This window comes from Bombina bombina, chromosome 6, assembly GCF_027579735.1.
Source record: "Bombina bombina isolate aBomBom1 chromosome 6, aBomBom1.pri, whole genome shotgun sequence".
In the NCBI taxonomy this organism is placed as follows: domain Eukaryota; kingdom Metazoa; phylum Chordata; class Amphibia; order Anura; family Bombinatoridae; genus Bombina; species Bombina bombina.
In genome coordinates, this window is record NC_069504.1 from 53,771,515 (window position 1) to 53,843,603 (window position 72,089).

Sequence of the window (72,089 nt, forward strand, 5' to 3'; positions counted from 1 at the left end):
AGGCATGGAAAACAGCCAGAGTTCTTTTTGCTAATATAGCCTTGCACTAAGGACTTTGAAGGGCCAATATCGGCATGTACCAATAATTCTTTCAGATTTCTGCCTCTTTTAAAGGCAGGCATATGTGGCTCTCTGAACTCCAGTACATCGGGGTTGTAGGTCTGTAATATGTGCCAATGATTGAAAATTATTTTACGTATCCTATTGCTCAATTTCGAATACTGGCTGACAAAGATTAATCTATAAGATTTCTTTTTCTCTTTACCCTCTTTATGTTCCAATAAATTTTGCCTGGGAATTTGTCTCACATCTTCAATTTCTTTTTGTATTAAGATTGATGGATAACCCCTAACCCTGAAACGGTCACCCATTTCTGCCAATCTTTGCTCTACAGGGCCTGTCTCAGAGACAATCCTTTTTATCCTAGGGAGAGACCTAATCAAAGAAGGGGGATGCATACTGTTATAGTGCAAGAGAGAGTTGCAATCTGTTTCTTTCTTGTGTAGATCCACTACAAGACCCTGGGTACTTTTAAGTACCCTAGTATCAAGGAAAACAACACTCTTCTCACTACATACCAGTTTCAATTTAATATGACAGGTAGCGGAGTTTAGATCATTAACAAATTTTTCCAAGGTTCCAATGTCGCCCAACCATACGCCAAAGATGTCATCAATGTATCGCCACCAGGTGGCACCATACTGTAAGAAAAGTGGATGACCATAAACAAAATGTTCCTCTCATATACATTCATATATATATTGGCGTATGTAGGGGCGACATTGGAACCCATGGCTGTGCCTTGTAGCTGCAAGTAATAATAATCTTCAAATAAAAAATAGTTACAGCGCAAAACGATACTGAACAATTGTAAAAATAAACTCCCTATGTAGGGTATTGTATCCGTCATCTTGACTCATTATTTTACTTACAGCACCAATGCCAGCTTCTTGTGTTATTGATTTGTACAATGAAGTCACATCTAGGCTAAAAATAATCCCTTTAGTATTTTCAAATGGTAGATTTTGTAATTTCAATAGAAAGTCCCCAGTGTCCTTGATGTAAGAGCTAGAATTTACATATGGTCTCAATACCCTAAGTAAATAGATACCTTAGATAATATAGATAATAAAGACCCCATTCCTGCCACAATAGGGTGTCCAGACGGGGCAGTAACACTTTTATGGATGCTTGACTCAAATCTGTCCTTCATTCCCCACATCCAACTGCTCTCTTCATCCTGCCGCAAACTACCAAACAGCTCATCCACTCCCTGGTAATTTCCCGACTTGACTACTGTAACAACTTACTAACTGGCCTCCCTCTCTCCCGCCTCTCTCCCCTCCAATCCATCCTAAATGTATCTGCCAGGCTAATCCACCTCTCTCGACGCTCTGTTTCTGCTGCACCTCTCTGTGAGTCCCTTCACTGGCTCCCCATTCACAACAGAGTTAAATTCAAAATTCTCACCCTGACCTACAAAGCTCTCACCAATGCTGCCCCACCCTACCTGTCCTCACTCATCAACAAATATACTCCTGTCCATCCCCTAAGATCCAACAACGACCTGCTTCTTGCATCCTCTACCATCACCTCCTCTCATTCTAGACTACAGGACTTCTCTCGTGCGGCACCAACCCTCTGGAACACACTTCCTCAAGATGTCAGACTTGCCCCTAACCTCTCCTCCTTTAAACGTTCCCTAAAGACCTTTCTGTTCAGGGAAGCTTATCAACAAACTAACTTCACTTAACTAACAGTTGCCCTCTATCTCCTCACTAATATCATTCTCACCTGCAGTCCCCACCTCCTGTTTCCAATCCTCCTACCCGTCTAGATTGTAAGTTCCCACGGTAATAAGGCCCTCAATTCCCCCTGTATTTGTCTGTAAAATTTTGTCTTTTATTGTATTGTTTCTCCACTGTACTGTTATCCTTGTACCCATGGGCAGCGCTGCGGAATCTGTTGGCGCTTTATAAATAAAGAATAATAATAATAATGGACCTTAGGGAGGGTGTAAAGGACAGGGGTGATGTCCTCTGTATTTATTAGAAACTGTGTAGTATCATTATCAATGATGCCAAGTTTGGCTGCTGTCTGTACACAAAACAGGATTTCTTTATTTTGAAAAAAGGATTATATGCTAATTTCTGATAAACCTCACTATCAGATAATTGGGTGTAGATCTCATTAACATAATACTGTTTATCCAAGAGCACAATGGCTCAGCCCTTATCTGCCCCCTTAATAATTAGTTGTTTATTCCTTCTAAGGTTATCAAGGGCCCTTCTTTCATTAATGGTTAAAGTACCCCTATCACCATTACTGTAATTCTGTATATGATTATGTTTACACAATTCCATCACATCCCTCTCCACCATTTTGATAAAGGATTGTACCCCTGCATTTACCTGTGTTGGTGTAAATGTACTCTTTTTTTGATAATCCCAATGCTTTCAAATTTATCCCCTGCCCTTGCATATATGCAGTTGGGGTATGACACTTAACATCAAAATCAGGTATGCTAGCAAAAAAACTTTTGAGTTTCACAGACCTAAAGAAACGATACAGATCTTTATGCATTTCCATAAAATGCCACCATTTCACCGCCAAATGTGATCAAATTAAAAAAAAATGTTCACTTTTTCACACATTTTGTCACAAAGTTTAGGTTTCCCACTGAAATTATTTACAAACAGCTTCTGCAATTATGGCACAAATGGTTGTAAATGCTTCTCTGGGATCCCCTTTGTTCAGAAATAGCAGACTTATATGGCTTTGGGGTTGCTTTTTGGTAATTAGAAAGCCGCTAAATGCCGCTGCGCACCACACGTGTTTTATGCCAGCAGTGAAGGGGTTAATTAGGGAGCATGTAGGGAGCTTGTAGGGTTAATTTTAGCATTAGTGTAGTGTAGTAGAAACCCCCAAGTATTGATCTAGGCCCATTTTGGTATATTTCATGCCACCATTTCACCGCCAAATGCGAGCAAATAAAGGTTTTTTGGGGTTTTTCACTAAAATTATTTACAAACAGCTTGTGCAATTATGGCACAAATTGTTGTAAAAGCTTCTCTGGGATCCCCTTTGTTCAGAAATAGCAGACTTATATGGCTTTGGCGTTGCTTTTTGGTAATTAGAAGGCCACTAAATGCTGCTGCGCACCACACGTGAATTATGCCCAGCAGTGGAGTTAATTAGGTAGCTTGTAGGGCGCTGGCAGGGTTAATTTTAGCTTTAGTGTAGAGAACAGCCTCCCACCTGACACATCCCACCCCCTGATCCCTCCCAAACAGCTCTCTTCCCTCCCCCACCCCACAATTGTCCCCGCCATCTTAAGTACTGGCAGAAAGTCTGCCAGTACTAAATAAAAGGAGTTTTTTTAATTTTATTTTTTTAAAAGATTTATTCAGCTGTAATGGAGCCCTGCCTCCAACCTCCCTGATCCCCCACCAAACAGCTCTATAACCCTCCCTGCTACTTAATTGCCGCCATCTTGGGTACTGGCAGCTGTCTGCCAGTACCCAGTTTGCCCCCAAAAACAATATTTTCAAACTTTTCTGTAGTGTAGCAGCCCCCCCTCAATACCCCCATCCCCCCTCCTCCCAGATCCTTTTATATTTAATTTTTTTCAAACGTTTTTTACTTTTTTTTAAACTTTTTTTCTTAACTTTTTTTCATTGGTGTCAGTGGCTAATGCGCACGCGCGCCCCCGCAGGCCCCCGGCGTGCACATTGCAGTTACAGGAACCGGATGCCGGGTAGCGATGGGCCGCCTCCTTGCTACGCTCCCACCCGGACAACGGCACCATCGCTACCGGTGCAGAGAGGGCCACAGAGTGGCTCTCTCTGCATCAGAGGCTTGTAAAAAGGTATTGCAGGATGCCTCCATATTGAGGCATCACAGCAATACCCTGAGAGCTGCTGGAAGCGATTGCAATCGCTTCCAGCACTCTGTTAGACAACTGACGTACCAGGTACGTCTATTGTCATTAACAGTTAGTTTTTGAATGAAGTACTTGGTATGTTAGTTGTCATTAAGGGGTTAATCTTGTTGATTAATTATTAGCTGTATGTTGTTAGACTGATATTGATATTCTGTTATTGTAATTTTGCTAATGACCACTAGATAGCATCATTTCAGGTGTGTGGTTTATAGGTGTATTTAAGCTGTATATTTAAGCTGTATTAACTTTGGGTGTAACTATGCATGATTAAGGACTAAGTCCGAAACGTTCCTATTTTTTTGATCTGGCTTTGATACTGTGCAGTTTGCACGAATAAATCTGTTGAAGATATTTTGGTGGTGCTGCTTTTTTTTGTGATTCTTGCACATATGTAAAACACTCTGAATATGGTCACAGAAGACAATCTAGACATTTATTAACATACGAAGTATTGATTAATTAAAGTTCCATCAATCCCTATTGCAGAAAAGAGCGAACAGGGCACACAGTTATAAAAGTATAGGTACATATCTGTATGTGTTGTGTACGTGATCTCCTGCACAGCTAAAGAGATCTGTAGGATAAATCAATCAAAAAGAACAGGAGAAGTGGACCGAGCGCTACACCCAGGGCCTTAAGCTTACTAACTATATAGCCTCCTAGTAGGCTAACAATACAAAAGTTAAAATGGGGAGAGAGTAAGCGCTAAAAAGCTTAAAAGGCTAGTAAAAAGGTACATTTTAATACATATAAAAATAAATCAATCACTTCAGGATCTCAACATCTACAAATGACGTTTTTATTTTTCTACTGCATCTATTATGTTGTCAGGATGGGCAGACTGTGCACTGTTTTTCTATCTCTTTACAATCACTTTTTTGTAACTTTCACAATTATTGTTTTTTAAAGAACCATTTCCCATTTTGGCATGAACTGAAAACAAAATGGCGACTACAAGTTTGCAAACATATATAATATCTTCTATTACTGGATTTTAACATGTGTGAACCTGCTACATTATATCTACCTAAGAGACCCTTAAACAAGATTGTGCTTTGACGAGCAGCTTTTTATACATAAGTGAACTTGTAAACTGAAACTTTTTTCTTTTGTGATTCAGATAGAGCATGCAGTTTTAAGCAACTTTCTAATTTACTCCTATTACCAAATTTTCTTCATTCTCTTGCTATCTTTATTTGAAAAAGAAGGCATCTAAGCTAAGGAGCCAGCCAATTTTTGTTTCAGGCCCTGGACAGTACTTGTTTATTGGTGGGTGAATTTATCCACCAATCAGCAAGAACAACCTAGGTTGTTCACTAAAATGGGCCGGCATCTGAACTTACATTCTTGCTTTTCAAATAAGGATACCAAGAGAATGAAGAAAATGTGATAATAGGAGTATATTAGAAAGTTGCTTAAAATTGTATGCTCTATCTGAATCACAAAAGTCCCTTTAACTCTGCATTTAATCCATTTTCAGGGGTGAAAGTCAGCTCCAGAGCTGCCATGCATTATGGGAGCTAACTGCACACATCTGGTGAGACAGTGAAAAAGAAACAAATGTGTGTGGCCACCAATCACCAGCTGGCATTGTGGTTGCCGATGATATGTATATAGTCTTTTCAACAAAGGTTACCAAAAGAAAATTAAATTGTAAAGCACTTTAAAATTACAAGATCTATCTGACTCATGCAAGTTTAATTTTAACTTTTTAATGCACCCCCCCCAAAACGGAATATTTGTATAACAACATGTATGACATGAAACCTAGCTTTACATTTATTTTTTATGATTTAAATAGAGCATGTGATTTTAAACAACTTTCCAGTTTACTTATTTTATCCAATGTGCTTCATTCTCTTGGAATCCTTTTTTGAAGGAGCAGCTATGCACTACTGGGAGCTAGCTGAAGACATCTGGTGAACCAATGAAAAGAGGCATTTTGATGCAAGCTCCCAGTAATGCATTGCTGCTCCTAAACCTACCTAGATATCCTTTTCAACTAAGGATACCAAGAGAATGCAGCAATTTAAATAATAGAAGCAAATTGGAAAGTTGTTAAAATTGCATATTCTGTCTGAATCATGAAAGAATAATGTTGTGTTTCATGTCCCTTTAACCAACCAATAACTATTGTTATTAATCTTTATATAACTGCATGCGCATTATCTATTTGCTTAAAGGGACACTGAATCCAATTTTTTTCTTTCTTTCTATTCTTTCAGATAGAGCATGCAATTTTAAGCAACTTTCTAATTTACTCCTATTATCAATTTTTCTTCGTTCTCTTCCTATCTTTATTTGAAAAAGAATGCATCTAAGCTTTTTTTATTAGTTCATAACTCTGGACAGCACTTTTTTATTGGTGGATGAATTTATCCATCAATCAGCAAGAACAACCCAGGTTGTTTACCAAAATTAGGCCGACATCTAAACTTACATTCTTGCATTTCAAATAAAGAAAATTTGATAATAGGAGTAAATTAGAAAGTTGCTTAAAATGTCATGCTCTATCTGAATCACAAAAGAAAAAATTTGGGTTCAGTGTCCCTTTAAAGTAAATGTAAATTTTGATGCTAAAGTGCCCGGTTTTTAAAAATCTGATTAAAAACAGAGGCACTTTAATTCATCAAAATTTACATTTCACTCGTGTTGTGAAAATACTTACTTTTTAATCTTGACAGCCGCTGCATCGCTTCCTCCGCCCGTCGCAAAACCTCTTCCCGGGTCTAAAATGAGGAATCCGGCTTCCTCCAATCATGGCGTTGAATCAGACACAGATTCCCCCGAGGGGGCGGAGCCGTGATTGGAGGATGAGCAATATGTCATTTCTGACGTATAAAGAGGCTTGCGATGACTGGGGTAATCGCTGGAGCTGCTGTCAAGATTAAAAAGTAAGTATTTCACTACACAAGTGAAATGTAAATTGTGATGAATTAAAGTGCCCCTTGTTTTTAACCGGATTTTTTAAAAAACGGGCACTTTATCATCAAAATTTACGTTCACTTTAAGTAAAGAGTCACATGTCTGAATAAAAAGGAAGAACTCGCAGGATTGGCTGAAGCTGAACATGATGAACGTTTGTCTGTTTCCTTATGTGCACTGTTACAGAGGCAGGAACGTTGCAGGTGAAAATGGTGGCACCTCCATGGGATAATACAGAGAAATTAACAGGTAAATCACAAAAGGAAGGGAGGTAAACTGTAACAAAACTTCTGGTTTTAATGAGATATTACTCTCAAAATGTAATGTTTGTATAATGTTTAAAGATACTGTCAAATGAATATTAAATGTTAATGATTCAGACAGAATATGCAATCTTAAACAACCATTCCAATTCACCACTATTAACTAATTTGCTTCATTCTCTTGGTGTCCTTTGCTGAAAAGCATACCTAGGTAGGCTCAGGAATAACAGGGCGCTACTGGGAGCTAGCTGCTTATTGATGGCTGATGCCTCTTGTCATCGAATCACCAGATGTGTTCAGCTAACTCCCAATAGTGCTTTGCTGCGCCTTCATCAAAAGATACTAGGAAAATAAGCACATTTGATAATACAAGTCAATTGAAAAGTTGCTTGAAATTGTATTGTACTTTATTTGAATCAAGAACAAATTTAACGGAGTATTTTAAAAACAAAATGCAGTATATGTGTGTGATTTTTTTATTCACTTTTCCTACAATTTAACCCTGACAATTGTGGTTAACAACATGTTGTTTCCTTCCAGTTTGTGCAGCTCCTGCCTAAACAGTTCACATTTCTATTTACAGAAGCAACCGGGCCCCATTTCTCAGGGCTGACAGAGAGAGACTGGGCCCCTCTAACCTTGACTGCACTTATGGACTTCAATCCTACCATTACAGTGGCAGGAAAAGGTCATTTCAGGCATGGACAAACCCCACAATGGTATTTAAACAGAGCCATCTGGCAGAAAGAGTAAGGCAGAGTGAGGTTGAGCCAGGGCCGGTTCTACAATAAGGCAGAGGGAGGTTGAGCCAGGGCCGGTTCTACAATAAGGCAGAGGGAGGTTGAGCGGTCACAGAATGTACTTTTATACTATGAATCCAGCGTTCCTTCCTAACCCTAACATGCCATGTAAACTAATAATCCAGGACACAAGGACATCCGTCAGCATTAATAGCTCAACTATATCTATGTAGCATTAGAATGACCTCCATTATCAGGTATATTCAGATCCTGCTGTGTTGGGATGCACTGAGGTCTATGGATGGAAGGTCACTGACTTTATAAAGTCTTAAAATGTGTTTGTTACAAATTAAAGAAATAGTCTAGTCAAATTAAACTTTCATGATTCAAAGAGAGCATACAATTTTAAGCAACTTTCTAATTTACTCTTATCAATTGTTCTTAATTCTCTTGGTATCTTTATTTGAAAAAGCAAGAATGTAAGCTTAGGAGCCAGACCATTTTTGGTTCAGTACTTGGGTAGCGCTTGCTGATTGGTGGCTACATTTAGACACCAATGCAAACGCTACCCAGGTGCTGAAGCTTACATTCTTGTTTTTTCAAATAAAGATACCAAGAGAACAAAGAAAAATTAATAGGAGTAAAGTAGAAAGTTGCTGCTCTATCTCAATCATGAAGTTTAATTTTGACTAAACTATTCCTTTAACAGCTATCCTCTTTTTCTATTACACTGCATCTTATGCATCTGATCATTTACTATAACACTAACCATTGAGTACAATAGCAGAGAATGTCTTTTGATAATGTTTGTTTAATGTATATTTGCAGCTACCAAAGGGAGATGGCGATTTTTTATCAGATAATAAAATAATGAATTCTGTGAACACAGCATTTCTATTATTGTCTTAATATTGATTTTTGTATTTATTATTAATGTAGTACAGGATTAGCAAACACTGTACCGACCCCCAGACTTATTGCCAATTGTTTATCCAAACATATAAGAATATCGGCTTATGATAATTCCATCTACATTATCATTGTATAGGTAACATACAATATGTACATATCTACATATTGTATAGATAGGCTGAACATATTGCCGCTTTAAGAAGGGACACATATGAAAAATACATATGTCAGGGTTCTTATACAAAACATTTCTTTAAACAGCCCTAAAAACAGCCCTGACATATGTATTTTTCATATGTGTCCCTTTTTAAAGCGGCAATATGGTCAGCCTATGTATAGATATGCAGTGTCCTTACACAGCATCATCACCACACAGCTTAGCATAACCATAGCAACAGACAGGTTGTACACTGCCATATACTCATCAGTTTATAGTTATTGAACAGAGCAGCATTTATAACGGTCTCTGTATAAATACTGAATCTTGTTATATAGTTTAACATAAAGACAGCTGCTCATCAGCCTTCTACACTGCAGTGTGTTCATTAGAAGAGTATCGGTTGCCCTCATGTGTGAATACTGACGCTTGTTCAGTACAAGTGTGTTACAGAGCCCTCCACCACTTATAGGTACAGGAGACATTTTAAACAGGGGGCGTCTGTCATTTCATTCTCATAATAACAGCCAATATGTTCCAGTAAGAACAGTGATGGCAGCACTTTAAATACCCTGATAAACCTCAGAGAGGGGCATGAAACCTACTTTTAAGAAGAGGAGAGTCCCCTCTTTCCAATTTAGAGTCTCATTATCTTGGCATTGGCAGTTTCCCCTTAGCACTCCTATATAAAAGCACTAAAATAGAGCAAAAGGCTTCTCTTTCAAAGAGTTTGTCACATGCTCATGTGGCTATTAGGTCACCACTGGGGCAATAGTGATAATCTGAAAGAACAATATGCTTAAAGGGGCATGATAGAGGACACAATTGTAAGCAACTTAACAAAGTTACTTCTATTATCAATTTTGGTTCATTCAAGTGGTTTTCTTTATTGAAGGAGCAGCAACGCACTACTGGGAGCTAGCTGAACACATCAGTAAGCCAATGACATGAGGCATATATTTGAAGCCACCAATTAGCAGCTAGCTCCCAGCTCCTAAGTCTACTTAGGTATATTATTCAACAAAGGATACCAAGAGAGTGAAGCAAATTAGATAATTGAAGTACATTGGAAAGTTGTTTAAAATAAGATGCTCTACCTGAATAATAAAATTAAAATGTAGGTTTCATACCCCTTTAAGAAACAAAATCATGTAGGCTAGGTTAGCCCCACTATCATACCCCTCATTACAGTTGTCTGTAAATCCCATTATTTAAAATAAAGAATCCTTTAAATGAGCAATCTTGCATTTCACAGCCGCCAAGTGATTTTCATTAATACAAATACCCAACAGTATGGTTCAATTTTGAGGGTCTGGCAAATATAAATCAAGCCTTATCACTTCCACCACATAAATATAGAATATGATCCCTCATTTGAAAGGGGGTGGGTTCCTTTATTCAAATAATAGCTTTATTTTCTTATAGTTAACAAAGGATCAGCATTGCAGCAGTCAAATCAGGAGCAACGAGTAGCCAAATATGTCAGGTTAGCGCTCGTGCAAAAACGTTTTACTTTCAACTTCTAATACGCACGTTACCCGACACACGCATAAAGCTTACGTCTATGGAAATTAACGCGCATGCGGGATCGCTAAATAACGTGCCACTTGTAATAAAGCCCTAAGTGAATTTGGACAGGTAGGAACATGCATACATTATCAAATGAGTTATACACCCTATGGGAAAATCATAAGTTTCGTTAGTTTAAAATATACAGTATTTATCGATTGGTAGATTTTTTCTGCTTACTCATTTTCTGCATAAACTACAAGATGGTGCATGGTGACAAAACAAAAAAAATAAAACAGTTTTACTTTTCATTTTGTTTTTCATTGAATAACAAAAGTATTAAATCCTACGTTTTTGTGTTTTGGGAAGATGAACTATTGCTAAACGTAGAAATTGACCAAAAATAAAATATTCTTTATCATTTTCTGCCATTGTTCAGTCTTTCTACAAACAAAAGTTTAAATGTGCTTTGTCTGCTGTAAAAAAACAAGGTGTGATTTGTGTAGGTACCTTTAGTGGAAAAGTACTGAACTCAAAGTGTAAATGAAATGAGTGCAAATGGCCGAAACCTATGGCCCTGTTATGGTGAAACATCTTGTGTGCGACTCTAATGTAAGATAAATGAACACTTAAAATGAGTCAGATGTATTTTCTGTTTTACACTGCTTTATGTAAATATGTGTTTAACTTGAATGAGCAGGTGTTACTGGTAACCACAGAATGTAAAATAATGCACTGCCTGATGAGTTACATGCAGTCATGGTGGGGTGTAAAAACACTGTTATGCTAGTTTTACTGGCAGTCAAGCGGGTGAGTTAAATCACTAGCACTGGCACCAAAGAGGTTAAATCAATTATTAGTATGTTATGGGCAGCCAAGGCAATAAACACTGCTCAGTTGTGGGGAAAAATAGATGGTAGATTAAGTGTGTGATAGGGTGGAACCTAAGATAGAGAATTGGGGAGGGACATTGTGCGATTCCACCTGTGTCAAGTCAGCAGGCATCCTGAGTATCAGATCATATACATTTGCAGGGCTGGAAATTTCCACTAGTACTGGAGGAGTTAGAAATTACAGCAAATTATTAAGAAATCTGCCTTGTAACATTTTTAACATTTAGTTGACTAGTAACTAGAGTTTTTTTTTTTTTACCACTGTAGATTAAAGGGACAGTATACACCAATTTTCATATAATTGGCTGTAATAGACACTAATATAAAGAAGAAGAATCACAGATACTGATCTAAAAAAACCTATATAAAACCTTTTAAAAATGTACTTAAAAGCTCCCAGTTTAGCACTGTTGATAAGGTTAGTCTGGGACACCCACTGAAGGGGGCTGGGAAAGCATGAAAGGCAGACACTCCCCCCTTCCCTGCATATGAAAAGACCCATTACACAAACAGGAGCAAGCAGAAGTCTGTAGACATCAGTATACATCTGACACTGTGGGGCTTGGTTAGGAGTTTGAAAATCATCACAAAATTATTAAAAAAAATAAGCAAAACTATACATTGTTACAAAAACACTCCCATGTGGGCTATATAAATGGATCAGCTACAAACATTTTTTATTGAAAGCTGTAAACAAAAATAAAAACAAACACATAAAACAGTAGTAATCAAGTTTAATTTCCAGTATCTTGCTAAACAGGACTTTTCCTCAGTCACATAATAAAATAAAAAGATGTCAAAATAAGAGCTTTATCAGAAAAGATACAACTATGCTTTATGCTCAGTGTTTTGAGGACTATGTTTCTATCATTATTAGTTGATAAATCACACCCTTTATTATATTTTTATTTTAGAGCATACAATTTAGTATTCATTGTTATCTTCCTCATCAATTAAATCAGATTCTGTTCCCACCTCTTCATAATCCTTCTCCAGGGCAGCCATATCCTCTCTTGCCTCAGAGAACTCCCCTTCCTCCATACCTTCTCCCACATACCAATGTACAAATGCTCTCTTTGAGTACATCAGGTCAAACTTGTGGTCTAACCTGGCCCAAGCCTCAGCAATAGCTGTAGTGTTGCTCAGCATACAGACAGCACGCTGAACTTTAGCCAGGTCCCCTCCTGGGACAGCAGTGGGAGGCTGGTAATTAATTCCCACCTTAAAACCAGTAGGACACCAATCAACAAACTGTATAGACTTCCTGGTTTTAATTGCAGCAATGGCCGCATTGACATCTTTGGGCACTACATCACCTCTGTATAATAAGCAGCACGCCATGTATTTACCACGTCTAGGGTCACATTTCACCATTTGGTTAGCGGGTTCAAAACAAGCATTGGTTATGTCTGGTACAGATAGTTGTTCATGGTAAGCCCTTTCTACATTTACTATGGGAGAATATGTGACCAGGGGGTAATGAATTCTAGGATAAGGCACTAAATTGGTCTGAAACTCAACAAGGTCTACATTCAATAGGCCTTCAAACCTCAGAGATGCAGTTATAGAAGACACAATTTGTCCAATTAGCCTGTTTAAATTAATATATGATGGACGCTCTATATCCAAGTTATGACGGCAGATATCATAAATGGCTTCATTATCTACCATAAAAGCACAGTTTGAGTGCTCCAAGGTGCTGTGGGTGGTCAGAATGGAATTATATGGTTCCACTACAGCTGAGGAGATCTGTGGTGAAGGATAAATGGAAAACTCCAGAATAGACTTCTTCAGATAATTCATCTTCAGCTTTTCCATCAGCAAAGAGCTAAATCCGGAGCCTGTGCCACCTCCAAAACTGTGAAAGACCAGAAACCCTTGGAGACCCTCACACTGGTCTGCCTGCGGATTGCAGAAGAATGGAGAAATTTTAGAGTCTGATGTTGGAACATATTTCCAAAAAATAATAGAAAATTAAATTGACACAGCAACATTTACATTAACATAAAACTTAAAATAGTCAAACATTGTAACAAATATTATTGCAAATACTGATCCTATATAGCAGGTCAGCAACCTTGTTACCACAGATGTTTTGGAACTACATTTCCCATGATGCTTAGACACTCTTTTGGCTGGCTGAGTATCATGGGAAATATAGTTCTAAAACATCTGGGGTGCCAAGGTTGCTGAACCGTGCTATATAGTACTCAAGACACGTGCACACTTTGGTACAGGAAATAGTGCTGCCCTCTAGTGCTCTTGCAAATGGATAACAATCTTGCAAATCTGCTGCTATATAGTGCTCCAGAAATGGGCCGGCTCCTAAGCATACGTCCCTGCCTTTCAACAAAAGATACAAAGAGAAGGAAGAAAATGAATAATAGAAGTAAATTAGAAAGTTATTTAAAATTGTATGCCCTATCGGAATCATGAAACAAAATTTAGTGTCTCATTTACCTTTAAAGTAATAAATCCAAACGAACACCATTTTAATATCACATTGTACCTATTCATTATTGCAGAGCGAGTGCATCTCTTTTTGTTCCAGCTCTACCTATTTTCGGTTGACAATTCCAGCAGAATAATATTACCACAAAACCGATATCATCTGAGACTGGGTCCCTATACATAAGAGTGACTTAAAGGGACAGTCTAGTCAAAACTAAACTTTCATGATTCAGATAGGGCATGCAATTTTAAACAACTTTCCAATTTACTTTAATCATCAAATTTGCTTTGTTCCCTTTGTGGTGTTTTTGAAAAGCTAAACCTAGGTAGGCTCAAACTGATTTCTAAACAGTTGAAAACCGCCTCCTAGCTCAGAGCATTTTGAAAGTTTTTCACAGTTAGACTGTGCTAGTTCACATGTATCATATAGATAACATTGTGCTCACTCCCGTGAAGTTATTTAGGAGTCTTCACTGATTGACTACACTGCATGTCTGTCAAAGGCACTTAGATAAGGAGGCTGTCTGCAAAGGCTTAGATACAAGGTAATCACAGAGGTAAAAAGTATATTAATATAACTGTGTTGGTTATGCAAAAATGTGGAATGGGTAATAAAGGGATTATCTATCTTTTTAAATAAGAAACATTTTGGTGTAGACTGTCCCTTTAAGGTTCCATCCCAAGATCTCAATGCTATGAAGCACTTTTGGGATGAGGTGGAACAGGAGGTTCACAGCATAAATGTGGTTAAATTAAAAACACAGGAACTGTGTGATTTTAACAGCATCGACCAAAACCTCTGATTAATGCTCACTGAATCCAGGCCATAAGAATTCCAGCCATTCTCGGTATTGCCAAGCACTAGAAGGAAATATGTAATAGCCTGACCACAATGTAAATATCTTACTGTAAAAAGTATCACTATGGAGGGCACCAAACACTTTACACACAAAATGTAACAACTAAAATCAAAGCACGACACCTGGCAGCCTAAGCCTTTTGTTTTGTTCAGATAGAACTTTTTAAAGATTTCCTTCTACTATCAAATTTGCGTTGTTCTCATGGTATTCTAGGTAGGTGTTTGGAGAACTACATAGCAGGTAATAGTACTCTTGCAAAACTGCTGCAATTTACTGCTCCAGACACGTGAATGCTTCTGAGCCGATCTCCCAGCTTTTCAACAAAAGATACCAAGAGAATGAAAAATATATAGATGTAAATTAGAAAAAAAAAAAATGTAAAATTGCATTCTCTTTCTGAATCATGAAATAATCCAGTTTCATATCCCTTAAGCACACTAAGTAATTGTGAAAAGTTTCCACCACGTGGGTTTAACAGAATGAATGAAACTACAGCCCCTTTCAGAGACCTGCTACAGTTCTCAGTTGCTGCGGGGGTGGGGCATCTTCTACAACTGCAGAGAAGGAAGTTTGTGAAGATTCTGAGTTTCTTTTTTGCAGACTTTCTCCCTAGCCTGCACACTGACAGACACCTATGAGCCCTGCTTAAAGGAACATTCCAGCCAAAATTGGAATCCACTTGGATCCATTTCAGTATTAAAATAGAATCATTTTTGTAATGTAGATGTATTAGAAAAAATGCTTCTAGTAAAAGCTATAGCGATTTCAGAAGTGTATCTAAGTATGCACTGTGCACCAGCATTTTAAACACACCACTTGCTCAGAGAGCCTAAAGTGCTTGTCCCATCTGCTAAGGACTCCATTTTTTAATTGCTTATTGCTGACATGATAAAAGCCCCACTGGTGGTTTGAGCAGCTGCAGTATTTGAAATGCTGGTGCATTGAAAATATCTATGATTCACATGCATGTGCTAACAGTGATAACTTTTACTCAAAGCATTTTGCCATTGTGTATTAATTTCTATTCAAAGATGTAATTGGTCTATGTGCATTTGAATATTGACCGAAATATCCCTTTAAGTGAGCCATAATGTACTTGGTGCTTTCACTTTTCTTTCTTCTGATAAAACAAATTGTTTAACCCCTTGACTGCTTGAGAGGGCTGCTGTGCTGTATGTAGCAGATGTGCAACCCACTCTGGCAATTAAGGGGCTTAAACAATGTGTTGTATAAGTTTTCTGGGCATTCAAATTGTAAAATAATGGTTAATATTTTCATTTATTGTGTTCCCTTTGTTCATTTGTTGACATACAAGAGGGCTATAATAAATCATTTCAATCATTTGTTATTTACAGTGTGTCAGTCATTTGTTATTTACAGTGTGTCAGTCATTTGTTATTTACAGTGTGTCAATCATTTGTTATTTACAGTGTGTCAGTCATTTGTTATTTACAGTGTGTCAGTCATTTGTTATTTACAGTGTGTCAGTCATTTGTTATTTACAGTGTGTCAATCATTTGTTATTTACAGTGTTTCAGTCATTTGTTATTTACAGTGTGTCAGTCATTTGTTATTTACAGTGTGTCAGTCATTTGTTATTTACAGTGTGTCAGTCATTTGTTATTTACAGTGTGTCAGTCATTTGTTATTTACAGTGTGTCAATCATTTGTTATTTACAGTGTGTCAGTCATTTGTTATTTACAGTGTGTCAATCATTTGTTATTTACAGTGTGTCAGTCATTTGTTATTTACAGTGTGTCAATCATTTGTTATTTACAGTGTGTCAGTCATTTGCTATTTACAGTGTGTCAGTCATTTGTTATTTACAGTGTGTCAGTCATTTGTTATTTACAGTGTGTCAGTCATTTGTTATTTACAGTGTGTCAATCATTTGTTATTTACAGTGTGTCAGTCATTTTTGTGAACACCGGGCAGCCCTATTCTCTGTAGTAATCCACACAAGGAAATGCTGGATCCACTTTAATAAAAAGTCCATACAATTAACCTTTTAACGCCGTTAGGACGTTGTATTCCGTTCGAATTTTGCTGGACTTTAGCGCCGATGGACGGAATACAACGTCCTAACCGCTTGGCTTTCCTGAAGCCACTGGCGCTTCCCTGATGGGATCGCGGTCTGGAGAGCGTGCTTAGTATCATAGGGACGCCCCCTGACGCAATCTCATCATTGAAATCTCGTGATCACGTGCATGATCGCGAGATTTCAATTTGTTTACATCAGAACAGTTGTTCTGATGTAGACACTTTAACCCAGGCATGAAAGGGTTAAAAGACATACACAGAAGGGCTGTCAAGTAGCAGAGGGAGATGTAGAGTAACTTCCAACGCATTTCGGCTGTACGCCATAATCATAGCCTGGCATGTCCCTCCTCCTTCACCCTTAATTCACCCTCTGCTAAAGCCAATTAGGGACAAATATGTGGAAAGGTGTATGGGATATGAAACCCAAATTGATTCTTTCATCATTCAGGCAGAACATACAATTTTTAAAAAGATCCCAACTTACTTCTATTATCAAATTTGCTTTGTTCTCATGTTAGTCTTTGTTGAAGAGCTATTTAGCTAGGTAGCGAGCATGACAGGAAATTGTGCTGCCATCTAGTGCTCCTGCTAATGCTGCTATATAGTGCTGCAGACACGTGCACACTCCTGAACTTACCTTCCTGCTATTTCACCAAAGATAACAAGAGAATGAAGAAAATGTAAATAGACTTAAATTCTAAAGTTGTTAAAAAAAATAAATACATGTTCTATCTGAATTGTGAAAGAAAATGTGGGGGTTTATGTCCCTTTCGGCATGCGATGTCTACAGTGAGCACTTCCCGAATTTAAAAACCCACAATATTCAGACTTCAAAGGGATATGAATCCCCCCCCCCCCCCAAAAAAAAAAATTAAATAATAATTTAAATAAAAAAACTTTCCAAGGTAATTCTGTTATCAATTTTGCCTCATGAAGTTGGTATCCTTTGTAGCACTTGCATCTAGCTGAACACATAGGGCCCCATGAGCCCATAGAGCGAGACGTTTACAAAAGGCATATACAGTGTGTGCAGCCACCAATCAGCTGCTAGCTCACAGTAGGGCACCTCTGCTCCGGAGCCTACCTGGGTATGCTTATCAACAAAGTATGCCAAGATAGCAAAGCAAATTAGGTAACAGAATTAAAATGACATCAATGAATCATGATAAGAGTATTTTGGGCATCATGTCCATTTCAATTACAGGAAAATGGAAACCACATATAAATGTTCACTGCAATCTCAAATTGCATCATATGACTTTAAGCACAAAGCTAGTACAAGGACCAGGTCTCACCCTGTCAGGGTGCTGCAATATTATAAAGAATCACTTGCCAGTTTCCTGATACGGTCCAAAACATCATCGATCAGCTGCATCCCAATGGTGTAGTGCCCTCGGGCATAGTTATTGGCGGAATCCTCCTTACCGGATATAAGCTGTAGGGGGTGGTAGAGACTACGGGTCTTACCTGTCCTGATTTCATCTGCAAGAGACAAAGTTACATTTATGTTCCAATCAACATATAATTATTATAAAAATACAGCGCCTGTGAGTGAGATGGATCTTATTGCTGAATAGATCAGACAACAGCTGAGTGTAACATTATAATACTGTAGCGACTTGTAGGTTCATTATTGGCTGCTAACATAGATTAGTTTTTGTTTCTAATGCTCCAACAGATGTTGCAGATCTATACAGGGGGTACAATAAATAGAAAAACAAAAGGGTTACAGAGAACACCCACCTAGAGAAATCACAATTTGTTAGCAACATGCTACAAGTCACACGAGAGACCATACATACAATGCTTCACAGGCCTTTTTTTTTACGTCCTCAAAAGGGACAGTAAAATTGTTTTCCAATAATTTGTTATACCAGCTGCAGAGTAAAAATGTAAGATAGGTTTAGGTTTATTTTTGTATATGAAATAGCTGTTTTTGTTCTTTGAAACCACAACTTATCAAAATGGGTCGAGCTTGCAGCATCAGGTACCATTATTTTATGACTTTCTGTACACACACATACTTCCATATATTATCTCTGTCTATAAACCAAAGCCCAATATAAATAAATTAAAGCAAAGGGAGCTATTTGAACACTCAAGCAGGTAAAATGGTTCAAAGGGAACAAAAAGTGGAGAAAAATTTAGGGTATACTGTCCCTTTAATATTTCTAACCTGCATAACTATAATTTTTTTAATCACATTATCATACATATTAAATACAATAGGTATGGGATTGATAAATACATAAAATAGTGTACAATCCGAATACCAGAGACCTGGCAAGTATTCCCTACAGTTTTACAAATTACCTATGACAGAAGATTCTGTGTCTACAAATATTGCCCTGGGAATATGTTTTCCGGCGTCTGTCTCACGGAAGAAGGTCTGTCCAGAAGAATCCGTTTTCTCTGTAACAAGATGTCCGTCTGGCCGTATTCCATGTTCCAAGCAATACAATTCCCAGCATGCATTTCCTATCTGCACCCCTGCTTGTCCAATATGAAGTGAAATGCACGCCCGCTGTGCAAAATATAAACACTATTAGATAACATTTTCACGGGTTTAAAGGGATAGCAAAGACCAAAAATGTCATTGTTAAAAAAGATAGATAATCCCTTTATTTACCATTGACCAATTTTGCAAACCAACACTGTTATAGAAATATACTTTTTACCTCTGTAATTACCTTGTATCTAAGCTTCTGCTGACTGCCTCCTTATCTCAGATATTTTGACAGACTTGCATTTCAGGCAATTAGTGCTGACTTAAATAACTCCACGTGCAAGAGCAGAATATTATTTATATGAAACACATGAACTAACACCCTCTAGATGGGAAAAACTGTCAAATGCATTCAGATAAGAGGCGGCCTTCAAGGGCTTAGAAATTAGCATATGAGCCTACCTAGGCTTAGCTTTCACCTAAGAATTCCAAGAGAACAAAGCAAATTTGATGATAAAAGTACATTTGAAAGTTGTTTAAAATGACATGCCCTATCTGAATCATGAAAGTTTAATTTGGACTTTACTATCCCTTTTAGAAATCTGTAACTGCAGACATGAAAACAGCATTTTGCACATTCTGTGTATTTAGGAGAGGCTCTGAATCTTCCCATTACAGCTACTATTCATCATACCATGTTGTATTCATTTTGCAGTTTAAAGACTCACAGATCTTGTAACAATTGTGACTGTGAGCTTTTTTATTGCTTACAACCATACTGTAACCAAACAGCATGTTTAAAGGGACAGTCTACTCCAGAATTGTTATTGTTTAAAAAGCTAGATAATCCCTTTATTACCCATTCCCCAGTTTTGCATAACCAACACAGTTATATAAACACACATTTTACCTCTGTGATTACCTTATATCTATGCCTCTGCAGACTGCCCCCCTTATTTTAGCTCTTTTGATAGATTTGCATTTTAGCCAATCAGTGCCCTCTCATAAGTAACTACACGGATTTGAGCACAATGTTATCTATATGACACGCATGAACTAACACCCTCTAATTGTGAAAAACTGTCAAATGCATTCCGATAAGAGGCGGCCTTCAAGGGCTTAGAAATGAGCATATGAGCCTACCTAGGTTAAGCTTTCAAAATAGAATACATAGAGAACAAAGCAAATTTGATGATAAAAGTAAATAGCAAAATGAAAAAATAAAAATAAAAAAACACCCAATTGTTGACAAACAAAACAAAGTTTTCTATCTTGTTTAAAGGGATATGAAACCCAAATGTTTTCTTTCATGATTCAGATAGAGCAGCAATTTTAAGCAACTTTCTAATTTACTCCTTTTATCAATTTCTTTGTTCTCTTGGTATCTTTATTTGAAAAGCAGGAATGTAAGCTTAGGAGTAGCCCATTTTTGGTTTTAGCACCCTGGGTAGCGCTTGCTGATTGGTGGCTACATTTAGGAGTACATTAGAAAGTTGTTGCATGCTGTATCTGAATCATGAAAGAAAAAAATTTGGGTTTCATATCCCGCTAAAAGAGAAGGCTAAATAAGAAAATAAACAAATAAAACCAGCCTAATTGCTAGTGAATATGGACCCTTTAAGAAGTATCAGGACAGGAAACCCAAAACCTTAAGAGAGATAGTTTACCCTAAAATCATTTCCCCTTTAATTTGTTTCCACTTATACATTTTACCTGCTGTAATGTATTAAATTGTGTACAAATAACTACTTTACCTTTATATCCGCATTTGAAATACCCGATTTTGGTTGTGGTGTCCTTGCCTATGCTGAAAAATGCTATACTTAAAAAGGGACAGTCTAGGCCAAAATAAACTTTCATGATTCAGATAGAGCATGTAATTTTAAACAATTTTCCAATTTACTTTTATCACCAATTTTGCTTTGTTCTCTTGGTATTCTTAGTTGAAAGCTTAACCTAGGAGGTTCATATGCTAATTTCTTAGACCTTGAAACCCACCTCTTTTCAGAATGCATTTTAACAGTTTTTCACCACTAGAGGGTGTTAGTTCATGTATTTCATATCGATAACACAGTGCTCGTGCACGTGAAGTTATCTGGGAGCAGGCACTGATTGGCTAAACTACAAATCTGTCAAAAGAACTGAAATAAAGGGGCAGTTTGCAGAGGCTTAGATACAAGATAATCACAGAGGTTAAAAGTATATTTATATAACTGTGTTGGTTATGCAAAACAAAAGATAGATAATCCCCTTATTACCCATTCCCTAGTTTTGCATAAAAAACACAGTTATATAAATACACTTTTTTTTACCTCTGTGATTACTTTGTATCTAAGCCTCTGCAAACTGCCCCCTTATTTCAGTTCTTTTGACAGACTTGCATTTTAGCCAATCAGTGCTGACTCTGTGAGCACAGTGTTATCTATATGACTCACATGAACTAACACCCTCTAGTGGTGAAAAACTGTCAAAATGCCCTTAGAGAAGAGGCGGCCTTCAAGGGCATAGAAATTAGCACAGGAACCTCCTAGGTTTAGCTTTCAACTAAGAATACCAAGAGAACAAAGCAAAATTGGTGATAAAAGTAAATTGGAAAATTGTTTAAAATTACATACCCTATCTGAATCATGGAAGTTTATTTTGGACTAGACTGTCCCTTTAAGTATAGGCTATAAATGTAGAAGAAATTACACTCCAATGGGAGGTAGAAGAGATAAGTAATAAAATGTTAATTTTCAATTGTTCTCTCTAAGAGCCCAATTCTCAAAAAACTTACCAACATGGAGACAAACCATCAGCTTATTTTACTGAGCATCATATTGGAATATAAGTCTCTCTGTTTCACATAAAGAATATGTGACCTCCCCTTAATGAGATACACAGTAGGTAAAAATTGTCTTTACAACAATCCCTGGGGGGCCTCATACTACTGACTAGGCATTTTATAGAGAATTGGGCCCCAAGTATTGGGCTTTGGTATACAGGCAGAGATATTACAAAGAAACATGATTGTGTACAGAAAGTAATAACATAAGGAAATCTTCTCCAAGCTTAACCCATTTTAATGGTTTGTTGTGTCAAAAAACAAAACCAGCTATTTCATACACAAACATATACCTAAATTTGAAAATTTCTCATTTTAGACACTGCAGCTGATATAACAAGCCATTGGAAAGATTTAAAGGGACAGTGTACTATAAAATTGTTTTTCCCTTAACCCAATAACACATATATACGTCTTGCAGTACTTTGCCTATTGTACTGCAAGATAGAGAGAATATATATATATATATATATATACACACACACACACACACACACACACATACATATACACACATATATAGACACACACACGTCTTTGCTTCCGGATGCGCACTTTCAGCTGTTAAGTTACAGCCGAGATCTGGAGTTCCTGAATCTTCAAGCATCTGCCGCATATGGAGCCGGAGCAAGATCGGTGCTCCGGCTCCATATGAGGACAGATGCCCAATTGCTACAGACGGCGACACTGTGGGTGTCACCTACGGTTGCCACCTCAGCCATGTTTTCCGGGACACTTATGAGTTACACATGCTGCAGGGTGTGCAGGGAGGAACAAGTATTGTGTTTCTGGACAGCACTATTCATCAGGGCCGGACTGGGACCAAAAAGAGGCCCGGGCATTTTATGGAAAAGAGGCCCACTCCCCCCCACCTCCGCTCAACATAAAGTGCTATAAGGGCAAAAACTATATAACACATAACACACATTTAGCTGTAGCTATAGGGCACAATGTATATGTCACATAACACACATTTAGCTGTAGCTATAGGGCACAATGTATATGTCACATAACACACATTTAGCTGTAGCTATAGGGCACAATGTATATGTCACATAACACACATTTAGCTGTAGCTAATGGGCACAATGTATATGTCACATAACACACATTTAGCTGTAGCTATAAGGGCAAAAACTATATAACACACATTTAGCTGTAGCTATAGGGCACAATGTATATGTCACATAACACACATTTAGCTGTAGCTATAGGGCACAATGTATATGTCACATAACACACATTTAGCTGTAGCTAATGGGCACAAAGTATATGTCACATAACACACATTTAGCTGTAGCTAATGGGCACAAAGTATATGTCACATGCCACCAAAAAAGGTCCTGGTCCTCTTTCTGACGGACCTCACCTGCTTAGTCTGCTCTGCAGGCAGCTCTCATCCCAGATGATCGGTTACATGTAGAGATTTGTGCTACCACTCAAGGTGAGGGCCTCTGGTTGGTACTACCTATATATGTGCTTTTTAAAGCCTAATGTAACCCCTTATCTCTCTTCAGATCTCCCTATACACGGGTTATGTTCTCTTTCAGGCTCTGCATGGGTGGTCTCTGTCAGTATCAGCTGATGCTGTCTTGCTGGCAGCCTCTGTAGCATACCTTGTTTGCCTGCCATGACCTCACTGCTTGAAGCTACTGGATATCTGGAGGTGCTTATGCCAAGAAACTGAGGTCTCCCTGGAGCTTGATAATGGTCTTGTTCGCCCTGATGCAGGGAGCAAATGTGAAGTTCTCCATCTTGTGCAGATGCTGAGCTTTCCTGTCGGGCATATAGAGTGGCAGAGATGGCAGCTACCACATGATCTAGAGAGCGTCTTCCGTGCCGTGGTGCTTTGTGCCAGTGTGCAGTATACACACGTATAGCACTTATTAGTTAAGAAGCCATATTCTCATGTAGAGGGCACAGGAGGGTGTCAGGTTATTGTTTAGTTACAAAAAAATATATTTTTTTAACAAATTAACTGCTCTAAGAAATTGAATGCCCATACAACTACTTTATTATAATGCAAACTTTCTATGATATGTATTTATTTTTTTACAATGTATCACTTTCTTAAAATCAACCCTATCAATGACATCTGCTCTGACTATACTTGTGTGAAAGTGTCTGAAGAAAAAAATAAATCTAATATTCATTATGGATTAGCACCTGATTAAATATAAAAAAAAGAGTAAAATGTTTTTTTTTTTAAATTACGTATGTGCAGTCATTGATGTGATTTTAAAGGGACATGAAGCCCAAATTTTTTCTTTCGTGATTTAGAAAGAGAATACCATTTTAACCCCTTAATGACCACAGCACTTTTCCATTTTCTGTCCGTTTGGGACCAAGGCTATTTTTACATTTTTGAGGTGTTTGTGTTTAGCTGTAATTTTCCTCTTACTCATTTACTGTACCCACACATATTATATACCGTTTTTCTCGCCATTAAATGGACTTTCTAAAGATACCATTATTTTCATCATATCTTATAATTTACTATAAATTTTTTTTATAAAATATGAGGAAAAAATGGAAAAAAACACACTTTTTCTAACTTTGACCCCCAAAATCTGTTACATATCTACTACCACAAAAAAACACCCATGCTAAATAGTTTCTAAATTTTGTCCTGAATTTAGAAATACCCAATGTTTACATGTTCTTTGCTTTTTTTGTAAACTATAGGGCCATAAATACAAGTAGCACTTTGCTATTTCCAAACCATTTCTTTTCAAAATTAGCGCTAGTTACATTAGAACACTGATATCTTTCAGGAATCTCTGAATATCCATTGACATGTATATATTTTTTTTTAGTAGACAACCCAAAGTATTGATCTAGGCCCATTTTGGTATATTTCATGCCACCATTTCACCGCCAAATGCGATCAAATACAAAAAATTCACTTTTCACAAATGTTTTCACAAACTTTTGGTTTCTAACTTAAATTATTTACAAACAGCTTGTGCAATTATGGCATAAATTGTTGTAAATTCTTATCTGGGATCCCCTTTGTTCAGAAATAGCAGACATATATGACTTTGGCGTTGCTTTTTGGTAATTAGAAGGCCGCTAAATGCCACTGCGCACCACACGTGTATTATGCCCAGCAGTGAAGGGGTTAATTAGGGAGCATGTAGGGAGCTTTTTGGGATAGTTTTAGCTTTAGTGTAGTGTAGTAGACAACCCCAAGTATTGATCTAGGTCAATTTTGGTATATTTTATGCCACCATTTCACCGCCAAATGCGATCAAATTAAAAAAAAAAAGTTAAATTTTTCTCAATTTTAGGTTTCTCACTGAAATTATTTACAAACAGCTTGTGCAATTATGGCACAAATGGTTGTAAATGCTTCTCTGGGATCCCCTTTGTTCAGAAATAGCAGACATATATGGCTTTGGCATTGCTTTTTGGTAATTAGAAGGCCTCTAAATGCCGCTGCGCATCACACGTGTATTATGGCTAGCAGTGAAGGGGTTAATTATGTAGCTTGTAGGGAGCTTGCAGGGTTAATTTTATCTTTAGTGTAGAGCTCAGCCTCCCACCTGAAACATCAGACCCCCTGATCCCTCCCAAACAGCTCTCTTCCCTCCCCCACCCCACAATTGTCCCCGCCATCTTAAGTACTGGCAGAAACTCTGCCAGTACTAAAATAAAAGGTATTTGGCCATTTAAAAAAAAAAAAAAAAAGCATATTTACATATGCTGATGTGTATGATCCCCCCTTAGACCCCAACCTCACTGATCCCCCACCTAACAGCTCTCTAACCCTTCCCCCTCTGCCTTAATGGGCGCCATCTTGGGTACTGGCAGCTGTCTGCCAGTACCCAGTTTTGCAAAAAATTTGCCATTTTATTAAAAAAAAAGCCATTTTCTGTAGTGTAGCTTTCCCCCCCACCAAGACCAACCCCCCACCCCTTCCAGATCCCTTAGATTATATTTTTAAAGTTTAAACTTTATTTTTTTTGTTTACTTTGTTTTTCTGTAGTGTAGCGGTTCCCACCCACTCCCGCCCCGTGCACGTGCCCGCCCTCCAACCCCCGTGCACGCGCGCGCCCCCGTGGGTCCCGCCCCCGATCCCGCCCCCCTCCACTCCATACACTACATCGATGGCCGCCCACCCGCCTCCCACCCACCAACGATACCGGCCATCGATGTCCGGTGCAGAGAGGGCCACAGAGTGGCTCTCTCTGCATCGGATGGCCAAGGGGGGGGGTTATTGCAGGATGCCTCCATATCGAGGCATCACTGCAATAACCGGAAAGCAGCTGGAAGCGAGCAGGATCGCTTCCAGCTGCTTTCCAGACCGAGGACGTACGCCACACGTCCTCGGTCATTAAGTGTATTTTTTTTTGAGGACGTGTGGCGTACGTCCTTGGTCGTTAAGGGGTTAAACAACTTTCTAGTTTACTTCTATTATCTAATTTGCTTAATTCTCTTGATATACTTTGCTGAAAAGCATATCTAGGTAGGCTCAGTGGCTGCTGATTGGTTGCTGCACATAGATGGCTCGTGTGATTGGTTCACACATGTGAATTGCTATTTCTTCAACAAAGGATATCTAAGGAATAAAGCAAATTAGATAATACAAGTAAATTGGAATGTTGTTTAAAATTGTATTCTCTACATGAATCATGAGAGTCTTTTTTGGGTTTAGTGTCCCTTTAAGCATTGAGAAATATAGCTTGTTATAACTATTTGTAGAGGACAATGTGAGGGGGAAAATGTTTTCCTTATCGGAGCAGCTGTGCTCTGTATTGCAGGCTACCCGGTAAGCAACTTGCACACACCTCAGGTCTCTCCCGCCTCTCTTCCCGCCCTTGCACTTCACACTGTGCTGAGGTTACATGGAGCAGGAGTTTTCCCCGGAACAGTGCATGAAAAGCGGAGTTTAGGACAAGTGCTGCAGCACAGGGTAAGGTAAGGGCCTGGGACAGCATTACTCTCCTACACTACTCCTGAGTCCTCAGACAGTCGGTGTCACCTGGACACGGCACGCGCTGCACCTGCAGCATTTTTAGTGCGGCCGCGTGCCCTGTCCACATGACACCGACTGTCTCAGGACTCAGGAGTAGTGTAGGAGAGTAATGCTGTCCCAGGCCCATACACTCACCTGCATTTGGATTCCCCAGCAGTGCTCTGAGCCATTTGACTGCCCTCCTGTCTAGGGGCAAGGCTGACTCATGAGGAGGGGTACTGCACACTGGCACAAAATGTGTACTTGTCTCAAGCAGAGTTAGTCTGACGTCAGTCACGTCACCACCACCAGTCACAATTAGTGTGCGGCCACCGGCCGGCCGGCCCGGTATAATAGCAAGCCTCAATGAAAATGAATGTGAATGCTGCATATTCATCATATAAACATAAATAATACATACATAATAATAAACAATATTTATTAAACAAAATATATTTTCGGTATGACTATTCACGGAAATAGTGGGCGGGGCTAAGCTAACCAGAGGCCCACCGGGCATTTGCCCGGTATGCCCTATGGCCAGTCCGGGCCTGCTATTCATATTTCTCCCTGCACATCCTGCAGCATGTGTAACTTATAAGTGTTCTGTATTTTAAGGGACGGATGGCAACCCTAGTGTCACCGTCTGTAATGATCGTTGCTGGTGCCAGCGGGAGGCAGGTGGACGGCCCAGCAGGGGAGGCGGGCGGAAGGGAGAGGGAGGGAGTAGGTGGACCCTACGCTATGGCAAATTGTAACTAAAAGGGACAGGGAGGGATGGGGCAGCTACACTACAGAAAAAGTGTATGGGCAATGTATGGGGGTCCCTAACAAACAATCGATGGAAGGAGGGAGCGGGACACTACACTAGAGAAATGTTTTTTTTAAAAACAAAAAAAACAAACAAAACAAAAGCAGTTATAGGTACTGGCAGACAGCTGCCAATACCTAAGATGGCGGCTAATAGGTAGAGGGGGGTTTAGATAGCTGTTTGGGGGGGGGATCAGGGAGGTTGGGGAGTAAGAGGGGATCCTACACTGTAGAAAATATAAAAATAAAAAAATATATATATATAAAAAAAAAAAAAAGCCTCATATTTTCATACTGGAAGACTGTCTGCCAGTACCTAAGAAGGGGGTGACCAGTGGGGGAGGGAAGAGAGCGGTTTGGGAGGGATCAGGGGGTGGGAAGTATCAGGGAGGAGGCTAATCCCTACACTAAAGCTAAAATTAACCTTTTAAACTACCTAATTAACCCCTTCACTGCCGGGAATAATAGAAGTGTGGTGCACAGCTGCAATTAGCGCAGACATCCCAACCTGCAAAAACTAATTTCAGGGAGGTGACTTCACCCGCTACTGCGCCGCAAACCCCCCCTCCCAGTTATATATTCGACACCTTGAAACCCTAAATAAGATAGAGACTTATCATTAAAGTAGCTTCCCACTAAAGTCACATTAAAAAAGTAGCTTTATTGCACAACCACATACAAGAAACCTATTTTCCAGTGATCGTACTCTTGTTAAATGCTTAAATATTTTAAAATACAAAGTTTAATTACGTTCAGTAAATAAGGTAGTATTTGTGTTTTATTTTATTAGAATAAGTGGGGGCTTTTTGGTTACTGGTGCATGCTTTAAGGGTTCTAAAAAGTCTCATCAACTAAAGGCATTCCTTAAAGAAACACTTTTACGGATTTGGGCCACATTGGATCATGGTACTTGGAGTTTTAGGGAGATTGCATTCCATTTGCTGGCATCAGGGAGCCGCTATTACAATCAGGGAGACTCCCTGAACTTCAGGGTGAGTTGGAATGTCTGTTAGCGGCCTTCTAATTACCAAAAAGCAATGGCAAAGCCATATAGGTCTGCTGTTTCTGAACAAAGGGGATCCCAGATAAACTTTCCCAATGATTTGTGCCGTGATTGCACAGGCAGTATGTAAATAATTTCTGTGAGAAACCCAAAGTTTGTTAAAAAAAAATAAAAAAATTGGCACTTTTTAATCGCATTTGGCGGTTAAATGGTGACATGAAATATACCAAAATGGGCTTAGATCAATACCTTGGGTTGTCTACTTAAAATATATATATAATTTTGACAGGTAAATAAAAAAAAACAAGGCTCTCTATTTCTGTGTAAATGGAGTGATAGCAAAAATGCTAAAAATTCTCTGGTATTTTGGGCAAGTTTTTGTCTGAAAGTCCCGGTAGTGAAAGGGTTTAAACTCCAAGATATGGAAATGACAGTAAGTGGAGTTAAATTTATGTTTATGACTCTCTCATGTAGCACTTACCAATAGGGGTTTAAAGCACACAGTATGTTGAGTGAGAAATAAATGAATGCACAAAGAATAATATGCAAAATAATTTATCGGCTGCCTGTAATACAGATAACGTTACAGCCGAGGCTGCTGTAGTATCCTGAAGTTTGGACGTATATATACACATGATGGGCTTTGTACAGCATGATGTATATATTAAGTACATCATTTGGGGTTAAGGTGTTAAAACCTCCAAACTTTTCTCACACAATTCAGATAGAACATACAATATTAAAAAACTTTCCATTTAACTAATGTTCTCAGATTTGCATCATTCTCTTGGTATCTTTTGTTGAAGGAGCACCAATGTACTACTGGGAGCATGCATTAAAGTCAACGACAAGAGGCAAATATGTGCAGCCCCCAGCCCAACCTAGGTATATTTTTCAACTAAGGATATAAAGGGAACAAAACAAAATTAGATATTAGTGATAAATTGGAAAGTTACTTAAAACCAATTCTCTATATAAATCAAAATTTGTGTTTCATGTCCCGTTAACATAAGGGCTAAGAGCCACACATACAGAAAATAAAGAAGGTATGTGATATAAATAATTGTTTCTTGGACAATTTAAACCGTTTTCCAGATGTTTCTTCATTCATTTCCAATGGTTTCCCAATGTGCTGCTGATACTAGAAAGGTGCACAAATGACTCTCAGTAGTAAAAGTCGGGTATTTATTTTTTCACTATAGTTAGAATTAGATACGTGCACTCAGATACTTCATTAGAATCCAAATGCGCAACAAGACGGCCACTCGCGCCTTCAGCTCTTTAGGGACGTGGATTTTTTTCTTGTGAAAGTGAAACGCAAATCCATATCTTAGTCTATAGAAATTGTAAAGTTTGTTTCTACTATGCAGAATTAAAGGGACATAAACCCAAATTTTCTCTTTCATGATTCAGATTTACTTCTTTTATATCATTTGCTTTATTCTCTTGGTATCTTTTGTTGAAGAAACAGCAATGCACATGGGTGAGCCAATAACATGAGGCATGTATGTGCAACCACCAACCAGCAGCTCCTAAGCCTACCTAGGATTCCCTTTCAACAAAGGATACAAAGAGAACTAAACAAATTAGATAATAGAAGTAAATTAGATAGTTGTTTAGAATTACATGCTCTATCTGAATCATAAAAGAAAAAAAATTGTGTTTCATGTCCCTTTAAGCATTTTATATATTACATTTGCAAAGGGTTTCACTTATTTTTAATAGTGAAAGAAAAGCTAGTCAGATGTATATAGGGTTGACACTTATGAGTTATGCATGCTGCAGGGAGGAAAATGAGTAGTGCTGTGTCCAGGGGCACAATGTATGTTCCCTTCTGTGCACCCTGCAACATGTACAACTCATAACTGTCCAGGAAAACATGGCTAGGGTGACAATCCTATGTGTATATGGAGATTTGCAGCCTTAATTAAGGGACTAATGAGTTTAGCGACTTTTTTCTTCAAACAATGCACAACACAATAGGAAACTACTGTGAGCCAATCAGGAATCGCACACTTATCGCTGAAAACGTTGTGGGTTTGCAACTTTAACAAAATACAACATTTTATAGTGTTCTCCACAGAAAATGTAGCCAGCTGGGTGGAATAAAACTGCAATATTATAATGTTTTCTGTTATTTATAGGTTTTTATCTATACACAGCATCAGTTAATTGCATAATTCAACATACATATGTTTAATTATGATTTGTGCAACAAACACATTGCCTTAAATAAAAATTACCTCTGAAATATCAATAAAAGAACATTAAACGCCTGTAGCTTTTGTGCTAAAATTGTGTTTTGCCTCACGCTCCCTAAACAGGCCAAATAGCTAATTCTGTAACCGGCAAATCAGTTGGTTTAGGCTAATGATTCTCAGTACCCGTCCTCAAGGAAACCCTATCAGGCCAGATTCTTAAGTATTTCCCTTCAATTGCTGCTCATTAGATCAGTCATAAGAGTCTTACCTATGCTTAGGTAATTACAATCCTTTAAATCTGGCCTGTTAGGGGTCCTTGAGAACTGGGAATACTGGTTTAGGCAATCTGCAGCACTATGAAAACTTCAGAAATAATTTTACTTTATAGCCTCTCTTTTACACAAAAGCAATAGGTGTTTTATTTCCCTTGAAGTTTTAAAAGGGAAAAGAGACAATCAAGTTAAAATGTAACTTTAATTATTTAGACAGAGAATGCAACTTTCAAATTTACTTTTATTATCTAATTTGTTGAAAAGCATACCTAGGTAGGCTCTGTTGTAGCAATGCACTACTAGGAACACGTTTCTGATTGGTGCCTCTTGTCAACGGCTCACATGATATGTTCAGCTAACTTCCAGTAGTGCATTGCAGCTTTTTCAACAAAGAATACCAAGAGAATGAGGCATATTTGATACCGGAAGTAAAGTGTAAACTTGTTTAAAGTTGTCTGAATCATAAAAAAAAAACTGCATTTCATGTACCTTTATTTTAATTTACTTTTATATTTTCTCATTTTAGGAACCAACATTTACAAGGACACTTTGCACACAACGTATAAACTCACCATACTGCAGAGCAAACTGCTACCTTTGCAGCACAATGCACTGTCTGCTAATTTAGTTTTCTCATCAGGTGTGTAACCCAGGAGCTGGGAACTTTGTATAAAAAGGATCTGGACTTTATGAGTAAAGGATTTCACTTCACATAGGGAGGAGGGGCAAATTGTTTGGATTTTTATTTTACTTTAACCAATAACTAAATGTTAAGCTATAATAATTGAATTATACATCACTTTCCTTTACCTATTTGCTATAGATAATTCTAAAGATAATGTGATGCTTGTATCCCTCTTAGCAGCTAAGATTCTGGTTTGTTTCCAGAATGACAAAAATAAAATGGAGCAGGAATTCATTTTATTCCTGGGTGCTCTTTTAGCAAAGAAATGTGATAGTCAATAAAATATAGACAATAATATGTTTAAATAAAAAATATAATATTAATAAGAATTGATCTAGCACTCAAAGGGTTAATAAGAGGTGTTCTGCTTCTTTTGTAAACAAAGGCCCATCCGTGTTTGGCATGAACTGCAGCAGTTATTAATAAACAGACTGCTGGCTCATTCTTCTTTGTCAGAATATGTCCCTAACACACATTAATAACAGTGACATGTTTTGCTCCTGGAAGAGATACCTTTCACTGAAGCCTAACAGCAATAAATGTATTTAGAAGGGCACTGGACATATAAAGAGATGATCTGCCCCTAAATGTTCTGAAAGTTATACAGTGTTTTCTGAAGCTTGTGAAATAATAGAAGTCTTATATTATTATTATTATTAATTATGCAAACAAATATAACTATTTAAAATATAAGATGGATTCTTTAAAAAAAATGCCCATGTGTATAGTAAACCAACTTTGTTATTATGGTTTTAGACAGTTGCCCCTGTGCACCAATACTGCTATGGAACTCATTATTAAACAATAAAAATGAATACTGCAGTATGCAATACTCATTTCCTGCTAGTTTTGGTTTACATTTAAATAGTTTTTGTTTTCATGCTTCATTGCTTCCATGTACATGATATACATTTTTTTGTTTTCCATTACTCCATGGATGACAAAAAAATATCTTTCTAGGGTTCAGGCAAAAATGTCTCAATCATACTGTAATAATACCAAATTAGATAAACACATTTAAATATAGATAAAGATTGTAATTATATATGTAATTGTGCTTACAAGCATATGAATATATATATATATACACACTTCCATAATGTACCATATATAGATATAATCTATACTATTATTATTATTATCGGTTATTTGTAGAGCGCCAACAGATTCCGCAGCACTACAAACAAAGGCGGAGTACAACAAAACATTTATAGGGATGAAACAGGTAGAGGGCCCTGCCAAGAGTCACACTGTTGTAGTCAGCTCTTAAGAAGGTGATCTACAAACAGTTGGACTCTTAGGCTTATATGCTAAGGGGGTTCAGGGGATAACAATGGAGGAGAGGAACTGGTATAAAGAAAGGTTAGCGTAGGTTGTATGCGTCCCTGAACAGTAGAGTCTTTAGAGAGCGCTTGAAGTTTTCAAAATTAGGGGAGAGTCTTGTGGAGCGAGGCAGAGAGTTCCACAATATGGCAGCCAGTCTGGAGAAGTCCTGTAAATGGGAATGTGACAAGGTAACAAGAGAGGAGGAGAGTAGGAGGTCATGAGCAGAGCGAAGGGGACAGGAGGGAGAGTAAATGGAGACAAGGACCTATAGTTATCAATGTCTGTCGGACTTGATCCGACAGAGCGGATCAGGTACGTCAGACATCGCTGAATACGGCAAGCAATACGCTCGCCGTATTCAGCATTGCACCAGCAGCTCACAAGAGCTGCTGGTGCAACGCCACCCCCTGCAGACTCGCGGCCAATAGGCCGCCAGCAGGGGATGTCAATCAACCCGATCGTACTCAATAGGGTTGTATTGTGGCGATGTGTCTGTCCGCCTGCTCAGAGCAGGAGGACAGGTTATGGAGCAGTGGTCTTTGTGACCGCTGCTTCATAACTGCTGTTTCTGGTGAGTCTGATGACTCGCCAGAAACACAGGGCATCAAGCTCCATTCGGAGCTTGATACATATGCCCCAAGGTCTGAGATCCTGGAGGCAAGAGGTAGCAAGTGAAGGGATTGGCAGAGAGGTGCAGCAGATGAAGAGCGACGTGTAAGGAAGATGAGCCTAGCAGAGGCATTCATTATGGATAGTAAAGGAGCTAGGTGGCAGGTGAGGAGACTAGAGAGGACAGAGTTACAGTAATCGAGGTGGGAAAGGATGAAAGAGTGGATTAAAATCGTGGTAAGGAAATATCTAATTTTAGAGATGTTTTTAAAGTGGAAGCAGCAGGCTTTAGCCAGGGTCTGAATGTAATGAGTGAAAGAAAGAAAGTCAAATGTGACTCCAAGACATCGGGCATGCGGGGTAGGGGTAATGATGGAGGTCTCAACAGTTATAGAGAGATTGGGGGTGAAGATTTTGGAAGAAGGGAAGAAAATAAGGAGCTCAGTTTTGGAGAGATTTAGCTTGAGGTAGTAAGAGGACATCCAGGAAGAGATGTGAGAAAGACAGTTAGTGACAGGGGTTAGCAAGGAAGGAGATAGGTCTGGTGCAGAGAAATAGATTTGGGTGTTGTCGGCATACAAATGATATTGGAACCCATGGGACTTTATTAGGGAACCTAATGATGACGTGTAGATTAAGAAGAGAAGGGGACCGAGGACAGAGCCTTGAGTTACCCCGACATAAAGAGGTGACGGGGCAAAGGAGGGCCCAGAGAAGGCTACACTAAAGGTATGGTTTGACAGGTAGGAACAGAACCACAAGAGGGCTGTGAGTAGGTCATTGGTAACCTTAACGATTGCTGTCTCTGTGGAGTGATGGGGACGAAATCCAGATGCAGTGGGTCAAGGAGGGAGTTTAATGTAAGGAGATGGGAAAGACGTGCATGTACTAGCTTTTCGAGAAACTTTGAGGCAAGAGGGAGGAGGAAAATAGGGCGGCAGTTGGATGGGGAGGTTGGATCAAGGGAAGGTTTTTTGAGGATAGGTGTGACCAGTGCATGTTTCAGAGATGAGGGAAATTACCGGTGCTGAGGGAGAGGTTGAAAAAGTGTGTGAGTATAGGGGTAAGGGTAGAAGAGAGGGAGGGGAGTAGCTGTGAGGGGATAGGGTCAAGGGGACAGGTAGTGAGTAGGGATGGGCGAATGTGTTTATATACGAATTTGAATGTTAGAACGTATGTTATTGTAGAAATTTGATTTACATAATGTTATTTACAGTTTTCGAATGTACCTTTCGAATTCGAATATTACATTTATAAAACACAATTGTAGACTAGAAACACTATTTCGAATTCGAATGTCACATTCAAATTGAATATCACATTCGAATTGAATATCACATTCGAATTTGAATATTACATTTATAAAACACAGTATTAGACTAGAAATATTATTTCGAATTCAAATGTCACATTCAAATCGAATATCACATTCAAATCGAATATCACATTTATTAAACACAGTTGTAAACTAGAAATACTATTTTGAATTCAAATGTCACAGTCGAATTCAAATATTACATTTAAAAAACACAGTATTAGACTAGAAAAACTATTTTGAATTTGAATGTGACATTTGAATTCGAATGTCACATTCGAATTCGAATATTTCATTTAAAACACAGAATTAGACTAGAAATACTATTTAGAATTTGAATGTCACTTTAAAATTCGAATATTACATTTAGAAATTGAATGAATACATAGCTAAACATTCTATTATTCTAACGAATATTTTCGAATTTTATTGAAAAATTTGAAAACAAAAATTCGAAAATAGAATGTTAGAATGTTATATAAACGGGGGCGGAGCCTATGCTTGGAGCGGCAGGACGTGTTTCAGAGAAGCTCCTGCTTATATTCTGTTTTCTTCTCTTTTTAGACTTAATTACGAAAGCTATTTATTCAGGCTTGGTATACCTGGAAGCTGAGATTGTTTACCTGTTATATTAAAGATACAGGAGCTGACGACGGACACCCTGGCCTATGTTATCCAAGTGATCCACGCTTAAATTCTGTGTGCTAGGCCACCATTAATTTGGAGTCAGTGAACAGCGTGGCTGGGGCTACCGCATTTATTCCCCCAAAAGGCTACTGAGCCTAAACGTACGCAGATACGATACTGTGCTATATTACAACTATCCACCTATCTTATAATTGTTCTCAGCAAGGACTAACTGGTTGGTAAGTGGAGAATACCACTTAAACATGGAGGTTGCGGAGGCCTGGGAAGCGGAGGTGCAGAGGTCAATTGCGGAACATTTCCAGGTCCTTAAACCTCAGTTATGTATAGTGCTCACTCAATTTTCGCAGGCTCCTGATCGATTTATAAACTTTACTGAGAAGCATACAGAAGTAGAGCCTAAGTTCCCTGAAAGTGTGGTTGTCAAGGAGGAAATAATAACTACGCAGGGAGATGTACTCCCGATTTCTGTGGAGATTATGTCGTGTGTATCTCCTCATGGAGGTAAAAGATATACAGCGGCGAACAGTGACAATATCACTATGAAGCTGATAAGGGGGAGGCCAGATGCAGGGAAAGAACCAGTGAAGGTTGAAGCACTCCTATTGATACGGCGAGCTTATAGAAAGGGCTTAGTGAGCTACCATTGGAATTACAAGTGCCATATGCTGCAGAGAAAAGGAGCACGACCAGGAGAGCAGCCTTTAATTGCATCAGACAGTGCACATAGTTTGGAGGGCAATTGTCGGAATGTGGAAGATGGGTCCTTCTGTGTAACTGGATTGCTGAACTTTTATTGCCCACAAGAATTTTGGAACGCAATATGCTTCAAATATTTATTGCAGCAGATGGGACGCTCCGGCGTCGGATAAACTTGTAGAGCACATTGCACCATTGCTGGACTATATACGTTTGTATGGACGTTCATGGTCTGTATGCAGCATTCTATTATTGCTCATTAAGTTCTATGTTCCTATATTTTATTAGTGTTATACTACTAGTTATTTTGTGCCGGACCCACCTTTAGTAAGTACTGATTTACTGTTCTCATCTTCACTTTTAGTTGACGGTAGCCAGTTCGATTAACTTACTAGTATGTGAGCATTATATTATATATTATAGTTGAGTAAACCCTCCTATTGGCACACAGCAACATTTAGTCAGATATGGTTTACTATAACCATAACCATATTTTCTCCCCCCTTCAGAAGCTATCTGTATTTGTTTATGGCTTTTTGCATAGGCATTATGTATTACCCTTTTCATCTGTATTTGTACACTATTCCTTTGTTGAGCTATGCAATGCGGATGTCATATCTCATATTACTATGTGTGAATATACAGTTTATCTTTTATGCAATAGGGCAATCTATGTTATATATCTACGGGGTCTGTATGCTTGATTTAAGCTTATTTCTAAAATGCCTGTACCCCCTCCCTAATTTTTGATGTATGGATTCACTATATCTACTAGGCAGATTTGATATAGTCATGTCTAACGTGTTTTAAAGATAGTTATAAGAGTAAGGTAAAATGAGGATTCATATTTTATGTTTTTTTTATTTATTTTTCATTGAAGGTACCATAGAGATAGCTGATCAGATTATTGTACTTAACGATAATTTATATTTATGTATTCCTTCGCCCATTTGTTATTCCTTGGCTATGGAACATATGGTTTGATTATTCTTGGTACCTCACACTGGTATTTCTTTATGTTCTATATATCAGTATAATGTTGTATAGTTATTCATATGACCAGCACTGTATACTTGGATAATGTGCCCTTGAGGGTTGAGGGCTTACGTAAGCGGTTACCCTGTACTGTTTTTCTTATCCTCAATAAAAAAAAAAAAGAATGTTATATAAACATTCTAAATTCGATTCGAACGAATGTATAAAAATTTGTTTTAAATTTCGAATTTTTAGAAACATTCGCCTATCCCTAGTAGTGAGGCAAGAGCGCAGTATAAGTGCAGAAACTTCTTCCTCAGTAACAGGGGTGTATATATATATATATATATATATATATATATACACTTCCATAATGTACCATATATAGATATAATCTATACTATATATACACAGATCAATATATGATTTTTTTCTCATTACACTCTGTTTACCTCTTACTGTATCAAATGGGTTTGCAGAGGTTTAAAAAGGTTTAAAAAGAAACCACTCAACATACAATCATAACCTCTTGTTCTAGTTTGGTTCCTGCTGCAGTCGCCGATTGGCTAATACTTCCATCAAGGGGATGAATCTCAATGTACACTTACTTATCCTAGGGTGATATGTGTTTAACCTTTGCAAAGGGGCTAAGCATGTAGGTAAAGTCCCTCTCTTGAGCTGCAAACAGTGCAGCTTCCAAGTGGGATATGGCTGGTGATTGGCTGCAATGTGCATCTATAGCTGCTTGACTGTGTCCTGCTACTAAGCATTGCAGCGCCTGATCAAGACTTCATTGATTTATTTTGCACTTAATAATGCGCCACACATTCTCAATCAGAGACAGGCTAGCACCCGCACTCTCTGCTTACGCAACCATGCGTATTGTAATCCGGGCAGAATGTGGTTTGGCGTTGTCATGCTGGAAAATTCAGGGATGTCCTTGGAAAAGACGACGTCTGGATAGCAGCATATGTTGCTCCAAAGTGAATACATATCTTTCTGCATTAATGGTGCCCTCACATATGTGCAAGTTACCCATGCCATGAACCTGATGCTGATAACAGCTCGAATAGTCCTTTTCCTCTTTGGCCTGGAGAACACGTCAGCTGTTTTATCCAAAAACTTTTTGAAATGTTGACTCGTCGGACCACAAAACACAATTCCACTGTGCTACTGTCCATCTCAGCAGTGCTTCTGGACAGAAAGCCTTAACTTCCATCTTTTGATGCAGCGATGAATAGTGTTGACTGACAAAGGTTTGCCAAAGTAGTCCTGAGCCCATGTCAGGATATCCATTACAGACTCATGACGGTTTTTGAGACAGTGACGTCTGAGGGATCAGAGATCACGCACATTAAGAAGTGGTTTTTGACCTTACCCTTTACGCGCTGAGATTTGACCAGATTTAAATATATTGTGCACTGTAGAAGGTGAAATGCCCGAAATCCTACTGATTTGTCTTTCGGGAATGTTGTTCTCAAAGTGTTGGATTATTCGCTGACACATCTGATGGCAGATTGGAGAGCCTTCACCCATTCTTGCTCTTGAAGGACTAGGCCTTTTTTTGGAGGCTCCTTATATACTATGAGTACACAATTGCCTCACCGGTTTCACATCACCTTCTTATTTCAACTTGTCACATCGCTATTAGTCCTAAATTGCCCCTGTCCCAACTTTTTGGGAACGTGTTGCAGTCATCAGATTTTAAAGTAGTGTATATTTTCAAAATACATTAAATTCACAAAGTAAAACATCAAATAATGTTTTTTTATTTTATTCTTTTGCATTTTCCATACTTTTTCAGAATTGGGGTTGTACATCATACTTTGGTGCATGCTGCGGGAGGCAGAAGGCAGAAGGCACCTGCCTTCATATGATCGTGCTTCCTTACTATATGAAGTCAAATCACTGATAGAGAAAGTGACACTGTCTGTATCAGGACGGTGGTGCCATGGAAGGTTTGGGAGGCTAGGATGGAGGTAGGTGGGTAGTCCATTGCCAAAAAGGGAGGTAGAGAAGGGTTCTCCACACTACGGAAATATTTTTGGAAGGGGAGAGGGAGGGATGGGTTCCTACACTACAGAAAAGGGAATAATTAGAAGGGGGGGGGCCTACAGTGAGATCGCTTGAAGGAGGAGGTGGGGATCACTACACTACAAAAAAATAAAAATAAAAATGATTTTAAAAAAAATCTCCCGCCCTAGACTGCACACATTGTCATATTGCCAGAAACAAATATGGAGGTTTAGTAGGGGGGAAGCATACCTCCCAACTTTCCATTAGAGATGGACAGTCACTGATTCTGAGCTCTGTGCTACTGAGACAGCCATATGTGCCTATTCGCAAAATTTCCCCTAGGCCCCCCACTCTCAGCTATGGTCTGGCACTTTATGTATCAATATAAAGTTCTAAATATATGTATTGTACTTATATTTGCCATGAGTCAGGTTTATGTATTTTTCCTTTTGCAGACTATTCAGTTTCATATTTGGGAAAAAATATTTTGGAAAATATTTTTCTTACCTGGGGTTTAGTCTTTTTTTCAAATTGACTGTTCTTTCATAAAAATTTTGCGGGCAAAATTCTTGGTGCAAGAATTTTTTTGGCGCAAAGGTACGTCCGGTGATGCAAGTTCGTCATTTCCGGCGTCTTAGTTGACGCTGAGTTCTTTACACAAGGTTGCGTCTGCAATGACGCGAGTGGGTCGTTTCCGGATGTTGTTAGCGCCCAAAAATTTCATTTTGCGTTGTACGTCATACTTGCCGCCAAATAATTTCATTATTTAAAACCCCATTCCTATGTGCCTCTTGCCTTTTTCTATGTCAGAGGGCTATGCTGTATGCCATATAAGGAAATTGATAATTTTGCTTTATATATTGTTTTTTTCTCTTACATTTGCAAGATGTCTTAATCTGATCCTGTCTCAGAAACCACTGTTGGAACCCTGCTGTCTGATAATAGTTCTACTAAAGCTAAGTGCATCTGTTGTAAATTTGTGGAGATTATATCTCCAGCTGTGGTATGTAATAGTTGTTATGATAAGCTTTTACATGCAGAAAATGTATTCATCAGTAATAGTACAATGCCTGTTGTTCCTTCAACATCTAATGTACATATCTCTGTGAATATAAAAGATTTTTTTGCTGATGCGATTCAGAAGGCTTTGTCTGCTATCCCACCTTCTAATAAACATAAAAGGTCTTTTAAAACTTCTCATAAAGTTGATGAAATTTCAAATGACCGACAACATACTGAATTATCCTCCTCTGATGAGGATCTATCTGATTCAGAAGATCCTACCTCAGATATTGACACTGACAAATCTACTTATTTATTTAAAATGGAGTATATACGTTCCTTGTTAAAAGAGGTGTTGATTACATTGGATATTGAGGAAACTAGTCCTCTTGATATTAAAACTAGTAAACATTTAAACTATGTTTATAAACCTCCTGTGGTTACTCCAGAGGTTTTTCCAATTCCTGATGCTATTTCCGATATGATTTCTAAGGAATGAAATAGGCCTGGTACTTCTTTTATCACTTCTTCAAGGTTTAAAAATTATATCCTTTGCCAGCAGTTAGTTTGGAGCTTTGGGAAAATATCCCCAGAGTTGATGGGGCTATTTTTACTCTTGCTAAACGTACTACTATCCCTATGGAAGATAGTACTTCCTTTAAGGACCCTTTAGATAGGAAAAGTGAATCTTATCTAAGGAAAGCTTATTTATATTCTGGCTATCTTCTCAGGCCTGCCATTTCTTTGGCTGATGTTGCAGCTGCATCAACTTTTTGGTTGGAAAGTTTAGCGCAACAGGAAACAGATCCTGATTTGTCTAGCATTGTTCGCTTGCTTCAACATGCTAATCATTTTATCTGTGATGCCATTTTTAATATCATCAAAATTGATGTTAAATCTATGTCTTTAGCTATTTTAGCTAGAAGAGCTTTGTGGCTTAAATCTTGGAATGCTGATATGGTATCTAAATCTAGATTACTATCTCTTTCTTTCCAAGGTAAAAATTTATTTGGTTCTCAGTTGGATTCAATTATTTCAACTGTCATTGGAAGGAAGGGAGTTTTTTTGCCTCAGGATAAAAGACCTAAGGGTAAATCTAAAGCTTCTAACCGTTTTCGTTACTTTTCACAAAATAAGGAACAGAAACCCAATCCTTCCCCCAAAGAATCTGGTTCCAATTAGAAACCTTCTTCAAGTTGGAATAAATCCAAGCCTTTTAAAAAACCAAAGCCAGCCCCTAAGTCTGCATGAAGGTGCGGCCCTCATTCCAGCTCAGCTGGTAAGGGGCAGATTAAGATTCTTCCTAAGTATTTGGGCAGATTCTGTCCAAAATCAATGGATTCAGAGTATTGTCTCTCAAGGGTACTGAATAGGATTCAGAGTAAGACCTCCTGTGAGAAGATTTTCTTCTCTCATGCATTCCAGCAAATTCAGTAAAGGCTCAGGCTTTTCTAAAGTGTGCTTCAGACCTGGAGCTTTCAGGGGTAATCATACCAGTTCCATTTCAGGAACAGGGTCTGGGGTTTTATTCAAATCTATTCATTGTCCCAAAGAAAGAAAATTTATTCAGGATCTGAAAATTTTGAATCGTTTTGTAAGAGTGCCAACTTTCAAAATGGTGACTATAAGGACTATTCTGCCCTTTGTTCAGTAAGGTCATTATATGTCCACGATAGGCTTACAGGATGCATATCTTCATATTACGATTCTTCCAGACCACTATCGGTTTCTGAGATTCTCTTTTCTAGACAAGTATTACCAATTTGTCACTCTTCCATTTGGCCTAGTGACAGCTCCAAGAATCTTTTCAAAGGTTCTTGGTGCCCTACTCTCTGTAATCAGAGAACGGGGTATTGCGGTGTTTCCTTATTTGGATGATATATTGGTACTAGCTCAGTCTTTACATTCTGCACAATCTCACACAAATCAACTAGTGTTGTTTCTTCAAAGACATGGTTGGAGGATCAATTTACCAAAAAGTTCCTTGATTCCTCAGACAAGGGTCACCTTTTAGGTTTCCAGATAGATTCAGTGTTCTAACAGACAAGAGGCGATTAAAATTGGTTTCAACTTGTCGGAACCTTCAGTCTCAATCATTCCCATCAGTAGCTATGTGCATGGATGTTTTAGGTCTCATGACTGCAGCATCGGACACGACCCCCTTTGCTCATTTTCATATGAGACCTCTCCAGCTTTGTATGCTGAATCAATCATGCAGGGATTATACAAAGATATCACAATTAATATCCTTAAATCCCAATGTTCGACTCTCTCTGACTTGGTGGTTAGATCACCATCGTATAGTTCAAGGGGCCTCTTTTGTTCGTCCAACCTGGACTGTGATCACAACAGATGCAAGTCTTTCAGGTTTGGAAATCTCAAGAGGCGAGTTTACCAATCAATATTTTAGAACTCTGCTATTTTCAGGGCTCTTCAGGTTTGGCCTCTGTTAAAGAGAGAACGGTTCATTTGTTTTCAGACAGACAATATCACAACTGTGGCATATGTCAATCATCAGGGTGGGACTCACAGTCCCCAAACTATGAGTAGTCTTGGATACTTGCTTGGGCGGAATCCATCTCTTTTCTAATTTCTGCGGTTCATATCCCAGGTGTGGACAATTGGGAAGCGGATTTTCTCAGCCATCAGCTTTACATCCGAGGGAGTCGTCGCTCCATCCAGATGTGTTTTCTCAGATGTGGGGTCTTCCAGAAATAGATCTTAAGGCTTCCCATCTAAACAGGAGACTTTCCAGATACCTGTCCAGGTCCAGGGATCCTCAGGTGGAGGCGGTGGATGTGAGTTCCTTGGTGTTACCAACCTGCTTATATCTTCCCGCCTCTGGTTCTTCTTCCAAGAGTGATTTCCAAGATCATCATGGAACAATCGTTTGTGTTGCTGGTAGCTCCAGCATGGCCTCACAGGTTTTGGTATGCAGATCTTGTTCGGATGTCCAGTTGCCAACCTTGGCCACTTCCTTTAAGGTCAGACCTTCTGTCTCATGGTCCGTTTTTCCATCAGGATCTCAAATCATTACATTTGAAGGTATGGAAATTGAACGCCTAGTGCTTAGTCATAGAGGTTTCTCTGATTCCGTGATTAATACTATGTTACAGGCTCGTAAATCTGTTTCTAGGAAGATTTATTATCGAGTTTGGAAGACTTATATTTCATGGTGTTCTTCTCATAAATTCTCCTGGCATTCTTTTAGAATTCATAGAATTTTACAGTTTTTTCAGGATGGTTTGGATAAAGGTTTGTCTGCAAGTTCCTTGAAGGGACAAATCTCTGCTCTTTCTGTTTTATTTCACAGAAAAATTGCTAAGCTTCCTGATATTCACTGTTTTGTACAGGCTTTGGTCCGTATCAAGCCTGTCATTAAATCAATCTCCCCTTCTTGGAATCTTTATTTGGTTTTGAAGGCTTTACAGGCTCCTCCTTTTGAGCTTATGCATTATTTGGACATTAAACTACTTTCTTGGAAAGTGCTGTTTCTTTTGGCAATCTCTTCTGCTAGCAGAGTTTCCGAATTGTCTGCTCTTTCTTTTGAATCTCCTTTTCTGATTTTCCATCAGGATAAGGCAGTTTTGCGTACTTTATTTAAATTTCTACCTAAGGTTGTGAATTTTAACAACATTTATAGAGAAATTGTTGTTCCTCCTTTGTTTCCAAATCTTAAGAATTATTTGGAGAGATTCTTTGGATGTGGTAAGAGCTTTGAAATATTATGTTGAAGCTACTAAAGATTTCAGGAAGACTTCTAGTCTATTTATTGTCTTTTCTGGTTCTAGGAAAGGTCAGAAGACTTCTGCTTTTTCCTTGGCATCTTGGTTAAAGCTTTTGATTCATCAAGCTTATTTGGATTCGGGTACGGCTCCGTCTCAGAGAATTACAGCTCATTCTACTAGATCAGTCTCCACTTCGTGGGCTTTTAAGAATGAAGCTTTAGTTGATCAGATTTGCAAAGCAGCTACTTGGCCTTCTTTGCAGACATTTACTAAATTCTACCATTTTGATGTATTTGCTTCCTCGGAAGCAGTTTTTGGTAGAAAAGTTCTTCAGGCAGCTGTTTCAGTTTGATTCCTCTGCTTATGTTTAAGTTTTTTCTTTTCATTTATGAGAATAAACTTATATTTTGGGTTGTGGATTAATTTTTTCAGCAGAAAATGCCTGTTATTATTTTTATCCCTCCCTCTCTAGTGACTCTTCTGTGGATTTCCACATCTTGGGTATTACTATCCCATACGTCACTAGCTCATGGACTCTTGCCAATTACATAATTTATGTAAGAACTTACCTTATAAATTAATTTCTTTCATATTGGCAAGAGTCCATGAGACCCACCCTTTTTATGGTGGTTATTATTTTTGTATAAAGCATAATTATTTCCAAATTCTTTATTTTGATGCTTTTTACTCCTTTCTTTTTCACCTCACTTGGCTATTCATTAAACTGAATTGTGGGTGTGGTGAGGGGTGTATTTATAGGCATTTAGAGGTTTGGGAAACTTTGCCCCTCCTGGTAGGATTGTATATCCCATACATCACTAGCTCATGGACTCTTTCCAATATGAACGAAATGAATTTATCAGGTAAGTTCTTACATAAATTATGTTTGTCTTCCTAATTACCCTGACCCAAACTATCTATATTACCTTAGCTTACTCTTCTAAGTACTAAGTGCCATTTTTATTTGCTGCCAGAGTTATATATGGTAGCCTAATGTAAGGCCAGGTATTCTGTCTTTTGTTTCCTGATTGCTTGACTGTGGTAGTTTGTATTCCATTATTGTGGTTCTAGAGGCATTTGTTGTTGCAGAGTCTCTTCAGACTACCATAAGAAGTTTTTGTTGTCCTTCATATTTGCATCTTTACTTACTAGGTTATCGTGTAAGACTTGGCTAACCTCTCCATAATAAAGCTTATGTTAGCAATCTTTATCAGGTTATTTTAGTCTGTCCCAAACTCTGCACTATATATCCTATGTATCAACCATATTAACAAATAATAACAACAATTTTGTGTTGAAACAGTTCCCTGATCCCAGTTCCCTATAGTCTGGGGTGTCGCTCTCCAATCCCTCCATCTGCGACTCTGAGTGTCATTCCTCTATGTGATCTCTCTTGATCGGAACAGCCAATAGAATGCAAGCTCAATCTGATTGGCTGATTGGATCAGCCAATCGGATTGAACTTGAATCTGATTGGCTGATTCAATCAGCCAATCAGATTTTTCCTACCTTAATTCCGATTGGCTGATAGAATCCTATCAGCCAATTGGAATTCGAGGGACGCCATCTTGGATGACGTCCCTTAAAGGAACCTTCATTTGTCGTTAGTCCGTCGGTGAAGAAGGAAGGCTCCGCGTCAGCTGCTTGAAGATGGTCCCGCTCTGCGCCGGATGGAAGAAGATAGAAGATGCCGCCTGGATGAAGATGTCTGCCGGTCCGGATGTCCTCTTCTGCCCGGATAGGAGGAAGACTTTGGACCCTCTGGAGGAACTCTTCTTGCCAGATAGGATGAAGACTTTCGGACCCTCTTCTGGACGGATCGGTGATACCCGGCGTGGTGAAGACAATGTAGGGAGATCTTCAGGGGCTTAGTGTTAGGATTATTTAAGGGGGGTTTGAGTTAGATTAGGGGTATATGGGTGGTGGGTTGTAATGTTGGGGGGGGTATTGTATGTTTTTTTTTACAGGCAAAAGAGCTGTTTTCTTTGGGGCATGCCCCGCAAAAGGCCCTTTTAAGGGCTGGTAAGGTAAAAGAGCTTTACAATTTTAATTTTAGAATAGGGTAGGGCATTTTTTTATTTTGGGGGGCTTTGTTATTTTTTTAGGGGGCTTAGAGTAGGTGTAATTAGTTTAAAATTCTTGTAATCTTTTTTATTTTTGTAATTTAGTGTTTGTTTGTTTTTGTAATTTAGTGTTTGTTTTTTTGTGTAATTTAGTTTAGTTGATATAATTGTAGATAATTGTAGATAGTTTATTTAATTTATTTATTGATAGTGTAGTGTTAGGTTTAATTGTAACTTAGGTTAGGATTTATTTTAAAGGTAATTTTGTAATTATTTTAACTAGGTAACTATTAAATAGTTATTAACTATTTAATAGCTATTGTACCTGGTTAAAATAAATACAAAGTTGCCTGTAAAATAAATATTAATCCTAAAATAGCTACAATATAATTATTATTTATATTGTAGCTATATTAGGGTTTATTTTACAGGTAAGTATCTAGCTTTAAATAGGACTAATTTATTTAATAAGATTTATTTTATTTCGTTAGATTAAAATTATATTTAATTTAGGGGGGTGTTAGGGTTAGGGTTAGACTTAGCTTAGCTTTAGGGGTTAATAATTGTAGGTAGGTGGCGGTGACATTGGGGGCGGCAGATTACGGGTTAATAAATATAATATAGGGGTCGGCGGTGTTAGGGGCAGCAGATTAGGGGTACATAGGTATAATGTAGGATGCGGCGGTGTACGGAGCGGCAGATTAGGGGTTAAAAATAATATGCCGGGGTCAGCGATAGCGGGGTCGGCACATTAGGGGTTAATAAGTGTAAGGTTAGGGGTGTTTAGACTCGGGGTACATGTTAGAGTGTTAGGTGCAGACATAGGAAGTGTTTCCCCATAGGAAACAATGGGGCTGCGTTAGGAGCTGAACGCTGCTTTTTTGCAGGTGTTAGTTTTTTTTCAGCTCAAACTGCCCCATTGATTCCTATGAGGGAATCGCGCACGAGCAAGTTTTTGAAGCTGGCCGCGTCCGTAAGCACCGCTGGTATTTAGAGTTGAAGTGGCAGTAAATTATGCTCTTGGAGCCTAACGCAGCCCTTCAGAGAACTCTAAATACCAGCGGTATTTAAAAGGTGCGGGGGGGAAAAAGCATGCGTAGCTAACGCACCCCTTTGGCCGCAGAACTCTAAATCTAGGCGTTAGTTATTTTATATACAAAAAAAAAAACTAAAAAAGAAATGTCCCTTATCTTTTATCTATACTATCCAGCTGGTATAATTAGCCACTGTAAACACAATTTTACAGTACATAGTTCCTTTAAAGGGACAGTATACAGTAAAATTGTTTCTCCCTTAATGTGTTTCCAATTACTTTTTAACCAGCCGTAGAGTATAAAATGTATGAGAATTTGCTTTTTAAGGTTTATTTGTGTATATGAAGTAGCTGATTTTGTGTTTTGAAGCCACAACCTAATAAAATGCGTTGAGCTTGTAGATGTAATTAGAGCTCATTACTTTATCACATTGTGTACTTATACAAACTTCTTTATCTTATATCTGCTTGTAAACCAATCACCAATACTTGGGGAGAACAATGGAAAATTAAAATTTTCTTACCTTATCACTTCTATAACCCACTATGAGTGTAATTTCTTTTACTGGCTGTGTTTACACAGCTTGGCCTTGAGGCCCAAAACTTTCAGAATAGGTGGGGATACCACAGGCTAAATCAACTATTTCAAATGCAAATATAAGGGTAATATAAATACTTGTAAACAATTTAATACACTCCAGCAGGTAAAGTGGATCATTGGGAACAAATTAAAGGGGAGAATTTTTTTGAGTAAACTGTCCCTTTAAGCATTTGAGGAGGTTAAACACATGGGGCCCCATGTACTAATAGATGGACAGACATGGTTCTCAACTTCGGAACATGTCCGCCCCTCTTTGCAGAAAACATGCATAACTGCTGTCCATATATCCTATTGCACAAGCATTTTCTTGTGCAGCGTTGCCTCTGCCCCCCCTACTCACCTGTCACCCACCAATCACGTGAGAGCAGAGCCCATCAATCACCAAGGAAAAAGTGAGTATGACCACCTGGGCCATATTTACTTTGACAGTTATGTTACACATACTGCAGGGTGAGCAGGGAGGAGGAAGATGACTGGTGCTTTCCCAAAGCACAATACAAGTTCCTCCCTGCAAACCCTACAGCATGTGTAACACATAACTGTACACATAAACATGGCTGAAGTGGCAACCCTAACATAGAGCCCATAGGGCCAGATTACATGTCTAGCAAAGGGTCACACAATCTATACATTTGGAGTCACAAGGAAGAAGCAGCACCAACTAGTAGTTTCAACAGATTTATTCGTGCAGTATGCACAGTGTGTACAGCCAGACCAACAAACAGCAACGTTTCGGACTTAGTCCTTAATCATGCATAGTTACACCTGGAGATCATGCAGCTTAAATACACCTGTAAACCACACCCATTCCTCTAAATACCTATGACAAACTATGAAAAACTGAATGTCAGCACCCTCTAGTGGTCATATAAAAAATTACTCTAACAGAATATAAAAAGTCAGGTTAAACACATATTGCTCCTAATAAATCTAAAATGCAAAAATACATTTCAAACATCTTAAACATGCTAAAAAATTAGGATAATATATAAATCATATACTCTAGAGACATAGAGACCAATCTAGTTCTCTATTCATACCTTTTGGGTACATGGTATCTAATCTATTGATCCAATAGGCCTCCCTAATTTTAAGTTTCTTGGCTCTATTGCCACCCCGCCTCAGGTGTCCAACTTGTTCTAATATCTGAAACCTTAATTGAGTCAGATTGTGACCTACAGATAAAAAATGATTGGCCACTGGAGCATCTAATTTTTCTGTTCTAATGCTGCTCTTGTGTTGGGTCATCCTTTCACGTACTGTACGGGTGGTCTCCCCCACGTACCCCAAACCACAAGGACATTTAATATAATATACAGCAAAATCTGTATTGCATGTAAAGTGCCCTCTAATCTCAAATCTTTTCCCGGTACCAGAATGGCTAAAAAAGGGGCCCTTAATCATATTATTACAGTGTGAACAACCCAGGCAGGGAAAGCAGCCTAGATTCTTACCACCAATGTACTTCTGAACCAATGTCCTAGATGGACCAATGTCTGCATGCACCAAAAAATCTTTCAAATTTCTCCCCCTCTTAAAGGGACAGTTAACACCAGAATTTTTGTTGTTTAAAAAGATAGATAATCCCTTTATTATCCATTCCCCAGTTTTGTATAACCAACACTGTTATAGAAATAGACTTTTTACTTCTGTGACTAACTTGTATCTAAGCATCTTCTGACCGCCCCTAATCACATGACTTTTAGTTATTATCTATTGACTTGCAGTTTAGCCAATTAGTGCAGTGTCTGCCACAACTCACGGGCGTGATCACAATGCTATCTATATGGTTTACCTGAACTACTCTCCCCTGCTGTGAAAAGCAAATACAAAAGCATGTGATTAGAGGCGGCCTTCAAGGGCTTAGAAATTATCATATGAGCCTTTCTAGGTTTGCTCTCAACTAGAATACCAAGAGAACAAAGCAAAATTGTTGATAAAAGTAAATTGGAAAGTTGTTTAAAATGACATGCCCTATTTGAAAAATAAAAGTTTTTTTGGGCCTTGACTGTCCCTTTAAATGCAGGCATAGGCGGTTCTTTGAATTCAGGTACATTAGGGTTATATGTTTTCAAAATGTGCCAATGTTTAGAAATGATCCTATTTATTTTATTACTCAACTTGGAATACTGACTTACAAAAATTAACCTGTTAGGTCTTTCTTTCTTTTTGACCTCTTCCTGTGACAATAAATCTTGTCTTGGGATTACCTTCACGTTTTCAATCTCCTTTTGAATTAGGGCTGATGGATATCCCCTAACCTTAAAACGGTCACCCATCTCTTCTAATCTCTGTACTACAGGACCTGTTTCAGAGACGATTCTTTTTACTCTAAGGAGTTGACTCCTTGGAAGCGACCTAATTAAGGACGGGGGATGCATGCTATCGTAATGGAGAAGAGTGTTGCAATCTGTTGCTTTCTTATGTAGATCAACTACAAGACCCTGGTTACTTTTAAGTACCCTGGTGTCAAGAAACACAACACTCTCCTCACTACAAACCAGCTTAAATTTAATGTGACAAGTGGCAGAGTTAAGTTCATTTACAAATTCCTCAAGGGTTCCAATGTCGCTCAGCCACACGCCAAAGATGTCGTCTATATAACGCCACCAGGTGTCAGCATACTGTAAAAATAATAGATTATTATAGACAAAATATTCCTCATACATATTCATGTATATATTGGCGTATGTCAGGGCGACATTGGAACCCATGGCAGTACCTTGGAGCTGCAAATAATAATGATCTTCAAAAAGAAAATAATTACACCTCAGGATAATACTCAATAATTGCAAGATAAATTCCCTATGTTGGGTATTATATCTCTCATCCTGACACATCATCTTGTTTACAGCGCCAATGCCAGCCTCATGTGTAATAGATGTGTACAATGAAGTAACATCCAAACTAAAGAGGATTCCTTTAGTATTCTCAATTGGTATACTCTGTAGTTTTTTCAAAAAGTCCCCAGTATCTTTGATAAAGGAACTAGAGTTAACATATGGTCTCAAAGATTTGTCTAAAAAAATAGATGCATTTGATAGTAAAGACCCCATGCCTGCCACTATAGGGCGGCCCGGAGGGGCAGTGGCACTCTTATGCACCTTGTGGAGAGTGTAAAGGACAGGGGTAATGTCCTCTGTATTTAAAAGGAACTGTGCAGTGTCATTGTCAATACCCAATACAACGAACCAAATATCCAGCACCTGAAAGTAACAAGGTGTGCAAGCTTCAGGAATACTGCACTGTACTCCACACAATATAAAGTCACAAGGAAGAAGCAGCACCAACCAGTAGTTTCAACAGATTTATTCGTGCAGTATGCACAGTGTGTACAGCCAGACCAACAAACAGCAACGTTTCGGACTTAGTCCTTAATCATGCATAGTTACACCTGGAGATCACCTGGAGAGCAATATGTGTTTAACCTGACTTTTTATATTCTGTTAGAGTATTTTTTTATATGACCACTAGAGGGTGCTGACATTCAGTTTGTCATAGGTGCAGTATTCCTGAAGCTTGCACACCTTGTTACTTTCAGGTGCTGGATATTTGGTTCGTTGTGTTATATGTTATGGCACTATTCCTTGCACTGAGTAACCATGGAACAGAATGTTGAAGTTACAGAGCCAAAGACTTTTGGATACACAGATTTGGAGGCTGCACGGATTACTACATTGATCCGGGGCTCCAGAGACTTTTTAAAATCCTCACCCACCCAATCCATTAGTAAGAAGCTGGAATATTTACAAAAGAAGCATGTTGCTTTTGAACTACATGCTGTGACTCTGGCTGAGTATCATCAAGTGAAACGCATTCCTAGGGGGCTTCGTATGAGCACTCGCCCTACTCTTATGAAAGATAATCTGGAGTACTGTCAAAAGTTTGAAAGGGTGTTGAATAAATGTTCATTTGATTTGATGGTTCTCACTGTGGAATATCTCCAGATGGAAATCGATAGCCAAAATCATCAAATCGAAAGTATGAAGAAGGAATTGGCTAATAGTTTATCAATTGAAGATTTGGATAAACTTACCTCCTCTTTGGATCTTCAGTTGACCGAGTTGAGAGGGGTGATCCAGGAACGGAAAAAGACCAAATTCGCCAGGGATGAAGAGGACTATGTATCCGGAACTGTATACCGTTGGTCCGGGGATTCCGGCAGACGTACCGGGGGCACTTCCGGTGGCACTTCCGGTTACAGGCGCAGGCGTGCACGCAGGATGAGCGGTCGCTCCAGCACACAGGGCTCTTCTTCCGGTTCGACTTCGGGGGACTCCGACATGGAGTTACACGCTGCCGCAGAGGGGGCAGGCGCCACCATGGTAGGAAAAACAGTGGAGTCCAAGAAGAAAACGGCGTCTGTGGAGGAGAAGCGGGTGATGACCCGCAGTGGCAACAGACCTTGATGAATCTTAGCCAGGTATCCCTTTCAAAAGATGAACTGTCATTACTTGATAAAGGACTATCGTTTTGTCCACAACAGGACTTTGATACTTTTGCAATACGTAAAGATCTGTACCGCTTCTTTAGATTAGTGAAATTAAAAAGTTTTTTGCAGATATTTCTGAATGTAGTGTCAGAGGTCAGACCTCCACTGTGTGCATGCAAAATCAGGAGTTAAATCTGAAAAGTTTGGGGCTAACTACAAAAAACACTTTTACACCAGCACAAGTTAATGCAGGGGTACAAACGTTTATGAAATTGGTAGAGAGAGATGTGTTAACACTTTGTAAACATGGTCAGATGCATAAAGATAATAAGGATAAAAGGGGTAGTTTGTCTGGTAATGAGAAACAGGCATTAGATAAACTTAGGAACAATAAATCATTGGTCATTAAAGGGGCCGACAAGGGTGGAGCAACAGTGCTCCTAGATAAGCAGTACTACATTAATGAAATGTATTCCCAATTGTCTGACAATGATGTATACCAAAGGTTGGATTATAATCCTTTTTTTAAAATCAAAAAGGAAATTACATTATGTGTACAGAGAGCTGTTAAATTGGGTATTATTGACAATGACACTGCACAGTTCCTTTTAAATACAGAGGACATTACCCCTGTCCTTTACACTCTCCCCAAGGTGCATAAGAGTGCCACTGCCCCTCCGGGCCACCCTATAGTGGCAGGCATGGGGTCTTTACTATCAAATGCATCTATTTTTTTAGACAAATCTTTGAGACCATATGTTAACTCTAGTTCCTTTTTTGAAAAAACTACAGAGTATACCAATTGAGAATACTAAAGGAATCCTCTTTAGTTTGGATGTTACTTAATTGTACACATCTATTACACATGAGGCTGGCATTGGCGCTGTAAACAAGATGATGTGTCAGGATGAGAGATATAATACCCAACATAGGGAATTTATCTTGCAATTATTGAGTATTATCCTGAGGTGCAATTATTTTCTTTTTGAAGATCATTATTATTTGCAGCTCCAAGGTACCGCCATGGGTTCCAATGTCGCCCCGACATACTCCAATATATACATGAATATGTATGAGGAATATTTTGTCTATAATAATCCATTATTTTTACAGTATGCTGCCACCTGGTGGCGTTATATAGACAACATCTTTGGCGTGTGGCTGGGCGACATTGGAACCCTTGAGGAATTTGTAAATGAACTTAACTCTGCCACTTGTCACATTAAATTTAAGCTGGTTTGTAGTGAGGAGAGTGTTGTGTTTCTTGACACCAGGGTACTTAAAATTAACAGGGTCTTGTAGTTGATCTACATAAGAAAGCAACAGATTGCAACACTCTTCTCCATTACGATAGCATGCATCCCCAGTCCTTAATTAGGTCGCTTCCAAGGAGTCAACTCCTTAGAGTAAAAAGAATCGTCTCTGAAACAGGTCCTGTAGTACAGAGATTAGAAGAGATGGGTGACCGTTTTAAGGTTAGGGGATATCCATCAGCCCTAATTCAAAAGGAGATTGAAAACGTGAAGGTAATCCCAAGACAAGATTTATTGCCACAGGAAGAGGTCAAAAAGAAAGAAAGACCTTACAGGTTAATTTTTGTAAGTCAGTATTCCAAGTTGAGTAATAAAATAAATAGGATCATTTCTAAACATTGGCACATTTTGAAAACATATAACCCTAATGTTATAATGTTAATGTTAACCTGAATTCAAAGAACCGCTTATGCCTGCATTTAAGAGGGGGAGAAATTTGAAAGATTTTTTGGTGCATGCAGACATTGGTCCATCTAGGACATTGGTTCAGAAGTACATTGGTGGTAAGAATCTAGGCTGCTTTCCCTGCCTGGGTTGTTCATACTGTAATAATATGATTAAGGGCCCCTTTTTTAGCCATTCTGGTACCGGGAAAAGATTTGAGATTAGAGGGCACTTTACATGCAATACAGATTTTGCTGTATATTATATTAAATGTCCTTGTGGTTTGGGGTACGTGGGGGAGACCACCCGTACAGTACGTGAAAGGATGACCCAACACAAGAGCAGCATTAGAACAGAAAAATTAGATGCTCCAGTGGCCAATCATTTTTTATCTGTAGGTCACAATCTGACTCAATTAAGGTTTCAGATATTAGAACAAGTTGGACACCTGAGGCGGGGTGGCAATAGAGCCAATAGACTTAAAATTAGGGAGGCCTATTGGGTCAATAGATTAGATACCATGTACCCAAAAGGTATGAATAGAGAACTAGATTGGTCTCTATCGGCTAGATTTAGAGTTTTGTCGGTAACGACCCGAAAAGCTAACACTGGCTTTTTTCTGGCCGCACCATAAAGATAACTCTGGTATTGAGAGTCCACATAAAGGCTGCGTTAGGCTCCAAAAAAGGAGCGTAGAGCATATTTAATGCAGCTTCAACTCTCGATACCAGAGTTGCTTACGCAAGCGGCCAGCCTCAAAAACGTGCTCGTGCACGATTCCCCCATAGGAAACAATGGGGCTGTTTGAGCTGAAAAAAAAACCTAACACCTGCAAAAAAGCCGCGTTCAGCTCCTAACGCAGCCCCATTGATTGCTATGGGGAAACACTTCCTACGTCGTCTGCACCTAACACTCTAACATGTACCCAGAGTCTAAACACCCCTAACCTTACACTTATTAACCCCTATTCTGCAGCCCCCGCTATCGCTGACCCCTGCATATTATTATTAACCCCTAATCTGCCGCTCCGTAAACCGCCGCTACTTACATTATCCCTATGTACCCCTAATCTGCTGCCCTAACATCGCCGACCCCTATATTATATTTATTAACCCCTAATCTGCCCCCCACAACGTCGCCTCCACCTGCCTACACTTATTAACCCCTAATCTGCCGACCGGACCGCACCGCTATTATTATAAAGTTATTAACCCCTAATCCGCCTCACTAACCCTATAATAAATAGTATTAACCCCTAATCTGCCCTCCCTAACATCGCCGACACCTAACTTCAATTATTAACCCCTAATCTGACGACTGGAGCTCACCGCTATTCTAATAAATGTATTAACCCCTAAAGCTAAGTCTAACCCTAACACTAACACCCCCCTAAATTAAATATAATTTTAATCTAACGAAATTAATTAACTCTTATTAAATAAATTATTCCTATTTAAAGATAAATACTTACCTGTAAAATAAATCCTAATATAGCTACAACATAAATTATAATTATATTATAGCTATTTTAGGATTTATATTTATTTTACAGGTAACTTTGTATTTATTTTAACCAGGTACAATAGCTATTAAATAGTTAAGAACTATTTAATAGCTAAAATAGTTAAAATAATTACAAATTTACCTGTAAAATAAATCCTAACCTAAGTTACAATTAAACCTAACACTACACTATCAATAATTAATTACCTACAATTAACCTACACTACACTATCAATAAATTAATTAAATACAATACCTACAAATAACTACAATGAAATAAACTAACTAAAGTACAAAAAATAAAAAAGAACTAAGTTACAAAAAATAAAAAAATATTTACAAACATAAGAAAAATATTACAACAATTTTAAACTAATTACACCTACTCTAAGCCCCCTAATAAAATAACAAAGCCCCCCAAAATAAAAAAATGCCCTACCCTATTCTAGATTACTAAAGTTCAAAGCTCTTTTACCTTACCAGCCCTGAACAGGGCCCTTTGCGGGGCATGCCCCAAGAAGTTCAGCTCTTTTGCCTGTAAAAAAAAACATACAATACCCCCCCCAACATTACAACCCACCACCCACATACCCCTAATCTAGCCCAAACCCCCCTTAAATAAACCTAACACTAAGCCCCTGAAGATCTCCCTACCTTGTCTTCACCTCACTGGGTTCAGCGATCGGTCCAGAAGAGGGTCCGAAGTCTTGATCCAAGCGGAGCAAGAAGAGGTCCTCCATCCGGTAGAAGTCTTCATCCAAGCGGGGCAGAAGAGGTCTTCCATCCGATTGAAGTCTTCATCCAAGCGGGATCTTCTATAGTCATCCATCCGGAGCGGAGCGGCAGCATCCTGAAGACCTCCGACGCGGAACATCCATCCTGGCCGATGACTGAACGACAAATGACGGTTCCTTTAAATGACGTCATCCAAGATGGCGTCCCTCGAATTCCGATTGGCTGATAGGATTCTATCAGCCAATCGGAATTAAGGTAGGAATATTCTGATTGGCTGATGGAATCAGCCAATCAGAATCAAGTTCAATCCGATTGGCTGATCCAATCATCCAATCGGACTGAACTTGATTTAATTGTTTAATTGTAACTGAACTTGATTTAAAGGTTTAATTGTAACTTAGGTTAGGATTTATTTTACAGGTAAATTTGTAATTATTTTAACTATTTTAGCTATTAAATAGTTCTTAACTATTTAATAGCTATTGTACCTGGTTAAAATAAATACAAAGTTACCTGTAAAATAAATATTAATCCTAAAATAGCTATAATATAATTATAATTTATACTGTAGCTATATTAGGATTTATTTTACAGGTAAGTATTTAGCTTTAAATAGGAATAATTTATTTAATAAGAGTGAATTTATTTTGTTAGATTAAAATTATATTTAACTTAGGGGGGGTGTTAGTGTTAGGGTTAGACTTAGCTTTAGGGGTTAATACATTTATTAGAATAGCGGCGAGATTCGGTCGGCAGATTAGGGGTTAATAATTGAAGTTAGGTGTCGGCGATGTTAGGGAGGGCAGGTTAGGGGTTAATAAATATAATATAGGGGTCGGCGGTGTTAGGGGCAGCAGATTAGGGGTACATAGCTATAATGTAGCTGGCGGCTCTTTGCGGTCGGTAGATTAGGGGTTAATTATTGTAGGTAGGTGGCGGCGACGTTGTGGGGGGCAGGTTAGGGGTTAATAAATATAATATAGGGGTTGGCGATGTTAGGGCAGCAGATTAGGGGTACATAGGGATAATGTAGCTGGCGGCGGCATGCGGACGGCAGATTAGGGGTTAATAAGTGTAGGTAGCTGGCGGCGACGTTGTGGGGGGCAGATTATGGGTTAATAAATATAATATAGGGGTCGGCGGTGTTAGGGGCAGCAGATTAGGGGTACATAAGGATAACGTAGGTGGCGGTCGGCAGATTAGGGGTTAAAAAAATTTAATCGAGTTGCGGCGATGTGGGGGAACCTCGGTTTAGGGGTACATAGGTAGTTTATGGGTGTTAGTGTACTTTAGAGTACAGTAGTTAAGAGCTTTATGAACCGGCGTTAGCCCAGAAAGCTCTTAACTACTGACCTTTTTCTGCGGCTGGAGTTTTGTCGTTAGATTTCTAACGCTCACTTCAGACACGACTCTAAATACCGGAGTTAGAAAAATCCCATTGAAAAGATAGGATACGCAATTTACGTAAGGGGATCTGCGGTATGGAAAAGTCGCGGCTGAAAAGTGAGCGTTAGACCCTTTTTTGAGTGACTCCAAATACCGGAGGTAGCCTAAAACCAGCGTTAGGAGCCTCTAACGCTGGTTTTCACGGCTACCGCCAAACTCCAAATCTAGGCCTATGTCTCTAGAGTATATGATTTATATATTATCCTAATTTTTTAGCATGTTTAAGATGTTTGAAATGTATTTTTGCATTTTAGATTTATTAGGAGCAATATGTGTTTAAACTGACTTTTTATATTCTGTTAGAGTAATTTTTTATATGACCACTAGAGGGTGCTGACATTCAGTTTGTCATAGTTTGTCATAGGTGTTTAAAGGAATGGGTGTGGTTTACAGGTGTATTTAAGCTGCATGATCTCCAGGTGTAACTATGCATGATTAAGGACTAAGTCCGAAACGTTGCTGTTTGTTGGTCTGGCTGTACACACTGTGCATACTGCACGAATAAATCTGTTGAAACTACTGGTTGGTGCTGCTTCTTCTTTGTGACTTTATATTGTGTGGAGTACAGTGCAGTATTCCTGAAGCTTGCACACCTTGTTACTTTCAGGTGCTGGATATTTGGTTCGTTGTAATCTATACATTTGGAGTTGATATTACAAGTCATTAGTTTAAAAAAAAAAACAATGACTTCTCATGCGCAGGCCTAAATGAACATATCCTAAATTCACTGTGAAGTTAAAGGGATATCAAACCCACATTTTTTATTTCGTTCAATTTTCTAATTCACTTCTATTATCAATTTTTTTCTTATTTCCCTTGGTACATTTTATAGAAAAGTAGGAATGTATGCTTAGGAGCCGGCCCATTTCTAGAGCACTATATGGCAGCAGTTTTGTGTCAATGTTATCCATTTGTATAAGCTCTAGATGGCTATTTCCTGCCATGTAGTGCTCCAAATGCCTACCTAGGTATCTCTTCAACACAGAATATCATAGGAATGAGGCAAATTTGATAATAGAAGTAAATTGGAAACTTTTTAAAAATGGTTTGTTCTGTCTGAATCGCAAAGATATTTTTTTGGGTTTCATATCCCTTTAATTTTGTTTCCAGTACTGCTTTTTAAAAGCTGGCGCAATGCATTACACTGATCAATTAAAGTTCCCACTGCACTAACCCCTTAACTGCCATAAACTGCCATTAAGCCTCTAACCAAAGCTGCAGTGCGGGATTTAGCAATTAGGTGGTTAAAAATGATAGGATCCCTAAAGGCTATGGGGTTAATTATGATGTCTGGAGGTTATAGTGTCTTTCAGTTTAGGGTTTAGTAGTAGAACTGGGGGATAATGCATACCACTCTTTCTATTAAAGGAATAGCCAAAAAAAACTTTCATGATTCATTTAGAGCATTCAGTTTTAAGCAACTTTCTAATTTACTCCTATTATCAATTTTTCTTTGTTCTCTTGGTATCTTTATTTGAAAAAGCATGATTGTAAGCAAAGGAGCCGGGCCACCTGGGTAGTCTAAATATAGCCACCAATCAACAAGCGCTACCCAGGTTAAACCAAAAATGGGCCGGCTCCTAAGCTTACATTCAAATCAAGATAGCAAGAGAATGAAGAAAAAATGATAATAGGAGTAAATTAGAAAGTTGCTTAAATTGCTGCTCTATTTGAATCATGAACGTTAAATTTTGACCAGACTTTTCTTTTAAAGTAATAATATATAATTTTTACCTACCAGTTTTACATTGGAATGTCATTTTTCTGAGAGTACATTTCTGTAGCCCTATAAAATCCTGAGCCACTTATGTTTTAAAGAAAGTAAAATCAGTGTTGAACTATTGTAACATTTTGTAGAATCATTGCTTTAACTATGTGGTAGCCCCAATGAATTATGGGTGTTTGATTCTCTCTATAAATACAACTGCCCCTGAAATAAACAGTTTGCTATACACTCTGTACAGCACAACTCCTCTTTGTCATAATAGGACAAAAAATATATTAATATCAGTGACTTGTTTTATGGCTCCAGCAGCAGACATATATCTTACCCACGCCTCACACCTATAAACATTCTTTTTGCAGAGCCCATTGTCAACAGCTAATGTCTAAGAGCTAATAAAAAAGCTTTGTGTATTTAAACAGATGGATTAGAACAGCTATGTAGTCAGTAAGTGTACTGTGCGGCCCAGCAGTGTAAAAATGCCCAGGAAGCCATAACAGATCCCTCTGGAAACCTTGTGCTTTCTGCTCTTCCTTGTGAATAACTTCTTTATTTAATGCAGAGCAAGGGAAGAAACAAGGATAGGATAGGGTTAAAAAACAACATATAAAGGTTCTAATCAGGTTTTAACATGTCCGTTTATCAAATGTGTATTAGTTTCAAGATTTAATATGAAATCTATCATATATACCATTGGCACGGCTACACCAGCTGAAAGCATTTTCATGATTGCCTTTATAATTTAAAAATATGGTGTCTTAAAGGGACAGTAAATTATTTGAGACTGTATTCTAAAAAGTTTAATTACGTGTAAAAAAAATGTTTGCAGTTTTCCAGTTCCGAGAACTGATAGTGCACACGGTAGGCAACACAAGCCTAACCTTACTCCATATCTGTCCCTAACTGGCTTCAGCAGAGATGATAAGATAACAACTGCAACAGAATGAAAAGTTTGATAACATAATGACTGTGACTAGCCTTCAAATCCTTATTGGCTATTAAAACACAATCTAAGCCAACAAAGATATAACAAATATTTCAGTCTCACATAGTATATTAGCTTATTGCAGAAAAATCTTGTAGTTCTAAGGTGTTTACTGTCCCTTTAATGTTTTTTCATCCATATCAAAGGGAAACATGTAAACAACTTGACATTTGTATTGCCTGTATAAGCATCAATTAAAAGCTGTTTATTTACATTTGAACTAACATAGCGGTATCTGTTGTGCATCTTGTGTACTGACTTCTAGATACTCCCCACTAACTCTCAATGCGCATTAGCAGTACCCTACTATCAACTCATGAACATTAGCAGGAAGTTCCTATAAACCGATGAGCAATTAGCAGGAAGTTTCTATAAACCAATAAGCGATTAGCAGGAAGTTCCTATAAACCAATAAGCAATTAGCAGGAAGTTCCTATAAACCAATAAGCAATTAGCAGGAAGTTATCATCAGCTAATGAGCAGGAAATTCCTATAAACCAGTGAGTAGGTTTTCCAGTTGTCCTACAAAACCTAATGGGTGACCAACTAGTGATTAAGAGAAACAGGTTGGCAATTAGGATCAGACTCCGTTGCCTATTGCGTCTCTTATATGCCCATTTCCGTTCTCACATCAGACCTTTGGCCCTGTGGTTCATCATCCATATGTCAAAATCAGTTTTACAATTCATCACTTAAATGACCAGTATTTCTACATATCTATTACTGGACACCGAATCAATGTAGTGGACTTTCTAGTTAAATACTGGATACCTGCAAACCCGGTAACCTTAACAATGAGCATTAGCGGGGGGGGGGGGGTAAACAACTGGTACAGCTTTATTACTCACAGTCTAAATATGTAAAGATTATGCTCTTTTATGTGGATAATAGTAATGAGTCTCTCTAAATATTCTACATCTTGGGACTTATCCACTGTTGGGAAAAGTGGAAGGGGAAATAAAGTTAATATGCAAACCCTTCCCTTTCTCTTTCTGGGCCCAATGATCATGTGAAATACCTTGCTGACGCTCACATTGGCTGCTGCCAGAGGTGGACGGAGCAGTCTGGCAAATAAGAACTGTACCGAGAGCCTGGCACAGAGGGGAGCCTGCCAATGGCGTTGCCAAAGCTCCTGGTGAGTTGTCTACACTAATAGCCGGTTAAATGCACAAGTGTTTGTGACTGTGGGAATGGGCGGCAGCAGGCAGGCAAAATTTAGTATGACACCACACACTCAGTGAGTACATACAGTCCCCCCCACCCAGTTCAGGAAATGCTGTGGGGGTTAGAGGTTGTGAGCTGGACTTGAGTGGCAGATGATCAGGAGTTAGCACAGTGTTGATAGCTGCACTAGCAGTAACTAGACAGTTAAGGTGTAGGGGCCCTGGAGTGTGACATTTGTCTGTAGAGGTTGGGGGCCCTTCACTAATTTTTGCACTTGTGGCCCTGGCTACTTTCATTCCTCCCCTGGCTGTTGTCATGTAATTCATTAAAAAAAGGGTCTGTTCCTGTGAGTTATCTCCAAAATAAAGATACAGAGCTTGCTCAAAAGGGAGATTTTGCTGAGGTAAGCGAAGTTAGCAGTGGACACACTTTATAAATTGAATCCTGCAGCCAATATCAATCAAATTACCCTGTTTTCAGCTTGTAGTATCTTATAAACCATCTCTATTTTTGTATCAGGCATTTTTCTTTGAGGGTAATAAGTGATTTGTGTATTTTGACATAGCGATCACCTCACTATAAAACTTATATATGGGTTTTAGTTTAAAGATGGGTATGTGGGCTTTAAAGCAAGAGGTTATGTGGGTATCTAGGCCTTTTTGATTGCCTATTAGAAGTGTCTAGAAAACCCCCGTCTGCAAACAGAGTGGGAAATTGTGTTTTCTTTTAATTTTTTTAAGTTGCTTAGACTTTTCCTCCAAGTTGCCCACCATTTGAAAGAGCAGGAGATTGCCTCTTAAACAGTGGGTCTTAAACCCAGACTTTCGGGTTTCCTGGGGCATGCCGGGCAATTCCACCACCTCGCTGATGTAGAAAAGTGCAGGGGCATGCAATGAGCTCTGAAGCAACACATCCTGCCCACGTTCTCCGCACTTAACACATTACACAGATGACAACCACATGTCATCCACACATAAACGGATGGTAAATCCTAGCGTTTTTTTAAATGAAATTATCAGCACTAAAAATAAAGGTGACTTTCATTCACGAGTCACCTTTATTTCGCCACAGCTTCACTGCTAACCTAAGATCCTCTGGCTGCCCACGGCACAGTTCAAGTTTTTTTTATTGAGGTGACATTTCTACCTATTTAGACAATCTCGATGCTTGCATACAGCACAGTGTCATATGGCACGGCTATTGGCTAAGAGGTGTAAAAGTCACCTCATTAAAAAAATTGAGCTGTGCTGTGGGCGGACAGATCGTTCTTAGGTTAGCAGTGAAGGTAACTTTTGTTTTTTATATTTTGTGACTGAAAGTCACCTTTAGTTTTAGTGCTGATAAATCCTAGAGTTTTTGAAATGTTAGGATTAGCAAGATACACTGCTCTCAAGGTAAAATTACCTTTAGCGAGTTTCAGCAGGGACTTTATGATAATGGCAAGATTTCTTAGAGAATATTACAAGCCTAAAGAGCTTTAGAGAATCGTGCCCTCTGTGCTATAATCTGACAGAGACTTATCCATCAACTGGGCTATGGGTGTCCACAAAAAATTCTGCCAGGGGCAGGGCAACAATTAAAATGAATCCACTCTAATTAGACCTGAAATAGTTTCTTCAAATTCAATTTGGACTGCACCAAAGATGGTTTAATAAGTAGAAGTTGATTTATTTGTTACATTGGGAACAAATTGTTCCACAATTAATTATTTTACTAATGTTGTCATTAACCAAGAATAGCAAAGTCAGCATTTTCCTGATTAATTTGAAATCAGTATACAGTGACCAGAATATAATTATCCATGGAAGTTTAAGGTTTTTTCTCACATGAAAACAGATAGAACAGAGATCAAGCATAACACTACAGATACTAACTCAGGAATGTAGTAAAACTTGCACAAAAGCTGGTGATGTGGAAACCTTATTGTAGTGTTTGTAAATCCAGGTGATTAAGAAATATATCTGACACAGAGTCCATTTATACAGCAACTAACTCACACACTTTATTTCCTGGTTTCTCACTCTTACACTGTTCCCATCCCTGCTTCTTTGCAACAATTATATATACACTGTATTTCTAAGTCAGAGCACAAACTAGGAAGAAAACATTATATATTATAACATAACAGCAAACACAATATCCCTCTCTTACTTTAGATTAGCAACATAACAATTAAACTAAACATAAATATAACTATCTATATCTATACTATGCCTAATATTTAGAAATAAGACCAAATATATTTCACAGAAAAGAGTTGCACGATGACATTATAATACATTATATGAAAACACTGTATTATTATTATTTTTCATAGTCTTTAACCCTTTAAGGACACAGCTTTCAGTTTGCTCAATTGTTTTATGACGGAAAAATTCCGTCATATGTCCTTAAGAGGTTAAAGGGACATAAAACTAATTAAGGGCTAATTAAGGGCGAATTAATTAAAAATAGTTTGCACAAAAAAATGTTTAAAAATTGCTGGCAAGTATTTTAATTTTTTTTCCAAAAATAAGCAAAATTAATTACATAGCTTAGCTGCCTGGAGCAGCCAACTCCACCCCTTTTAGCAGTGTTTAGACACAGCTTCTAGGCATGCTCCAGCAGATAATGCTTATGCACATTCTACCAAAAGAACAATAGCTATAGATACAGTCATAAAAGGAATTGTGTGGGGGGAGTTAGAGCTTTACAATTCAGAAACTAAAAAGAAAGGGTTAATGGCGAGGCACTGCAGTATAAATTTGCAGGTAAAGTAATTAAAGTACTTATTATTATATTTTGTCTCTATCCCAACTTGTTTTATGTCCCTTTAAGATATTCAGGAGGTCTTCTGTTTTTTCTGAGGGGGTATTTTCTATTAGTATCTGAGGACTGATCATGTGTTAGGGTTTATTCCCCCTCTCTGCTCTCTGTGTTATTATTTATGCTATCATGTTCTTGAAATAATTTAGGTATATCAGAACCATTATCTTCTGCATCAGATAATTCATTGTCCCGTTCTTTGTGTACGTTCTTGAAGAAAGAAGAATTCCAAGTAATTGTATGTCCATTTCTTACTGCAGTGATCATTGATCCTTGAATTCTTGTAACTGTATATGGGACCATATCATATAAAGTATCCAACTTGTGTTGTCTATCTTGCCGACACAGGACTCTATCTCCAACAGCAAAAAGAGCAGATTTGGTATGATAGTATTTATCTGCGTAAGCTTTCATCTTGGCTTTGGCATGACTGTCTTTTTGTATCAAGACCTTGTTGAGTATCTCTGTTAGTGAATCATTTATATCTGGAATTTTGATCCAAAGTTTGCAATCAAATAACAGCTCTGCAGGTAATCTGCCTGTAGTGCAATGGGAAATTAATTGATAGTCTCTCAGAAAAGAGTATACATTTTGTTTCCATGGTCTACCTTGCGCTGTAGTTGCTCTTAGAAATTTCCATATAGAACGCATGGATCTTTCAGCTTCTGCATTAGCTTGTGGGCACAAAGGAGTAATGTGCCTATGTTTAAATCCAAGATATGAAGCTTCACGTTCGGTTTGAGAATAAAGTTTTTCCACATCATTTAGAGAACGGTTACCATAAGCAATGATATAATGCTTGCCTTTGTCTCTCTGCGCCAGAATAGCACCTAAATAAACAGGGCTAGCATCTACTAAAAGAATAGTTTGTCGTTGAGGTTTAAAATAGAACATTCTCTTGTCACTGGTCAAACTCTGTTTCAATTGTTGAAAAGCTTGTTGTTCAGTTTCAGTCCAACGCCATGGCACACTTTTCTTTGTTAACTCTTTTAAAGATGAGGCAATAGTGGAGAAGTTAGGGATAATTTAAGAACAGTATTTAACCATCCCCAGGAAACTTCTGAATTTACTGGCGTCTATAGGAGGATTTGCATTCTGAATTGCTTACACTTTCTTTTGATCTGCTGATATGCCTTCAGCTGAAAAGACAAATCTAGTTTAGTTTTGTTAAATTCACACTTACTACAATTTAAGGTAAGTCCTGTCTCATAAAGTCGCTCAAAAACTGCAGTAAGATTTTATCATGGTCCTCTTGAATAGCTCCAAACACAATAATATCATTGCTGAAGTTCTTAACTCCTGGAATTCCAGATAGTGTTTGCTGTATTGCATTTTTAAATACTTCAGCAGCAGAAGAAACACCAAAACCTAGGCGCTTGTACCTCCACAATCCTGTGTGTGTTGAAAAAGTAGTTATATATCTGCTTGTTGGATCCAATTCCAGTTGATAATAGCCTGATTTTAAATCAAGTTTGAATAAATCTTTTGTCTGGTTGAGATCATGAATTATATCATCTAATGTTGGAGTAATGTGGAGCTCTCTGATGGTGGCAGTGTTGGCTTGCCTCATGTCTATGCAAATTCTTACACTATTTGGGTTTTGTCATTGACAATTTTGGGACGACCCATGGAGTTGGCCCCTGCACTCACTCGATGATTCCTTGTGTTTCAAGGTTCTTGAGTTCAGCATCAACTTTGTGTCTTAGATGAAATGGAATTCTTCTATGTGGTTGTATTAAATGTTTTATATGTGGATTAATATTAGACATGTGTGTTTCGTTTCGGCCGAATTGTGGCCGCTTCGGAGATTTGGATGCATCCAAATTGCCGAATCGGCACCATAACTAAAATCCTGAAAAATTCTGAAAATGAATAAATCAGTTTCCGAATTTTCTGATCCATTCTTTATTCATATTCAGAATTGTTCATTGTTCTAATCTAAACCACAGTTCCCCAACATCGCCATCACTAACTAAACCTATTAACCCCTAAACCGCCGTTCAAATCAGCCAATAGGAATGAGAGCTGCTTAAATCCTTTTGGCTGTTTAAATCAGCCAATAGGATTTAAGCAGCTCTAATTCCTATTGGCTGATTATTATTTTTCAGCCAATAGGAATGCAATGGTACCCCAATATAAAAGGGGTACCTTGCATTGAATCCTCAGTGTGCGGCGGACGATCGCATGAAGAGGACCTCCACGTCGGACCAATGAACCTCTGCCTGGACCTCCGCCTCCACACATCGACCGCTCTGCCTCCGCATGGATGAAGACGAGGCTGGTCCCGCGATGGATGAAGATGCCTGGATAAAGATGATTTGCCACTGGGATGAAGATCTTTCGCCGGACTTCAGCAACTGTGAGTACCGATTTTGGGGTTAGTGTTGTTTTTTTTTTTAGATTAGGACTTTTAATTGGCCGAAAAAGAGCTGAATGCCCTTTTAAGGGCAGTAAAAGAGCTGAATGCCCTTTTCAGGGCAATGGGTAGATTAGGCTTTTTTAAGTTAATTATAGATAAGGTTTTTTTTTTATTTTGGGGTGTTTTTCTTTCTAAAACAGGGTATTAGAATAGGAATCATTTTTATTATTTTGGATAATTTCATTTGTTATTTTTTGTAATGGGATTTTTTTTATTTTTGGGGTGTTTTTTATTTAATGGACCGAAAAAGAGCTGATGCCCATACAAATGCCCTCTTTGAGGCAATGGGTAGATTAGGTTTATTTTTATTTTGGGGGTTTGGGGGTGGTGGGGGGTTTTAATGTTAGGGGTGTTTTAATTTTTTTGCAGAAGAGCTGTTAACTTTAGAGCAATGCCCTACAAAAGGCCCTTTTAAGGGCTGTTGGTCGTTAATTATAGATAAGTTTTTTTTTTTTTTTGGGGTGTTTTTCTTTCTAAAACAGGGTATTAGAATAGGAATCATTTTTATTATTTTGGATAATTTCATTTGTTATTTTTTGTAATGGGATTTTTTTTATTTTTGGGGTGTTTTTTATTTAATGGACCGAAAAAGAGCTGATGCCCATACAAATGCCCTCTTTGGGGCAATGGGTAGATTAGGTTTATTTTTATTTTGTGGGTTTGGGGGGGTGGGGGTTTTTAATGTTAGGGGGTGTTTTAATTTTTTTGCAAAAGAGCTGTTAACTTTAGAGCAATGCCCTACAAAAGGCCCTTTTAAGGGCCCTTGGTAGTTTATTATAGATTAGGGTTTTATTATTTCAGGGAGTTTTTTTGTTTTTTTTTAAACGGGGTATTAGAATAGGCCTAATTTTTATTGTTTTGGATAATTTTGTTTGGAACAGCCAATAGAATGCGAGCTCAATCCTATTGGCTGATTAGATCAGCCAATAGGATTGAAGCTCAATAGGATTTTTTCAACAGCCAATAGGATTTTTTCAACTTTAATTCCGATTGGCTGATAGAATTCTATCAGCCAATCGGAATTCAAGGGACGCCATCTTGGATAACATCCCTTAAAGGAACCTTCATTCTTCAGTAGCCGTCAACAGAAGAGGATGCTCCGCGCCGGATGTCTTGAAGATGGAGCCGCTCTACGTCGGAAGGATAAAGATAGGAGATGCCGTCTGGATGAAGACTTCTGCCCGCCTGGAGGACCACTTCTTGCCGCTTGGACAGGGCCGGATTTCCCATTAGGCACAGTAGGCATGTGCCTACAGGCGCCTTGCAGTGAGGGGCGCCTGCCTGTCATTTTAGTAAGAATTGTGCTGCCAGGTGCCTACAAAGTCGAGTGTTTCATTGGGAATATGTTACAGCAGTTGAGGGAGCCATGAAGGAGAGAGGGGCAAAGATTAAAACTAATATCCTCCCATTTTCGCCAGGCATGTTTAGTTTCACTTTTATTTTATGTACTTCTGTTGCCTCACACAGCCAAGCTCCATGCTGATGTGGTGCAGAAACTTTTTGTTGAGGAATGAAAGCTTCAGAACAGGTTAGGACTGTACAAGGCTTCTAATGCTGCCTAGAATTAAAACATAACAAGCAGAGCACTCTAACCCCTTGGCTACCAGAGAGGGTTGCAGTGTATTCACTTGTTATGTGCTGTATTCCTTTTTTATACCCAGGAGTTTAAATTCTGCTTCAGGATGAATGTTTTTGTTCTATAAAGGCCTTGGAGGTGTGGAGGTTATGTGGGACTAGCTGCTCTGCTCTTTATTAAAAGCTGCCAATTGTGATTTACAGCCTTTAGGGCACTTTGACAACAAAGTTTGTAGACTGTAAGGCTGTAAAATGTGTATGTGTGTAAACCACTCACATGGCATATTTGTTTGTATGTATATATATATATATATATATATATACACATACACACACATCACACACACACACACACATATATATATATATATACACATACACACACATCACATTAAAAAATGTTAATCTGTTCTTTTATCAAGTAAGGGTGGTATTTTTGTATTGTGGTAAATTGAATTTCTAAATTCTAATTTTAAACACATTTGTTGACCCCTGGATTACATATAATCTACAACATTCCATGTTATCCATTGAGAGCAACATCTTATTATATTTATATTTCAGAACAAAATAAATGTAACATCTGTGTGTATTTGTACCAAAAATATCAGAGTTTACAAGATTTTTTTCATGTAGTGGAAAAAAATACCTAAATTTTATATTTTCTTCCTCTGGCTGCACAGGTTGTTGATGGGGATGAGCATGCATGCTGCTAGTTTTAATATTGCTATTGTTCGGGGGGGGGGGGTGCTTCAGGTTTTTGTGCCTACAGCCCCCTGAGATGTAAATCCGGCCCTGCGCTTGGATGAAGACTTCTCCAGGCTTTGTTGAGGACTTCTGCCTGCTTGGATGAAGACTTCTCCCGGCTTGATGAGGATGGATGTCCGGTCTTCAAAAACTGTAAGTGGATCTTCGGGGGTTAGTGTTAGGTTTTTTTAAGAATTTATTGGGTGGGTTTTATTTTTAGCTTAGGGTTTGGGCAATGGAAAAGAGCTAAATGCCCTTTTAAGGGCAATGCCCATCCAAATGCCCATTTCAGGGCAATGGGGAGTTTAGGTTTTTTGGATACAATTTTATTTGGGGGGGTTGGTTGTGTGGGTGGTGGGTTTTACTGTTAAGGGGTTGTTTGTATTTTTATTTACAAGTAAAAGAGCTGATTTATTTGGGGCAATGCGCCACAAAAGGCCCTTTTAAGGGCTATTGGCAGTTTAGGCTAGGATTTTTTTTATTTTGGGGGGGCTTTTTATTTTGATAGGGCTATTAGATTAGGTGTAATTAGTTTAAATATTTGATCATTTCTTTTTTATTTTGTGTAATTTAGTGTTTATTTTTTTTTGTAATTTAGTTAATTGTATTTAATTAATGTAATTTATTTCATTGTAGTGTAATGTTAGGTGTTAGTGTAAGACAGGTTAGGTTTTATTTTACAGGTAAATTTGTATTTATTTTAACTAGGTAGCTAGTAAATGGTTAATAACTATTTACTTACTAGTCTACCTAGTTAAAATAAATACAAACTTGCCTGTGAAATAAAAATAAAACATAAGAGAGCTACAATGTAACTATTAGTTATATTGTAGCTAGCTTAGGGTTTATTTTACAGGTAAGTATTTAGTTTTAAATAGGAATTATTTAGTTAATGATAGGAATTTTTATTTAGATTTATTTTAATTATATTAAAGTTAGGGGTGTTAGGGTTAGACTTAGGGTTAGGTTTAGGGGTTGGTGATGGTGGCGATGGTGATGTTGGGACGGCAGATTAGGGGTTAATAATATTTAACTAGTGTTTGCAATGCGGGAGTGCGGCGGTTTAGGGATTAATATACTTCATATATACTAATACACTACAATATTTTTTGTTACAATTATTAATACACACGATACATACACATACAATGTTTTATAACATATGCACCATTTTTATCAACAATATTGAGGCCTGTCTATCATTCATACATGCCACACACATGCCTAATACACATCGTTTAATATTTTTTATTGAATATCATTTTATAAACCAGAAATTTGCACACATAAAATATAATTTTTCTGACAATATCCATACAATTCTATCATATCTCCATGAACACCAACACCGTAACTAGTTTTACATAGATTAATTAATTCACCTAAATTATCTTAGATACACACTGATATTGGTTTACTGTATAACCAAGGCAAATAATAACCATGATGAATATCCATATCGAACTTCTATGTTCAATTATTTGAATATTACCGTTCCCCACATCTATTGAGGTCACAAATGCAAAATCATTTGAAGAAGCATCAAATATTTTCTTTGAAAAGTTTTAAGAGATATGATACTGACGAATTTATTACAGTTTATTCCACAATGGTGATAATATGATATTGACAATTTTATCACAGTCTTATCCATAATGATCAGTTCAAAAATAAAATGGAGAGTAGTTTTTAGAATTTATAACTTTTTCCATAGTGGTCAGTTCAAAAACAAAATGGAGAGTAGTTTTTAGGCACTATGCATAAATAGCATTTAAAAATAGATGCCTATTAAGTACACTGTTAACAATCAATAAAGATGTCCATGGGTTATTTCATTTTATCGATATTGCTAGTACAATTCACCAACAGACAGATTTTAGCACTATCATGTTCTTACATTCCACCACATAACAATTGCTAACTGATAATACTCCATGCAGGATTCGTATACAAGTTTACATTTTAGCTTTACCACTTAGAATCAAAATATACAAAGTGCAGACACACCTCTTGTTGCAAATGTCCCTTTAAATATAAAATACACATTATGGTCTCTTACTTATAATGGATCAAACTTGCTCTTTTTTATACGACTATTATTAATATTTATTCTATGTACATATACAATGATCGCTCATTTGGTATCATTTCACACACTATTCATATACAAGCTTATAATTAAAATGTGGATATATTTCTTTACCTAACCTGTTGCAAACATCCCTTCAAATATACAACAAAATTTTCAGACACATCACTATTCATAATTGACCACGTCATGGCTTTTTATTCCAGATTATTTTATTTCTATCACATTACATTATATTTTACAGGTGCAATTTTTGTGCATCATATGTTTTTAAAAAACAATTTATATAATTTTAAATTTGTTATCTTGGAATTGTGGTTATTTTTTCTTTTGTTTTTCTTGTTTTTCTTTTCTTTTTAACACACTATGTTGATAGATCTAAGATCTTCTTCTAGCTGAAGCTCACAGCTGATTCAATTTTAAACAATTATGACCTTTCAATGCTGTTTTCACACCCATTGTAACACCTGTGAGGCCCTTTGTACGGCCTCTCAGTTGAGTCTTGAAATGTTTTTCATTGGTTTGAAATTTATGTGACAACTTCCTTTTTATCTATACAAATGTGTATAAAATGTCAAGTTTTGTAATACATTTTATTCGCTTTGATATCTGAAGAAACGACCCTTGGCGGTTGAGAAACGCGTTATAATAAAGCTGATTTGAAATTCTTTTAAACTTTGGAAGTTGTACACTCTATTTTATGGTTTAAATCCAATTGAGCAACACACCTTAGTTGCTGAACACAAAAACGCCTACAGCACAATTCCTTGGCCCCAGGAGAAAGCCCCGGGAGGAATCATATCTGACAGTGTACTAGCCACTGACTCAAGTGCTAGCAGGCGATTCAGTACTGGTCACAGCACAG

At 38.2% G+C, this 72,089-nt stretch overlaps 1 protein-coding gene across 1 annotated transcript; it reads right to left on the reverse strand.

Moving 5' to 3' along the window:
* Positions 1–12,266: 12,266 nt before the first annotated feature.
* On the reverse strand, positions 12,267–50,960 carry LOC128664318 (tubulin alpha chain-like). Its single transcript, XM_053719158.1, has 5 exons — positions 50,757–50,960; positions 50,115–50,528; positions 19,008–19,218; positions 18,028–18,176; positions 12,267–13,244 (listed from the first exon to the last, which is right to left on the reverse strand). The coding sequence occupies exons 1-5, from the start codon at positions 50,958–50,960 to the stop codon at positions 12,267–12,269; spliced, it is 1,956 nt and encodes a 651-aa protein (XP_053575133.1).
* Between the last annotated feature and the right edge of the window lie 21,129 nt (positions 50,961–72,089).

Bases quoted from the DNA above. Each gene is read 5' to 3' on its own strand.
- LOC128664318 (XM_053719158.1), bottom strand. From the start codon at position 50,960: ATGGGGTCTTTACTATCAAATGCATCTATTTTTTTAGACAAATCTTTG. The intron at 50,529-50,756 runs GTAAACAAGATG...TTATTTTTACAG, and splicing joins ATGAGGCTGGCATTGGCGCT to TATGCTGACACCTGGTGGCG. The intron at 19,219-50,114 runs GTAATCCCAAGA...TATTTTGCACAG, and splicing joins AGGAGATTGAAAACGTGAAG to CGGGCGTGCATTTCACTTCA.